The sequence below is a fragment of the Mytilus trossulus genome, chromosome 8 (genome assembly GCF_036588685.1).
Source record: "Mytilus trossulus isolate FHL-02 chromosome 8, PNRI_Mtr1.1.1.hap1, whole genome shotgun sequence".
Classification (NCBI taxonomy): domain Eukaryota; kingdom Metazoa; phylum Mollusca; class Bivalvia; order Mytilida; family Mytilidae; genus Mytilus; species Mytilus trossulus.
Genome location: NC_086380.1, coordinates 47,665,491 through 47,737,579, shown reverse-complemented (window position 1 = coordinate 47,737,579; position 72,089 = coordinate 47,665,491). Strand labels below are relative to the sequence as shown.

The window sequence follows — 72,089 nt, the reverse complement described above, 5'->3', positions numbered from 1 at the left end:
ATTTGACTAACAGGTCGAACAACTGATGTTCTTTAACCCTGCTGACTGCCATTGACGATTGCCAAATAAAATTGATCACAAGATGTTAATATAAATTTAATACGTCACAGAACAAAAAATTTGTTAACTTGTGGACAGGATGTTGTGCCACAAACATTCGGTGTCAATATTTCTTTAGTACACCATATCCGGATTTCGACAATAAATGTCTCTTCAGTGATGTTGGGGATCGAAACGGTATTTGGAAGGCCATATAAAAAGTACCCTCATTTTTTAGAGAAAGTACCCTCATTTTTAGATTCACTCTTGAATTTTAAGAGTCAATATATAGGATGAACGGATCATATAAACCGGAGGGAAATATGATACATGCCCAAACAAAAAATATAAACGAGTCTAAATTGAAAACTACGTTCAAACCTATGACTGCGTTGGATAAAAACAGCAATTTTTATACGTGTGCATGTCAAACAAATTTCGTTGTAGAAGGGTCTAAAAACAGCACAAACAACATTTTCCAAAAGACCAAAAGGGTGAAAAAGTATATTTAAACAAAACGCATTTGACTAACAGGTCGAACAACTGATGTTCTTTAACCCTGCTGACTGCCATTGACGATTGCCAAATAAAATTGATCACAAGATGTTAATATAAATTTAATACGTCACAGAACAAAAAATTTGTTAACTTGTGGACAGGATGTTGTGCCACAAACATTCGGTGTCAATATTTCTTTAGTACACCATATCCGGATTTCGACAATAAATGTCTCTTCAGTGATGTTGGGGATCGAAACGGTATTTGGAAGGCCATATAAAAAGTACCCTCATTTTTTAGAGAAAGTACCCTCATTTTTAGATTCACTCTTGAATTTTAAGAGTCAATATATAGGATGAACGGATCATATAAACCGGAGGGAAATATGATACATGCCCAAACAAAAAATATAAACGAGTCTAAATTGAAAACTACGTTCAAACCTATGACTGCGTTGGATAAAAACAGCAATTTTTATACGTGTGCATGTCAAACAAATTTCGTTGTAGAAGGGTCTAAAAACAGCACAAACAACATTTTCCAAAAGACCAAAAGGGTGAAAAAGTATATTTAAACAAAACGCATTTGACTAACAGGTCGAACAACTGATGTTCTTTAACCCTGCTGACTGCCATTGACGATTGCCAAATAAAATTGATCACAAGATGTTAATATAAATTTAATACGTCACAGAACAAAAAATTTGTTAACTTGTGGACAGGATGTTGTGCCACAAACATTCGGTGTCAATATTTCTTTAGTACACCATATCCGGATTTCGACAATAAATGTCTCTTCAGTGATGTTGGGGATCGAAACGGTATTTGGAAGGCCATATAAAAAGTACCCTCATTTTTTAGAGAAAGTACCCTCATTTTTAGATTCACTCTTGAATTTTAAGAGTCAATATATAGGATGAACGGATCATATAAACCGGAGGGAAATATGATACATGCCCAAACAAAAAATATAAACGAGTCTAAATTGAAAACTACGTTCAAACCTATGACTGCGTTGGATAAAAACAGCAATTTTTATACGTGTGCATGTCAAACAAATTTCGTTGTAGAAGGGTCTAAAAACAGCACAAACAACATTTTCCAAAAGACCAAAAGGGTGAAAAAGTATATTTAAACAAAACGCATTTGACTAACAGGTCGAACAACTGATGTTCTTTAACCCTGCTGACTGCCATTGACGATTGCCAAATAAAATTGATCACAAGATGTTAATATAAATTTAATACGTCACAGAACAAAAAATTTGTTAACTTGTGGACAGGATGTTGTGCCACAAACATTCGGTGTCAATATTTCTTTAGTACACCATATCCGGATTTCGACAATAAATGTCTCTTCAGTGATGTTGGGGATCGAAACGGTATTTGGAAGGCCATATAAAAAGTACCCTCATTTTTTAGAGAAAGTACCCTCATTTTTAGATTCACTCTTGAATTTTAAGAGTCAATATATAGGATGAACGGATCATATAAACCGGAGGGAAATATGATACATGCCCAAACAAAAAATATAAACGAGTCTAAATTGAAAACTACGTTCAAACCTATGACTGCGTTGGATAAAAACAGCAATTTTTATACGTGTGCATGTCAAACAAATTTCGTTGTAGAAGGGTCTAAAAACAGCACAAACAACATTTTCCAAAAGACCAAAAGGGTGAAAAAGTATATTTAAACAAAACGCATTTGACTAACAGGTCGAACAACTGATGTTCTTTAACCCTGCTGACTGCCATTGACGATTGCCAAATAAAATTGATCACAAGATGTTAATATAAATTTAATACGTCACAGAACAAAAAATTTGTTAACTTGTGGACAGGATGTTGTGCCACAAACATTTAACCCTGCTGACTGCCATTGACGATTGCCAAATAAAATTGATCACAAGATGTTAATATAAATTTAATACGTCACAGAACAAAAAATTTGTTAACTTGTGGACAGGATGTTGTGCCACAAACATTCGGTGTGTATATATAAATGTAAAATTGATAATGGAAATGGTACTGTAGCTTATTCTATCAAAATCAGGTTAAAAAGAACAAAAGATGCTAAAATGTTCAGCTTTAATGATTTTCTTCGATTAGTAGAAAATTTAGTATTCCTAGTAAACGACAAAAATACTCTGTATTACAGGTAAATTGACAATTTTAGTAAGTAAATAAGGGCGAGATTATAAACATAAGCACAGTTTGTTTTTTTTACTGAAAACTGTTTTTCGTTTCTTTTTTTATATATTGCATTTCAGCCAGCAACAATTAAATTATACAGTAAAAACATCTAGAGGTGGTTATACCGATTTCAAAAATCATAGGACAAGCAGAAAAAGAAAAAAACAAGTGGATAATAAAGTCAACACTAGTCAAAAAAGAAAATTTGATGAGACATAAACATTTACTGGCAGGATATCTGATTTTCGACCAGTACATAATGGTGTTTGGGGGCTAAGATCGTTTTGGTATTGTGTATATTTAACCATAAAAAATATAACTCAATACAAAGATATTGGTACTACTGATTTTTTTATACATTATATATACACATAGAATGCTCTATTTGGTATAAAAGCACTTTGAATCATTTTTTTGGGGTCAGAAACGGTTTCCATTTTTTTGGGGTCAGAAACGGTTTATAAAAATTGGCCGGCTACTTCTTTCGCCTATTGCTTTATGGTCACTGAGTAAATTTGTTAAATATCATTATAACAGACTTGTCTCAAATAAAACACCGAAAGCTTTGTTATAGAAACTTAATATTAAAAAAGATCACTGTTTCAATTCTAAATTCCGATGATACCGCACTTAAGAATACAATTTATGCATGTTCAGATAAATGGTAATTTAATGTGTAGTTATATTTTTCTCGGGGTATTATGTATTATTCTTTCCCTGACATTTGATCGCGAATTCCAGATCCAAAATGAGGCCACTTTTAATTGTTCTATCACTGGGACAAGGTCGCTTTTTTATAGTTACAATAGAATGGGAAAGCGTATACATAGAGCAAATATTTAACAAGAAATTTAATTAACTAATTTGCAATACCCTAAGCAACTTTGAGTAGTATCAAACGTTACTTTACAAACAATAAATGACATTGCGTGTGCCAAAAAAATCGAAAATTCGTTTATTTTTATACAGGAAAAAATTATTAAAAAAGACTCGTTGAGTAAGCCTTAGTGACAAGAGTAAAGAAAACATTAAAAGTTCTAATTGTTTACATTGTCGCTGGCAGTCTTAGCATGAACTTACTATCTTAAAGTGTAAGTGTTGAATAGTGTTAATGAACATTTAAACTTGTACAGAATTTATTAACAATTAGAAAAATCATATAATTAATAAAATAAACACACTTCTATAAGTCAATATGAATAAGCAATGTTCAGACTAACTTGCATTGTACTCTCTTGTTTTCACACTGACGGCATTAGAAGACTTATAGGTTTTAGGAGGCGTTTACCGTTATTTGGTTCGATCAATTAAATTAATATGTTATCGTTCTTCCCTTCGTCTTTATGCTTATTCGCTACGATATTCCCGAACTACAGCTTCGAGACAAATCATGGCGAGGGAAGAAAAAAAAATTGCTTTAGAAAACTTGCAGATTTAACAATTTAGAATAAGTTATATCTACATATACTTCATTTTAATAATACAATATACAAGAGCATGAATACAATACTTATTATTTTAAAATTTGTACGATCAGCTTCCCCTAGAAAACAAAATTAATATTTTGTAATTCATACGCACGTTTCATCTACAAATTAGACTGAAATTAAATATGACACAAAAGAAGAAGCAGAAAAACACCCCCTCTAAACTAACAACAATTGAAAAAAAAAACAACGGAACGTAGCTGATGGTGTGCGTGTGGATATGTTTTACTCTCTGAACAGAATTCTTCGAAATGTTTGAAAGATAATGTCCTGATAAAGCCGACAATTATCCGAAGTAAATAGATTTTTATTTATAAGACAATGTTTTATAGCAAGCTAAGATTTTTTGAAAAATCACATTTTTTTTCTGAATAAAGCATACACTTTAAACAGATTTGGTCAAATTGAGAATGGAAATGGGGAATATGTCAAAGAGACAACAATCCGATCAAAGAGCAGACAACAGCGTCGAAGCCCACCAAAGGGTCTTCAACATAGCGATAAAATCCCGCACTCGGAGGGTGTCCTCAGCTGATGCCTATCTTCACAATACATACATCTGTAGCATGATGAATCAGAAATGATATTCACTCTATAAAGATCATAATTTAAGAAAAAAAGAAAAACATCGACTTCCAAACACATTGTTTTGGCATGTATTTAGTTCAATTTTACTTGTAAGCTTTAATACAAGTAAGCTTTACCACAACAACATATTTGATATGATTTAACTAAATTGAATTACTGGTCCACAACCCGGCTTATGTTTTTAAAACAACACAAAAAAACACATTTTTTTTTTATTTCAAAAACATTGGATAACTTTACTTTCCGTCTAGACCGGAACAAAATCCGATAGACCTAATAACATATACTTTGTCATAAATTAAAGAGGAGGTTGAAAGATGGAACGCTCATGTTTAAAAAAAAAAAAAAAACATATCAAAACAACTAGCCGTTCTACGTAAATTGGATTAATTTTAATCAATTACCAATACTGAAGGTGAATATATAATATTAAACGGTAGAAATTTGACAATACAATCTACTCAAGCTCAAAATCGACGTAAACCTAAACAGCTTATGATAAATTGAACGAAAAGAGCTGAACGGAGTTAAAAAAAAATAATGATGAAATTTATTGTTGTATATAATGTATTACATGTTCGCTCTCACCCCATATGCAAATTACTGACTAAATATATATCGTAAGATGTCACTAGCACACTAACTATGTAACTTATAATATCCATGTAGTTTGAATGTTAAGTAGTAAGTTATATAGTAGGCATATAGTGTGGTCTGCATTAGATACCTTACAAATCAAACTATATACGAATACAATCAGAACATAAATTGCAGCAATCAAATTGCACGTTTATTTAAAAAAAAAAACATGCAACAGTACAGGGATTGACAGATTTAGACCGGCCTGGTATTGCTCGAGGCAAAAATACTTACCTCAGGAAAACAATGTTAGAGGACACTCAAATGAGTCTTGAAATTTAGTATTATATTTAAATTTGTTATATGTACTTGTAGTACTTGTTTTTATTGTTCTAATGTATTTTGTCTATATGCCTTTTGGTGTTACTTCGAATAATTGTTTGTTGCTTGTCTTTCATTTCTGCTATATTCCTGTTTATGTTTCTTTTGTTACATAAATGATGTGGCTCTGTCCTTATACATCCCGTCATTGTGTTATTGTACTTTCGTAAATTTGTGTATTTTTGTCTTTAATTTTTGCTAATATCCTTGGTCCATTATATGCCATTTTATGCTGCTTCGTAACATATTTCTAGTTTTTTTGCAGTGATTAAGATTATAATACAATATTGGTTGCTATATTTTGACATTTTTACATATCATGCCTGTTTGTTTTGTTTTTGTCTTTAATTTTTGCTAATATTCTTGGTCGTTATGCCATTTTATGCTTCTTCGTTATGTATTTGTAGGGTTTTTTTTCGGTGATTAAGTTTATAATACAATGTTGGCAACTGTATTTTTTGACATTTTAACATATTATGCATGTTTGTTTTGTTTATGCATCGTTGTCAATATAATAGAATTCGATGCTATTGCCATACAAGTGAGAGGTTAAGCCAGCTATAAACCCAGGTTTAATCCATTATTTTCTACATAAGAAATTGATCGTACCAAGTCAGGAATATGACAGTTGTTTTCCATTCGTTTGATGTGTTTGAGCTTTTGATTTTGCCATTCGATTATGGACTTTCCGCTTTGAATTTTCCTTGGTTGTTCAGTATTTTTGTGATTTTTACATTTTATGAATAAATAAGGCATTGCATAACCATTGTCATTTGACATAACTAGTAATTGATGTTTCCTTATTTTCGTCTTTACGATACTGTTGTCATGTCATTAAAGATTGCATATTTTGGCGTTAATATTGATTCACTTATAGGGTCTTTGCATCGGAATTAAACACATTTATTCAAAACCTAGTTGCTGACATGACACGGGTTGTGTGCTTCTCATATATGTTATGATGGTATGATACTAAACCCCTAACGGGAAGGATTGTGCCTGATGTTCATATGATGAAATCATAATCTTTTAGTCAGTTTATTTGAAGTCTGGAGCTGGCATGTCAGTTAACTGCTAGTAATTATGTTGTTATTTATGTATTATTGTCATTTTGTTTATTTTCTTTGGTTATATCTTCTGACATCAGACTCGGACTTCTCTTGAACTGAATTTTAATGTGCGTATTGTTTTGCGTTTACTTTTCTACATTGGCTAGATGTATAGGGGGAGGGTTGAGATCTCACAAACATGTTTGACCCCGCCGCATTTTTACGCCTGTCCCAAGTCAGGAGCCTCTGGCCTTTGTTACTCTTGTATTATTTTAATTTTAGTTTCTTGTGTACAATTTGGAAATAAGTATGGCGTTCATTTTCACTGAACAAGTATATATTTGTTTCGGGGCCAGCTAAAGGACGCCTTCGGATGCGGGAATTTCTCGCTACATTGAAGACCTGTTGGTGGCCTTCTGTTGTTGTTTTTTCCTATGGTTGGTTTGTGTTCTCATTTACACATTCCCCATTTTCATTCTCAATTCTATTTTTTAAACACAACATTCGTCTGCATTCTTTCATTATTTTGAAGACTGATGTTTAGGTGGTTTTTAATGTGCATGTGATTGGAGGGTGTTTTATTATGCAATAAGATGGTAATAAATAATGGAAATATGGAAAATTTTATTCTTTGAATATGATAGTTTTTACCCTTTTCTAATGTACTAGCAATTGTTTTTCACCTATTTTGTCTACATGCTATTTTAAGCTCATAATTCCTGAACCACACATAGCGTATTTCCTTGAAAAAGCAGTGTCCTTCAAAGACCAAACTCAGTTTCTTTTCTGCATCGAACATTTGTCTTTCTGGCGAAACATAAAATTTCGTCTGGACCAAACATGTAGTTTCGTCTGGACCAAACATGAAGTTTCGTCTGGACCAAACATTAAGTTTCGTCTGGACCAAACATAAAGTTTCGTCTGGACCAAACATTAATTTTCGTCTGGACCAAACATAAAGATTCGTCTGACCAAATATTTAGTTTCGTCTGGACCAAACATAAAGTTTCGTCTGGACCAAACATAAAGTTTCGTCTGGACCAAACCTAAAGTTTCGTCTGGACCAAACATAGAGTTTCGTCTGGACCAAACATTAAATTTCGTCTGGACCAAACATACAGTTTCGTCTGGACCAAACATTAAGTTTCGTCTGGACCAAACATTTAGTTTCGTCTGGACCAAACATAAAGTTTCGTATGGACCATCGTCTGGACCAAACATAGAGTTTCGTCTGGACCAAACATTAAATTTCGTCTCGAACAAACATTATGATTCGTCTGGACCAAACGTTAAGTTTCGTCTGGACCAAACGTTAAGTTTCGTCTGGACCAAACATTAAGTTTAGTCTGGACCTAACATTAAGTTTAGTCTGGACCAAACATTAAATTTCGTCTGGACCAAACATAAAGTTTCGTCAGGACCAAACAATTTTTTTTGTGGTCCAAACATCGACTCTTCGTTGGAACACACATACAGTCTTTCCGGGACAAATCACAGCTACTTTATAGAACCAAATATAGTATCTTTTCTACACTAAACCTTCTGTTTTTTTCTGGACTTAGTGTCTTTCATGGCCCAAACATAGTATCAATTTGACAGGGAACTTTTGTCATGCTGTATAACAAATCTGGTCCGATCAAACGTTAAAATAACAGGATTACCGAACTCCATGGAAAATTCAAAACGGCAACTCCCTAATCAAAATTAAAAGCTCAAACAAATAGATAACCACCTGAAAATAAAAGTGTTTTTTTTTCAATGCAAAACTATTATTATTTTGATAAAAGTAATTTAAATAATACATTGATTTTTTTTCGTCTTGGAATAGATTCTTTTGTCAATGTTAATTATATGTTATGGTTTTCAAATGCTATAGCAAATTTGTTGGCTGATTCGTCTTTATTGAAAATCGTTTAACATTGTACTGTTTTAATATTGACATAGTTTGTTCATATTGAAGATATATGATTAAAAAATCATAAGTGTAATTATGTTCGGAAAATTTGATAAATAGGAAGAAAAGGAGATCTTGGATATATATACGTCAATATAACAATATACCGATTACTTTCCAATAAGCGACAGACCTGTCTTTTTAGTATGTCGGTTGGCTACAGTTATGTTCATACCACGTGACTGTCCTTTTGCTGATTTAAGTTATTAGATATACTTTCAATTCACACTATGTTCGATTCAAAGAAAGCAGAAGTATGAACAATATTTAATGATGGCTAGTTTAACCATATTACTGCTAAAGGTAAACGATATTTTTTTTTTGCAATAATGTTTCAGCTTTTAATATACATTTTTGAATAACTCTTTTTTGTTTTGTTTTTTCTATCTTAAAATTTATCATTAATTTCAAGATTTCATATAAAATAAACTGACACAACGATTGTGATATGATGGTTTAACAACATGTTTTATTATGTATCATAGTTTACGCTCCTCAACTTTGAACATGTGTTGATAACATGAACTACCCTTCAAACTCATTTTAACTAAATTGAATTTATCGGAAGTGTTAAATGAAAATATACTGAAAGGCTACTTTAATCTCCAGGTTCGTTCGATTATTATTTTAAAAATGTTCTAACATTCAGGAAGAGTTTGCTGAAATTTCTGTGATCACTCTTGCTGTATTCTGTTAAATTCTACTGATCAGAATTGAAAAGCGTAGGGTTATTTCCTAAAAGAATAGTATAGAAAGACACATGTGTATTATTGAATACTGTTTGTTCATCATTTGGTATTTGTGTAGTTTTTATTAAGTCTTATGGTTGCTGTCCCATTAACGTTGATCACAAACACATGTTGTACACAATGTCAACCTAACTATGCGTATCGAATAATATGCAAATGAACTTTGCTTCGATTGCCGAAACAAAGCTTGTGAATTTCTAATAGCTCATTTTATCATTGCATGTATTCAGGTAAAAAGTAAAGCAGTAATCGGCAAAAGCCCATTTACACGATTAAGTTTGGAATCATAATCTTTATCAATACTTGGGTAACTTTTGTTCCTCAATGCTCTTCAACTTTGTACTTAATTTCGCCTTTTTAACTCATAGTCTTTTGCAGACGAACCGCGTGTGTAGCGCAAATACAAAATGTCATTCCTGATTATAGTACATGGTATATATGATGTGTTTATTGATAACATTAATCAGTTTAAGCAATTTTATAAACAATTTTCTAATTAAATTATTCCATGATGAGATTTTCAAATCTACCCGATTTCAAAATACAATATATACACACACACATGAAACCAAAGTCACGAAAAAAACACAATCCAATCCGGATAACAACCGTAAACCGAGGGAAACACGTCAACTATAAAAGAAAACAACAGAAAAACAGAAACATTTAACTGCAATAAAAGCAAACGCCAACATACATAGAAACGGATTGCCATATTCTTTACTTGGTGCAGAAAATAAGAAAACAAAAATGGTAGATTGAAACTGGTTTTGAATAGCCAAACCTCCTACTTATATAGCAATGTTAAAATACCACGCAAATGACAAAACTACGTGACAAGAGCACAGTACAAAGAATTACATAAATGAAAAATATGGTAGTACGTTACAACTATTAAACCGTAGCAGAGTAACAACGGACCCCTCCTATGAATTTACGAAATCACACCAATACATTAAACAATTTAAAATATAAAGCACAGCAAATGATAGCAACAACAAAGCTATACAAACAGTCAGACAATATAAAAAAATAATAACAAAGACAAGCGTTAAAACACTATGTGTATGAATAGCACTGGCATGATCTGGAATTTGGAATCAATGTGTGTACCGCATTTATTAATTGATCAAAAGATTTTTCAATGTGAATATGATAAGTTAGCTCAATCAAGATTTGTGCAGCCTTTTATAGCAATATAATTTGCTGTTTCTTAATCTGAAATAAGAGTTCTAAATTTTCATCCCAGTAAATCATGAAAGCTTGTGGATAACTTCGATTATTGTTTAAATGGTCATTGTTATATCATAGTTCGTTTCTGTGTGTGTTACATTTTAATGTTGTGTTTATGTTGTGTCGTAGTTCTCTTATATTAGATGGGTTTTCCTCGGTTTTGGTTTGTGGACCGGATTTGTTTTTTTCTCTATCGATTTATGAATTACGAACAAAGGTATACTACTGTTGCATTTATTTATGGTTTATCATAAATGTTTCTGTTGCAATATTTTTTTCTCCTTTTTTATAGCAACTTTTCATACGAAAATTCATAACCTTCATACATAAAGGTATAAGATCTATAAAATTCGAACCCTCGACACATGTTGTATAGGTTGACCAACTAGGCTTAAGTTTATAGCTTTCTTTAGTCGGGTTTGGCCATTGTCGAAATCTGTACACAACCAAAAACAAAATTAGTTTCCCGACAAAGTTAAAAGAAAATTTGGTTGAGGATATATTATTATAAAATACAAAAACGGTTTCTCTATTAGTAGTCTGTCATACATTATCTGAATACCGTTATTCTAACATTTATACAGTAGTAACACAGTTTTCATAAAGACAGATAGGACTACAACATTAAAGGAGCCTTTCAAATACCAACCATGCAATTTACGAAACATATGATTCTTCATAAAGAATGGATATACATTGTAGATTTGCATATTTTACTGACTTCGCGTTGTACATCCTAAATTGGAAATAATTCTTCCGATACTGTATGACCATAAATGAAAATTGACTTAATGTTTACAATAAAACGTTTAAGATGAAATTTTAGTCTGATCGTAGGATAAACCAGACTTACAAATTGATCTTTGGCACTTCTCTAAGATGATAGCGATATTTAGTTATAAGGTGTAATACTGTCGGGTCCGTGTTAGAAATATTCAAGATGATACGTTTCCTTTTGCATGCTAACTTTATGAACTAGAACATCAAAATCCGGTCCAGCGTCAGATCTGTCAAATACAAAGCAGGATTCATTTTGATATCACATTAATTTTTCTCCTCTTAATATACGTATAATATACCACTTGACGTTAAAAATGATGAATTCACCGGATGACGTCCGTGCTTATATAAACGACCCCAAACACATAAATATACGTCACTGCATTTTCATCTAACAGTTTCTTTTTATTCATACCTGCACTTCCTTTGCTAATACATCAGTTGTGCGTCGTTGATAATGACTATACACCTATATTATATTTTTAGGTGATACTGATCGCACTGGTCAGGATCAGGGAGATAGATACATCTTTTGGTAAGTATAATAGTTTGTTAACACTTGACAATTAACATTGATTTTTATCAATCATAAACCTTTAAATAAGATTATGACTAGTAGTAAATTTGTAAGGCTACAATCATATGACATCCCCTAATTTTAGTAGATAAACCTTGAAATGATAGAACATTCATATATTAATGTTATTCAAAACTGCCAAAACGATAATAAAACATATAGCATCTCAGTGTACATACATAACGTATATAAAGAGCTGGGTCCTTCACCTATAGTCCCCGTGGGTGCTGAAGAGAGCAAATATAGGATTAACATAATAGCAGTAAAATAATGTGTACGCCAGACCCGTGTTTCGTCTACATGTGACTCGTCAATTTTGCTCGAATCAAAAGAGTTTAAGAGCCAAATAAAGTCCAACACAATTGCTCATATTCTTTTTAACAAAAAGATAAGTATAAATGGTTATCCTTGGAAATTGCATATTCAGATTATATTGAAATATTCATTTATCATTAAAAAAACAACTAAAGTATTGAGAGGAGCATATATTTCAGGGGCCAACTTATGGCTCATATATCTTGCTTTGTCGTTTTGCTTGAAAAGTTATTGACGTTGAAGTGGCGCCAATGCCTTTATATAAAATATCAATTTTGTGTACGACTATTTATAATGTTCTTTCGATGAATTAAGTTAATACTTTATTAAACAATAAAATATAAATACAGTCACATGTATATACTAATACAATTCTGAGAACACATAACTATGTTAATATATTGATGAGGAAAATATTTACTAGCTAGTTATTAAATATTAATAGTAATTAACTGGTCATTGTTGTAGTGTTTGAGACAGCATTTACATTCATATTATGATCAAACGATTAACGAACTTCTATTTACGGTTTGTCAATATGCCAGAGACTACTAGTTTCAAGTTTATAAATTAAGAAACGCATACTCTTAGTACATTGACACTCATACTACATCTTCTTATATATATATATATATAGTGTTTCACTCAAACTTGTAGAGATGTGAATGAAAAAGTATGATAGTGATTCATTCAAAATTAATGATAATATAATTATAAACGATCGACTTTTGTCTATTTTGAAGATAAACATAATGAAATTTGATTACAACCTATCGTAAAGTGGGGGCAGATATTTGCAAATTATGATCAAAGGGTTAAAGAAGGAATATTAAAAAAGAACTCTTTAAATGTTTCAGAAATTTTTTCAAATTTACTTCATGCTTACTTGTGCACACATTCAATGCAATCGTGTTCTTCAAATATTGTTTAGATTAAGCTTGTTACATCGGAGATTAAAAGCCAGAGATTGGTGTCATATATATTTTTAAATTTGTGAAGAATTATAGTATCTTCAACCACGGCAATTTTTAGCTAGAAAAAGAAACTCCTATATTTAGATGAATGATATAATGTTTTACAACATGTATAGACATTTCATTAACAGTTTGGTTGATACGAAGCACAGAAGAGTACATAAATATAACATAACGCTCGATCCAAATTTCACTGAAAAAGAGACGAAGGACACTTTCAGCTATCCCCTTTCAAAAAATTTAAAATATAAAAATAGTCTTATCCATAAAATGCCATATCATAACTCTACTTTGGTTAATTGACTTAGGGTCAAGTACATGTATGAATATAATTACATGTAATTCCAAAATGATGATTTTAGCATGACATTTTATATAATGAAACTGCCATGATTCAGATTTAATGCATCATTGAACTTAAAATCATGCGAAAGGTCGGATTGAATTAGTTGGACCCATTTCACATGCATGTAATAATGTTTCTATTTCTAATTACATCCATTGTCGGTTTGACAAAAAGAAATATCAAAGTAATGTTCCTTAATCCATGTAAGAAAATGAAGAAAAGAAAAATCATAAATTGTCAGTATTTTATAAAAATCTGCACCTAAGGAATACTGTACACCATACGAGAAATAATAGTATAATATTAACTTGATCCGTGTGTTTTGATTAAGTCGAAAATAATCGATTTTTTATAATTTTTACTGCATGATAGGCTATTTTTTTCGTTTATAGCTTTCTATATATTGTATTTGGCTTGCTCATCGTTCAAGGACGTACGGTATAGTTGCTTATATTTATGACATTTTGTATATGATTGAAAATAGTCTCCTTGGCAATCATACCACATCTCCTTTATGTAAAAAACAATTGATACCGAGTATGCCCTTTGGTTCTGGATTTCACATGATTAACGTTAGAGTTGCCATCTTGTTTAAAATGCCTTCATAATCATCCCTTTCAATATAGTTAAGATAGCAGAAATAATGGAAGATGTTAGTGAAGATATAATTATTAACAGCAACAAAGCTCTAGAGTACCTACAGCGAACAACAGCCACTTTACAAACAGATTACAATAACAAGGACCAACAGTTAGCATGTTCAGTTGTAAGTATGTCAACAGATAAATTGTTACAAATTCATTATAGGATACAGCAACATAACAAAAATGGAAACTGCATTCAAAAGGCAATGACTTTTTTGTTTTGTTCAAAATATTAGAAAATTTTAAAAACTTTTCTGTGTTTCGTTTTTGTTTTTATACGCAGTTTTGGTCGAAAACAAATGATTCAAAAATTCATTATACATGTCAAAAAGTAATAATATAAATTGTTATCTATATATATATTATATATTAAAGGTGCCTAGAAAATCAACCTAACGATGTTAGAGTAGATTTGATTCGTAACTTCCTCCCCGGCGCCGGGGCTGGAACCTGTACTTTATTTCTAACTTCTACGACAACACCGCCTAGCATTGTGCAGAGACCTTATCCCCTCCTCTAACTCTAGCTTATAAAAATAAGCTTGCGTTTCGGGAGGTGTTACCTGCTCGTAGGAATTAAACAAGGATCTCTGATACAATACACGAAGTATTTATTTTTAGTGTACAGAAATGATCATCTACTCATCTCTTCAGTATAATTGCAGGATGCTAATCTATTAATAGAAGCATAAAATCACTGTAAATATATATGTGTATATGTCTGCCTGTGTGTAGTGACAACTGCAAATTATACCTTGTCCATCGGATTTCTTATGATTAAGAAATACCAGGCCTTAGAATATGTATAAAGTGTATAGAAAATCAACCTAACGATGTTAGAGTAGATTTGATTCGTAACTTCCTCCCCGGCGCCGGGGCTGGAACCTGTACTTTATTTCTAACTTCTACGACAACACCGCCTAGCATTGTGCAGAGACCTTATATATATATATGAGTTTCCATGTTTTGTTTTTTCGTCAATCAAATATTGAAAATAATGGTACGAAATAAGATACTTCAATCACGACAGCTAAAGATTTCTTTTTAATGCATGATGACAATTGAAATCCATTCAACCCTTTAAAAATTTAAATCATTTAGATATATTTTGTTTCCTTAGACGTAAATAAATGATCCAATTTCAGAATTAAATTTTTAATTTCATATTTCAAAATTTGAAACTGGTAACTAGCAGTGAAAGATTTTGGAAAAAACTGTAGTATGTTTGAAAGAGAAATCACAAAAATACTCCGAAGAAAACTAAAAACGGAAAGTCCCTTAACAAACGTCAAAATCAAAGCCCAAACACAACAAACGAATGGATAACAACTGCCATATTTCTGACTTTAAATATTATCATGTGTAAAACAATGTGGATTTTATAGATAGCTAAACCCTTTATTGTATGAATGTCGCATACAATTGCATTACAATGCGTGAACAAAACAAACAGACACACTATGTAAAAATGCCAAAAAGTAGAGTGCAGCAGTGTTATATTGTGTTATAATCTTAATCACCTTAAATTCAAACAAATATATAACAAAGAGGCACAAAACAAGGCAAAGACATTGATATATAAACAAAGCACATTATCAACAATGAAAGTCAAGAATACAAAATTAATCATAGAACAATAACACAATGACGGGATGAAAAAGTAGAGTCGCGTCAAATGAATATCACCAAAACAGACAAAGCAGTAAAAGTAATAGTCATCAAGACAAATAAAAGAAAACTATAACACACTATTAAGATGATAAAGTAATTGTACAGGGCGTTTAGTATGCTAAGAATTTACCGTCTTTGATTCATAAAATAAAACATTTTAGTATTGTAATCACATGAATGATGAGAGACGATATATATTGATAGCATATACATAATTCAAATATTTACCTTCGTGTGTTGCTGCTTTTTCAAATAATAAAAAATAGGAGTAACGTGTTCGTAGGGTAAAGCTATTCATGTTCATAAAAAAAAGCAAGAACCTTAAAAGTTGAAAAAAATACTGCAAATTCAAATCGAAAAATACCTCAATGCTCTTCAATTCATACTTTATTTAACCTTTTAACCTTTTTTGGATATGAGCGTCGCTGATGAGTCTTTTGTAGACGAAATGCGCGTCTGGCGTGTATACAAAATTTAGTCCTGGTATCTATGATCAGTTTATTTTATCAAATGGCAAAATCAAAAATTCAAACACATCAAACTAATAGAAAATTACTGTTATGACATGGTATAATTGTATACATATTACAGTTAATTATATTGATCTTTTATCATAACCGATTAGTTTAAAGAAGTTTTAATACATTCACGTCATTTAGAAAAAAATGCTTATTTTGTTATCTATTTATCTATTTGATCGTATTCCAGAATTCTCAATTTAAAAAAAAAGAGATACGTGTTTCCATTATGTCTGATATGACATCTGCTGAAATATTGCATAACGTAAAAGCCATTGTAATTATCTATCATACATACATGTGGATTTAAGAACATATATGTTTTAAAATTAGGTTGAAGCAAGCCACATTATGGAAACCCTGGTTGATTTCTTTGATACATCGGATACTTCTGACAGTACAATGGTCGATGTTCAAGCTGGTAAGTTATAACTATTTTACCATACACGTGGCGCAAACAACTTATCATTTTTAAAAGTATGATAAAAGTATCAAATTTACGCGAGTTCCATATTTTCTATAATGATGCTTAGAGGTCGGATAAGGAAACTTTATCAACAGCTTCGTGTTATCATCGCACGCCTTTTCGTAAACTTATCGCATGCAAAATCGATGTCAGTCGGCAAATTTCGAAAAATACACATCAATGGTACGTTAATATTACAGTGAAAAACATAACAAATAGGGATAGAAAGAAACAAATACTAGGAAACATTTATTTTGTGTAAAACTGAACAAGTTATTCAATAAAATGCCTATTTTCAAAGTTTCAGAAAAAGTTTTTATACGCTTTTTTTTCCTCCTGAAACATATATATGATAAAAGGATTTGAAATTCTACCCGAGAACCACTTAAAAGGATCAGTGTATTAAATCGGATTTTTCACAATTGTTGAAGCATATGATACACATAATAAAAAGAAATTTTTCAAATCAAGTGTATAATAGTCCTCATACCTGTGGCTCTTATTTTTGGCTACCTATTTGTGAGGTAATTAATTTTACTCAGGTTGACTATCAAACACTGACACGTCTACTATTCACTGTATAACAGCTGTCTGCTTGGTCAACCAAAGCAGTGAAATTCTATAAATCCGCCATCTAAGTAATCAATTAAGTCAAAGAAAGGTCGTTCATGACGATTTCTCGCGATATTCTTATCACGTACATGGATGGAATGTCCAAAATAATAACGAGAACCCAAACCTGTGACAAAAACTTAGAAAAACCAGAAATATGTTTGAATTAAGGGAGGGGTGGAAGGGTTTTCCCGTCCGAACTCCTTCAGTATTTTGCAACACAAAACAATATGGTCCATCGAAACTGATTTTTTTAATAACTGTTCGAATTTAAAAGAAACTTTAGCGAAACCTATTGGTCCCTTGAGTATTGTAGACATTGTTTCTATAACTTTTACCTGCATATGATTAATGTTCACAATGTGTTAAACATTAGGCTTGATTATTTTTGATAAGTAATACGATTAAGTTATGAAAAGTCATACGATAAAGACTGGAAGCAGTAGATAAAGTTTTCATATAAGCCCGATAAGCACCATAATGGAAAATATGGAATTTTCGTAAATTGAATGCTATTTTCATGCTAAAATAATGTATTTGCTCAAAGTTTATGATAATTTGATAGTATTTGGGTTAATGCAATATAGTTACATAGTAACTACAATAACCAAAATTATAATGAAAATATTTTTGTTTAGTTACTTCAAATGAAAACAGAGGTGAAAAAGAAAATTATAAGAGAAAGCTATTTACTATAAATCAAACACAAAAAAGATCAAATTGAATAGGTTTTTTTCTTTTAATTATCATTAATCCAGCCAGTACTGTTAAAACATTTATAAAAATAAAAAATAACCGTAATGTAATACAACGTTAGCCTCTGTATGAGGAAGATACACTTCTCAATTTGGATATAGTCATTTATAGTCCTTCTATAATTCATGGAAATAGATCAGAAATTCATGTGATTGGCTATTACGATTGCGTCCAACATGTTGTCCAATACATTTAGAGTTTTTTAGATTTTATTTCTCATTGATGATATTATGAAAAATGACGAAGTAGTATCACTGAATTTCGGTCTATCTTTGAAAATCGCTGACCATGTTACTGTTAAAAAAAAATATTAGTAAGTTAGTATATATACATGTATTGCAATTTTTATAAATTCATCAAAATCTCTGTGTATAGCATATATAGTACATGATGACTATTTGTAATTACGCTTGTTTATTCATAGAAATGACGAAAGTGGCTGAGCTAATATTACGAGGAGTTTGTCAAACATATTGTGATGATTCAAATTGTGATACCACCTGTCCAATGACCATATTTCAGGTAATATTTGTCTTTTTAATTTATTTATTTACGTAAACAATGTAACATGGGTTGGTTTTTTTCAAGAGAAAAATATATAAAGAATACCGATGAAAGCTAATGTTCGTAAAACTCTTAACGTTCTATAACCGAAACTTAATATTTATCAAGTACTTGAAATATTATAAGTTAGACAACATTTCATTTAGTAGCTGCCACATATGCATGTGTCATTTGTTTACCTTAATAAACGAAAGACACTTGATTATTTATGTTGTATGCCAGACGTCCTTTTCGTTTACATAAGACTTCTCCATCACGCTCGAAAAAAAGTCGAAATAAGTTACAATATTAAAATTTTTTATGGAGTCACACAATTCCGAATGATTTTGCCTAATGCATCTAATATAATCAATCCTTGTTGGAAATTATTAGAACAAAATTTTATTGCAGAATAAAAGTTTTTAACAAAACAAAATAGAATCGTGGCAGACCGATAACTTTAAATTATTCGATTTAAAAAATTCATGTAGACGTTTAAGGGTAATGTGCAAAGACCACGATAAACATAATGAAACATTTATGCTTTCATGTCATAGGCTGCTTTACATAAATAAGATTTAAACCATTCAAATTTTAACCAGCGTATATCACCATTGTCAGAAGAACATAATGTCAAAAGACAAACAACATACATGATCCTCTAGTGGTACGCCTCATGCTGTTCATGACAAGTAAAACTCAAGTCTCAAATCATTGTCGGTGATGTTACAATTAGGACAAAGAGATTGGATTGTGTTTACGATAAATGGACCCTTGATTTGCATCTTTGACAGCGATAGTCCATACTGTTCAACCAAATCATGACCGAGGTCGTTAAACTAACAATAATCAATAAAATAATTATCAATAGAATTCGACTTAACTCAACAGATCAGGTTTCTGTATGATTACTTTAAAAAAAAAAAGATACAATCGACGACAAGAAGTTTCGATCTAGAATGGATGCATTTTACGAAAGCTAGTGTCACCGATATAAAGATCATAGTTATTGGAAATACACACAACGTGTCAAGCTGAAACTAGTTTTCGGAATTAAATGTAAAAATGTCTGCTGAGCAGTAACACACTTAGCAATACAATATTAAAATAATATAAAAAATCAACACTAGGATTCGTCCGTTACATGAAAAGGAATTCTGTATCACATTTAACCTTATTTATCATCAGAATCCGCTGAGGAATCATTCTAATAAAACATACTTCCTATTACATATATCATCAATTAATTTAACTATACTGTAAAAGTAGATACAAGTGATATTTTTCATTGCAGGTTAGACCGCTTGTCACTGACACGGAATCTTGTTTACTGAAAATGATGATTATTCTGATAGAGAGACAAAACATTGATCTTATAGAGATATCTGGCGATTTAACTATATCAGGGTACAGAATGTTAGTCAGAGATATTTTCTTCCAACCATCAATATTTAACGTGTTACGTATACCACCAACTCCAGCAAACCTCGCAGCAAATAGTTCCTATGCTGACAAGTCTGTTATTTTTTTGGTAAGAGCATTTACATTGTATGTATACATCTGAAAGAACTAGAATTTTAAATGACATTCATAATCTTATGCATGAAATTTGTAGTAATTAATTTCTATTGTAAAAGACTAACATTGGGTAACAATGGGTGTACTCAGATTTTTGGATGTATGTTTTCTAGGGTAATTAGTCTTCAGCCTTTGAAAATGTTTAGTCTACCCTACCACGAAATTTTAAATTAGATTTATTCAAATGTATTGAAAAAACCGAAAATTCACCCTGACAAGCGATCAGACAATAGTTTAAAGTTTATCAAAGACATGAAAGTACATTAAATGATGCTCAATAGCCAATATATACATTTGTCTTTTAAAATACAACTGGCATATAAGGATCGTAATGATACTATGTTGATCGGTTTGCAAGAGGTTAAAGAACAGCACATCATCAAAACAATGTCTTCCATTTTTCACGATTATAGAATTGAGGTGGGAGGAAGAGGTTATAATTTTGACGAAGGAGAATCCTGACTGATTCAAGCTGGAATTTTTTTCATGACAACTGATCGATATGTACGTTTTGGGAATATAGTTTATTTACAGGCTTTATGTATTGCCTTGGATGTCATATTTCACAACAGGGTACAAAACAAATATTAGAAAACATGAAAATAGGAAAATATATGATGTAAAAGGCAAACAAAATGAATGCATTTCCAACATAATTTAGCTAGTTTCTTTACAAATGTTGACTCTCCAAAAACAGTGATCATTATGTTTTGTTGATTTGTTTTTATCGTCAATACAAACATCTACTGTACTGGTGTGGTTTTTTCTTATCTGTTCAGACATGGGATATACATTTTAAATCGGATAATGTAATACATTTGGCGTCAGTCGTCCGTAAACTTTTCACTTTTTAACTTCTAATTTAGAACCACATATATTAAAATGTTATTTGTTTCGATTGTTGAATCATCTGATGAAATTATTTTTTAAGATGATAGTTGTCGATCAAAGCTTGTATAGCTTTGTTCCTGACCCATATGGTTTGAATTCTGGTATCTTTAAAACATTTCTGATGGATGCAGACGGACAACCTGTCGAAATATTTAATTCAATAGACTTCTTAGTAGATGCTTCAAATGAAATACAGGACGAAACAAATGTTAGAAATCCTCTAATTAATGGAACAGAAAATCTGGAAGCTTCATTTGACTTTGGGAGTGAAAACGGTATGGTTAGTGTATTATTGAGCAGTTTGCAAGAATGCACAACAACCGTGTCATCTACCAATTCAACATTCGATATAGTTACCATTGGGTTGGATACAGTTATAAAAGACGAATCTCCTTCCAATATCAACATCAGTTTCTTCAATCAGTCACTACAATTCTTCGCCAGTCCACCTAATCCACCAATGGATATGTTTGTACATTGTAAAGGTAAACATTATTACTGCAATCCATCGATAGATATGTTTGTACATTTTAAAGGTAAACATTATTTCTGCGCATTAATCCACCAATGGATATGTTTGTACATTTTGAATGTAAACATTATTTCTGTGCATTAATCCATCAATGGATATGTTTGTACATTGTAAAGGTAAACATTATTTCTACGAATTTAATTAGTGCGTTCACTATTTTAGCGATTATCTTTCTTTCTAAAATAGAAACAAATGAATTCTGCAGCTACCATGTTCTTGTTGGTTTTTTTAAGTTCAACTTCGATTATTCACCCATTTCAAAACAAAAAAAGAATTTGAAAAGAATGATCGTAGGTTGACACATGACTACATGTGGTACAAGAAATCCATTTTAATAGCTGACATGTGCTGCCTACCCTTTTGATTCCTTTCTATAAACATGATAAAGGTTTAATTAGTTATCAAAGGTACCAGGATTATAAATTAATACGTCAGACGCACGTTTCGTCTACATAAGATCCAATCGTGACGCTCAGATAAAAATAGTTTTAAAGCCAAACAAGTACAAATTTGGAGAGCATTGAGGACTCAAAATTCCCCAAAAAAATTATGCCAAAAACAGCTGTTATCTATTCCTGGGGTAAGAAAGTCCTTAGTTTTTCGTAAAACTCATAGTTTTGTAAACAGGAAATTTATAAAAATGACCATATGATTGATATTCATGTCAACACCACAGTGCTGACTACTGGGCAGGTTTTATCCTCGGGGACGACACGTCCACCAGCAGTGGAATCGACTCAGTGGTGTAAATAGTTATCAAAGATACCAGAATTATAATTTAATACGCCGTTTCGTCTACATAAGACACATCAGTGACGCTCAGATCAAAACAGTTATAAAGCCAAACAAGTACAAAGTAAGTGTAAAGGAGATATATAAGAACGATATAAAGGTAAAGGGGATATGTAAGAACAATGAAGATAAAAGAGATAACATATATCAACTGTATTAAGATGGGATCAGTGTGATACATTAATCTAAATAACATAGTTATATTTTTATACAGTTTTAATTAATTTCTTAAGCAATAAAAACAGGATGATGTTAGGCAGTTTTAGCGAAAGGTTATGCAGTATATCGATTTTATTATATTTTGCATAATTGCTATGAATTTAGATACATGTTAATACAAACGATCATTTATTTTCATATTCAATACTTTGTCACATTCACACATGTCATATATATGTTGTGTACAAGTTGTAATGTTGTACAAATTATTATTTGTTCAAATATTTTGTACAAGGTATCAGTGTTTTATGAACCGCTGAACACAAATGGACGATGCAAGCATATAGTCTTTTGTTTCGCATATTAGGGTTACTGCTCACAAGGAAGCTATTAAACCAAGAGTTCCAAATGGTGAAGTTGAAATCATCCCTTCGTAAATTTTACGGACGCCATCACGAGTTGGTTGACCGTTATGGAATAACCGTTTCACAAATGATATCGGATATGTTCCTTACGTCGTAACTACAATCCCCTTCCCTTTCATGAATTTGACCTACCGAATTAGACTATTTACCGGATTTGTAATCACATAAGCAACACGACGGGTGCCGCATGTGGAGCAGGATCTGCTTACCCTTCCGGAGCACCTGAGATCACCCCTAGTTTTTGGTGGGGTTCGTGTTGTTTATTCTTTAGTTTTCTATGTTGTGTCATGTGTACTATTGTTTTTCTGTTTGTCTTTTTCATTTTTAGCCATGGCGTTGTCAGTTTGTTTTAGATTTACGAGTTTGACTGTCCCTTTGGTGTCTTTCGTCCCTCTTTTAATGTCATATTTTCGCAACTACACGATACAGTCTAGTACTGAGCATTGACACAAAAACTTTAGACACAAAAACATTTTTTTATGAATATGATTTTAGTATAGGGAGAAAAATAAAATTAGAATTTAGACTCATTTTCAGTTTTAGGACAATGAGAATAGCATTAAATTTTAATCTGAAGTATATAAATTTGAATTTAAGACTTTAAACTGATACAGTTTAGAAGATAAGCTTTTTCACTTGTTGAAAGAAAGTAGGTGTCAACAAACGTTTAATTTGTACTAAAACCCTGTACAAATTATAATTTGTACAAACTTACATATTGCACACAACATATATATTAATATATTTGACAGTTTAAAAATATAAAGCATTTAAAATGGATCAAATAATTGACGTATGTACCTAATGGGATATTTGATCTTTTTTAGCCTGTATTCAGCAATCAGAAGTGATATTTGTATTGGATGCTTCTGGGAGTGTTACAGCACCGTCATTCGAAGAAATGAAGGATTTTGTTGTGTCATTGGTACAGTTGATGCAAATAGGACCAGAACAGGTCCGGATAGGGTTATTAACATTTGACACAACACCCAGTGTTATTTTTCAGTTAGATGAATTTACCGATTCTGCAACTGTTATTACGAATGTTAAAGGCGCTAATTTTACAGGTGGTTTAACCTACGCAGGGGAAGCTTTAAAAGAAGTTCGAACAGCAATGCTTCCTTTAGCAAGACCTGGTGTACAGCGACTGGTTATACTCTTAGCTGATGGTGCTTCAGCTGATACGATTTTATTATACGACGAATCTGACATGCTTAAGGCAAGCGGTGTCGAAATTGTTGGAGTTGGAATACGAAACTATGATTATCAAGAGTTTCAAACTGTTACAAGTGACCCAGACGCTGCTTATTTTTTTCCAGTTCCTGACTTTTCAGCTTTGACTGATTTATCAAAAAACATGATTAATCAGATTTGTGGTGGTGAGTGCCATCCAATCTTTGAAAAACAGTAGCTGAGAATGTATTTTAAAAAAAAAGAAACAAATCTTTGTACAATATAATTGTTTTCTAAAAGTTCCACGAGGTTGTAAATGTCAATGACACAGCACGTTATACCACTTCTATATACATTTATATGTGTACGGTCTTCAATAAAGTACCCAGATAGCATTTCATGTCCTGAACGGTTATGAAAATTGGACGAGTGGTGAACATTTTCCATTTTTCTTTTTTTTTCATTTTTAAATTTACTCCAGATAATCCAAAATATAAAACAAAACCCTTTTAGAGGAATGTCTATATTAAAAGAGAAAGTAAATAACTTTTAAAAATTCTAAATAAATACCCAAACAAAACATCATTAATTTCCCTATTTCATTTACTTTGAAACTTCTTTTTAAATTGAATTACAAACAACATGGGAATGTGTGACTAATTTTTTTAATCTATTATTTTCACTTACCACGTTCCAGATAATCATGAAGGTAGTTGTCTTGGAAATTTGGTTAAAATATATAAAATAATTAAACATCATAATCTGAATTTTTATTTTACTGTATAATATTCAAATACTTGTTTGTATCAATTTGATATAACTGTCGCATTTATAGCATATGCAGAGAATTGAACACGTTAGGTTTTGATTTGACTTCTGACATATATTTCAGTAATGAGAATTTTCTCCAAAAAAATATTGGTGTGAAATATAAGGCCACCATCATTTGCTTACATTTAAAAACAGAGAACACGTATTGAGTAGTGTGTATCTATTCTTCCTAGTAAGACTTGTGGGAGTATATAAAACAGTATTATATTGCAAGTAAGTTTCATTTTTTAGGATTATGGACAAATTTGACTTCAAATGAAATCCGGGCAGGAAAATTATCTATGTATGCCTTAAACAGTGCTGATAATAAATGGGAGAGGTCTTCAGATATAAAGGTATTGAAGCATATCAAACCATGTTCTTTATAAATACATATATAAGGAAAAACGGAAAGAATTATAGAATGTTAGAGAAATGAGACTGAGTTTTTATCTATAACCTATTAGTATCACCTCCAAATTTTAAACAAATAACGTTACCCCTAAATACCATGCACATCTTGAAATAGTAAAACAAGATTCAACACGTAAACATAAAAATAATATATAAAGTGCAACTTACGTATTGTGATCACGTAGCACAAAGCGTGAAATAATTCATTTAGTGATTATTTCAACGAGATTAATTTATATCAGATACAAGCTTCAAATTGTGTTCCGACTACTTGACGTATTTACGGAATACAAGAACAAAAAACTTATAATACAAAACTATTAACACTTGTAAGTGGCCAGCAAAATCCTGCCACCGGGTGCAAAATTTTCTCGCTGTGTTGAATACCTATTGGTGTACCTCTGCTGTGTTCTGCTCGTTGATCGGGTTGTTTTATCTTTGACACATTCCCCATTTCGATTCTAAATTGTATGCATATAATTTTTACATGTGTGTGCAATACAATTACCCGATTATTTACAAACTTCACAATATAAAAGGTAAAACATTAGCTGATGGACAGCTTTATCTTTTAAGTCAATTAATAGCAACTAATGAGTATTTTCCTTATTAATGGATCAGTCCGTTGGTCAATCACAGTGTATAGCTGTGCATCCATACCAGTCAAGTATACAAACTGCAATATTACCTGACCCGGACTTATCACCGACGTTGTAATGTTTTAAAAACGAAAGCTAGATGCATAATAAATTTTTAAAGCTAAAAGTAATACAATTGTCATTGATGAACTTTATGCTGTTATGAATGCTTTTACTGATTTCTGATATATATTTAAAATATATATTTGATGTATTTTCAGCTAAAAGCAATAGAAGATAGCACTGTAGTATTTGAAAGTAATTTCTTTGGGACGTTCGGTGTTAGTATAATGGCGATTCCTCCTGAAACAATAGATTTCGATGAAGTTTTTACAAACTTTGATGACAAGATTGCTGATAATCCTTATGTTATTGCAATGAACTGTATTCTACTAGCAGGGTTGGCTATTGGCACTGTGATCATGAGAAAACTTGATCTTGAAGACAAGAGATTGGTATGTCGGTCTTTAGTTTTTTTTTTTTTTTTTTTTTTTTTTTTTTTTTGTATATGTTTAGAATATCATCAATGTAATCATTACCTAACGTAACATTATGTCTAAAGCAGACACACATAAATGTATTCCTCATCTTAACAAAGAAGGAGATTTTTTTCTGTGAGTGTTTTCGCATACAAATTATTTTCCAGATAAAATTTCTAGGATCTTGAGAAATCATTCTAAAACAGCAACGGCCAATTGTATAGTAAAGTATTTAGAGATGTGAACATTTACACATCACTTTTTTTAGTTGTATCGGGGTTGATTGATCACCATGTTTCGTCCATGATATTGGTAAGTGATGTTTAACAATTTGCTCTTTAATGTTTTGCTCTTAATGTTTCGCCATGTGTCGAATGTCTCCCTTTGTATTGTCAACTTTGTTGTTCAAATATATTTAAATTTCGGTTCTGTCGGTAAGTTTAAATACGATTAAAACCATCACTTTGTAGTTTATTGTGATGACCTACTTATTAAAGACAATATCAATTAAAACCAAGGAGTAAAAAAAGACTATCAAAACCAAAGGACATTTACATCAATAGTTATAAATAATAAATAATTAACAATAAACATATATTGATACCGACCGTTTGTTGTTTTTTTGACACAATTTTGTGAGAAACGCGTATGTTTTGTGAAGCAGTCCTTGCTCCGTTTAAACACGAGGGGATTAATACACATGTTTCCCTGGAAATATGTAGTGTTTTATAAACTGTTGATATTTCCACATATGCATGCAACAGATTATCAAATAAACTATAAAATGTCATAACATCATATGACAGCTTATTTGCCGAGTTTAAAAGCGTCATTTTTATAATTTCAAATAAAAGGCTTGATAAAAAAGGCAAATTTGTCTCACGGTAAACTGTCAGGAGATAGGTTTCATCTTAGTATTAGTAAATATAAATAATAATGAACTAAACATTTTACAATGTGGAAACCATTTCGTTTCAATCATGCACGTACTGCTCACTGATCGTTACACAAAGGTATTAACGGTTCATAATGAACAGGATTCTTTTAGGCTCAGTAACATTAACGTATGACAACAATTTTAGTGTGTTTATGGCGTCGTTCTGGAATTAGCTTTGGCATAGGGCAATAGGAAAATATTCTAACAATTTATAAGAAACGACGAAACAAAATCCTTTTCCGCAATACTCATAGTTTATACTTATACTTTTAGTAAGAATAGTAAGAACAAATGTTATAGCATACTTTGATTTTCATACATGATTTGTCTTTGCAACACGCATGAAAATGTTGTCAATTTATTAGTAGTCGATGAAGTTAACATAATTTTAAGTTGAAAACTTTTTAAATAATTGTGTCAATATTTGATTGTACATTTGCAGCTAATTGGAATATTTGTTGTTCTTGATTGCATTTAAACATTAGTTTACTGTATAATTCTTCTTAATTGAGATAAATTGTTTAATGTTTCGTTTATATTTGCAGTGGCAGTACAAACCGTTAGCTGACAATATAGACAGTGCTACCTTTTCCTATTACATCTCGGTTCATACAGGATTTTGGTCTAATTTTCGATTATCCTCTACTCCGTTTATAATATTAAAGGGATGGTATGGAGAAACAATGTGTCGCCCTCTAGTTGACAAAGCTGGACTGGTGAGTTCAATTATAACTAAGAAAAACACACACCTCATGATTACTTAGTAACAATTCTACAATAATATGCAACAGCAAAGAAAGGGTAAAGTATTAAACAAAATAAAACAAAAATGAAACAACTTAACTACCTTTAAAGGGGTGTATGTTTGTCACCAAAATGTGTACAATGCAATATTATCATCAGCTATGACATATTTTGTTGCAAATTATTTCAATCTAAATAAAGTTTATCAAATTCGAATGTTCAATGTCTGAAATATCACGAAAGATACTAGGCTTTTAATTTTGTAAAATCGACGTGCACCGGTGTCAGTTTTAGATTTATGAGTTTGACTGTCCCTTTTGGTATCTTTCGTCCCTCTTTTTTAATATTCAAAAGAATAGAAACAGTTACAAAGCTTAATCAAAAATATAATTGACGTATACACATAACTGAAAGCTCAAAACAGTTGCACCATATATAGCAAAGGCAATCTATATCTTAGAAACCCCTTAGGTTTAAGAACATTTCAACATTTAATTAACAGTATATTTACAACACTAAACATATCAATGAAAATTTATGTCAGCACAAAAGTGGTTACTTCGTAGCTTCTGATAATGATATAAATAAAACGTCCACCAGCAATAAATACCCATTCCCGATAACTAATGTAACACCCGGTATTATGAACTATCTTAGGAACATGATTAAAGCACATTAACTTAACATATTATATCGATATTTTTATTTCATTCATCAATTCTAGTTCAGAAACTTGATGCGCTGGAGATGTTCTAATTTCCAATTAAAAACGGATGTAAACCTTGGACCGTTGACAGAAGTAAAAATATGGCATGACAATGCTGGTGTCAACAAAAGTTTGTTTTTGGATAAGGTGTTAATAAGCAATGGAAATCTAGGAGAAACGTAAGTTTTCATTTTATGTATATCTGAATCTTAAATCAATGCTGAAGTACTTTACTTGTCTCCGTAATAAGTAAGGCAACATGCCAATCTTGACTTTCTAGATTTATATTACTTTAAACTATTAAAGCTGCTGTTTTAACTTTTAAGTTTATATATGAAAAAGGGATGTTTCCTTGAATGTGTGCTATATTCATTAAAACAATTGAATTGACAAGTTTAAATGTTAAAAAAAAATCTTTCGTATTTTGCTTTCTATAAAAAAAAAAAGAAAAAAAGACAGTCCTTTTTTCCTATTAGATTTGGTGTATTTTCTTTTAGTATTTTTTTGAAAGTTTTTTAATCAACATAGATCATTAGTCTTTTATTTTTTTTAAACAAGGTATGTATTCTTCTGCAATGACTGGTTATCTGATAGTAAAGGTGACACAAAGACTTACAGACAACTCTATTGTGCTCAACCCGAATTTAAAGATGGAAATACGCTATTTTCGTCTATAACTCGTTTCCGATTGTTTGATGAGCACTTATTGCTTTCATTATTTGGAAGACCAAGTTTTAGTCGATTTTCACGGGTTCAACGATTGTATTGCATTGCATCAATGATGTCGTTATCCTTTCTCGCTAGCGCCATGTTTTTCAAAGCAGATGATACTGTACACATTCACGGAGTATCTATAGGACCAATGAAAGTTACTTACAAACAAGTGTATGTTGGCCTGATGACGTCAGTGATGACGTTCCCGGTTGGATTCCTAATGGGATACATTTTTAGAAACAGACGATATAAACAAAATCCAAAAGATTTATTAACTGGTGGAATAATCACAAAAGACAACGCCAAACTGCCATGGTTTTTTGTCTTTATTGGATATGGAATTGCCGGCAGCACTTTGGTTTCTGGATCCTTTTTTACTACCCTTTACAGTATACAATGGGGTTCGGAGACCTCGACTGATTGGATGTTGTCTATTCTCTTTGGAACAACGAATGGAATTATGTTTTTCGATCCATTCAAGGTATTTAAATCTAAATATATTCGAATTGCAGATTATTTAAAACATGATAATGTATGGGTTGTCAAGTTAGTCGTTTGGTTTGCATAGTGTTGCTATGATACATGCACACAAGAGTATCGTTCATTTGTTTAGTTTTAGTTCTTTTACTTTTTAAAACGATTTCTGAAAAAGTTTAGAATCATTCTTTGAGAATCCTTTAGCTAAAAACGTTGCAATAATTCACGAATGAATGTCTTTTGAAATCAATAAAAATCAATTTCAGAAGTAAGCATTTCTTCACTACATCTCAAAGAATTATATTGTTATAGCGATATTAACATTGCACTGTCACGGATACTAGTAACTCAAATCAAAATGAGTCCATTGTAGATGGTGTACATTTTTTAGTGGCAAACTTGACATAAATCTAAGTTAATATTCTGCTTTATTCTAGACCACATGAAGACATTTTTTGAAAATCCGAACCATGTATTCTGAATTTGATCTTATCTGTCTTTGCCTTGATCTCTAAATGCTGTATCTTTATAAAATAAGCTGATAAGTAAAGTTCCGAAAGAGACACTTTTATTGATTTATATCCCTTTGTATTTATTTATTATTCATTTATTTACTTACAGGTTCTTTTCTTGTCACTGATTGTAGCCCTGGTTTTTAAGGGATTTGCAAGAAAAGAAATCGAAATAATGGCTCCTTTCTATGTCGACGATTCCCAGTTTGGCATTGGGTGTAAGTTGTCTTTTATCACATTGCACTACAAATAAAGTTATTAAGGTATATAGTATTAAACTATAATAACGAATAAACTCATCATAGATACCAGTATTAAGTTTTATATTTATGACAGACGCACTTTTCGTCTACAAAAGTCTTATTAGTAACGACCGAATCAAAAATGTTTAAAAGGATAAACAAAGTACGAAGTTGAAGAGCATTGAGGACCGCAAATTCCTAAAAGTTTTGCCAAATACAGCTAAGGTAGAAAAGCCTTAGTTTTTCAAAACTTCAAAAGTTTTGTAAATTTATTTAAAAATATGACCATATCAATGAACGAGCGTTAATATCTAGACACGAATTTTTCCAATTACTAGTAATTTGAACTAAGAACCTTTTTGTTTGTTTTGCATCGATGCATAGGTAACATTAATTAAAAAAAAAATAAACTGCATGAATATATATCGTGTTTACTCCAATATGAAAGTGTGTGGTTCCATCTACAACATTAGCGTTGAAACTCGTTATTCATTTATTATCTATTGTTCTCCATAAAAGAAATATTGAATTCAATGCTCGTTTTATGCAGTGTTCAGAATGAGAAAATCTCTCTTAAATTGATTAATTTAGATTTTTACACACAACTTCATTCCAAAACTTGTTGGATTTGAATCTAAATATTTAATCACCTGATAATCAAAGATATTTACTGAATGATAAATCTTTCCTTAACATATGTAACGCTAGGGGAAAAAAGTGTTTATCTCATTTCCTGGTTAGTTCATTTTAAGTATTGCATCAAGTGCATTGAAAAACTATGTCATTTCTAACTTAATCTGAATTCGATTGTTGTGTATATGACAAGTGAAACCTAATTATCAATCAACTGGTCTCTACGTTAAACTCTAAATTATACACTTTCTTTCTATTACAGTATCATCAAATGTACCTTTCTATAACAAATGGCCTGGTGACAATAAAGAAACGGGTGCAGTTGCAGAAATGAAGCGACGTCTTGGATTAGATCAAAAACTCTCAAAGCTCTTCCAGGGAATTTTGTTGGAGTTGTTATTTGTAGCTTTACTTTCCATAATTTGTTCTCATTTTGTGATAACAAATGCATATCTACAAAATGATCAGTTGATAAAGCAGTTACAACCATTAAAAAAGGTACTTTTCCCTTTTGTATAGATATAGGGAGATGTGGTTTGAGTGCCAATGAGACAACTCTCCATCCAAAAAACAATCTATAAAAGTTAGCAAAGTAAACCATTATAGGTCAAGGTACTGCCTTCAACACGGAGCCTTGACTAACAACGAACAGCAAGCTATAAGGGGCCCCAAAAATGACTAGTGTTCAACCATTCAAATTGGAAAACAAACTGCCTTATCTATATATATAAAAACGGGAAATCCTACATTTGACTTGATGGGATTGTATCACGATACACTAGATTGAAAACTAATACTTGGTTCAGTTATTGCAAGAATTTGTTGATGTTGATTGTATACATGTAATAATGTAGAACTGTACACTCAGATGTTTTACTAAATGATTCCATGTACAAATTAAGTATTTTTCTTATTTTCTTAAATTTATTTCTACTTAAAAAAAATCTGTGCATAAGATTAACGTAAATATTGACATTTGACCAAGAAAAGTTATTGCAAAAATTTGTTGATTGCATACATTTAATATGGTAGAACATTACAGAACGATGTTTTACTAAATCATTTCATGTAAAAATTAACAACATTGTATTCTTATATTCTCAAATTTATTTCTTATTACATTTTTTCTGTCCATAAGATTAACGTAACCAAAGACATTTGGGAGTGGATGTTTTACAAATACTTACCAAATATATATCCAAGAAAACGTTACAATGGTGGTTTTATGTCTCCAGAGGAGCGAAAATTTACGAGTGATGAAATCAGCTTCAGAATGGGTCCAATCAGACTGAGACAAATAAGGACTACTGGTAGGATTAAAGTTACTACTATTAATTATACATGTGCTTCACAAACAAATTTCATTTTATTTGACTTAACAATTTAGTTACAGTTTCAATTTCTTATAAGGTTATCTTAATCTGCAAACCTGAAATGTCTCATTCAAGTATCAAATATATATTGATATTTTTTTTTATTTTTAAGTATTATTTCACAAGTTTTATTCAGATTTGTTTGATCAAATATAAACAACTGAATGTTTATAGTTTTCTTTTCAAATTTTCCATAGAATGTAAAAATTATGTGTTATCAACTTAAACAAATTGTGTGAATTTCAGGTATTTGCGATATACCTGAAATAATGGAGAACTCAGTAAAACAGTGCTCCCCGGACCTTTCATTTGATACTGAAGAAAAAGGAAACTTTTGTCCAGGTAAAGTTATTATTTTTGTCTAGGTTGTAAATAAATATGCTGCTTTGAATATTCATTCTAATTGTTATAAGGTACAGTGTATCTTCTAGGGTAAGGTCTTAATGTATATCAATAGATGAAAGATCTGTAAGAAATTGTCCTGTTGTTATTGTATATTTCAACTGTCAAATTTTTTGGTGTATTTGATAAGATACATTGTAAGCAATTATTCATAAAAATGAAAGATAAACTCGTCATTATTGACATTGTCCATCCGTATCATGTCAACATACTCGTGTTTGATCATATTATCTTACTTTAAACTTTACACTGTTGTTTTAACCTGTTTAAAAAATTCCCTTTTTGATTTGAAAATAAAATGTGTTTCCAGTTATAGGACTTGAAATGTAAGGCATCTTTTCAGACTCAATTTTTTTATGCCTGGTTATTGTGCTGACCAATGATTTATTTCTATCCACAATATCTCATTGGTCATGTTGTATTCTTGCAACAAGTTCAACAAGCAGGCAGGCGGGCGTTTCTTTCGTTTTTTAGGCAGTTATCTATCTATTGTTGGTCTTGTAGCGTTACATCTTCGCTAGCCAAGGGTTACGATCCACTCCCGTTCACGGGAAGAGAACTGGAGTAGATCGTAACCCTTGGCTAGCGAATATGGTAGAGTTAAGGTAATTGGTAGCAGTCCTATCATACTTTTGTAGTGCCTTTAATATGTGTTTAATTATTGATATCTTATCACAACAAAATAATATGTTAGTATAGATTCATAAAGATTCAGATATTACTTAAACTTGTCAGATGTATATAGTGCAATATTAATCTATAACTAAGTTATTCCACGACTCATGAAAACACGCTTCTTATTATAAAGCAATCGCAATCACTATAAAAACAAACAAATATGTAACAAAGAAGCACAAAAATGCATATAGACAAATAACATCAGCAAAAAAGAAAGACAAGAATACAGAATTTACCATAATTATTTTTTTTGGTATTATAGTTCCCTGCTATAACTCTCATTAAATGCTTTATCTAGTACTCTATAGACATATTTTAATAACTCCTTCAATCATATGACAAATAGATTTAGTTTTCAAGTGTACTTTCAAAATAAATGCGTTCATTTGTTACATCCAAAATATTTGAAATTAATCTACACGTGATCGTTTGAATCTGCCTTCTAAGATATCATTGTACAGTATTTGTATTACAGATTGGACTACCTACAATGACAATTGTTTTGGATCCGGATTTACATATATGTCTAGCGAGGAAACTGGGACATTTACCAAGTTCGGAGAGTATGACAAATATGGCGGCGGGGGATATGTCCTTGATTTGAATCCATTTAAAAGTGATGTTAAATATGAAATACTCAAACTAAATAGGACCAACTGGATAGATAAGCAGACTAGATTCATCAGCATTGAAAATGTTATTCTTAATGTTAACACCAAACTTTTTAGTCTGGTTACATTTATGGTGGAGATACCTACGACAGGCGGATATTATCTGAGGTCAGATGTACTCACATCAAATTTGTACCCTTACATCAATGCATGGGACTATGTTGTATTAGCAGGACAAATATTTTTTGTACTACTTACATTCATTCGGACTGTATATTTTACATACGAAGCATGGAAGTTAAAATCAAAATGCTTTCGATCAATCACATGTTGGGGAACTATGTTAAGTATATTGCTTTCGTTTACGGCAGTGGCATGTTATATAGCCAGGATTGACCGAACCATTGTTATTGTTGAGGATATATTCAACTCCGCGGGTAAGTTTATATAATATTAAATGTTATTTTTATATAAAAAAAAAAGGATAAGGTTAAAAAAAAAGGGTACTAAACGTGCCATCATATTAAATATATTTCTAACTTCTTTGGACTGTTCTCATAATAAAAAAAATACGGTTTTTGTTCCCACTTGACCACTTTTTGTTGTTATTATAGAGGCACAATATCGAAATTACGTAAAATTTTGAAAATATTTTTCTTTTCCCTTGCAAATATCTATTATTTGCGACGCCTGTGATCTTAGCCTAAAAAATGCCTAAGATTCGAAAACTCTCACTTGAATGACATTGAGTCATATTGTCTTCAAGGCTTGTCAATTATGTGCATTTCTTCCCCATGCTTAATAGCGTATTATGCAATCTTTTATTTTAGATGGATTTTAAAATGTACCATCGCTTTCAAAACCCTTTTGATTTTCGCTCATATAATAAGAAATCAAGAGTGTAGATTTCACTAATTTATTTTAATGTGTACTAAATCAAGAACTCGAATAGATGATGTTTTGATTTATTCTATCAGAGATGATCAAAACTTTAGGAGCAACAAAACAAATAATCCTACAAATACATAGCGAATTATGGACTGAAATAAAAATAACCAATAATATTACTAATATGTGCATGTGGCTATATATTTTACCCTAAACACATTGCTAAAGGAGCATCAACTTAGAATTAGAAATAAAAATATATTTAGAACATTTATGAAAGTGAAAGGCATTAATGATGAATTCTGTTCTGTTGAATCTCGTTAAAATAAGCTAACAAAAACATCGCTAATGTATTATTGACTTGCAAGTCGACTTATTTTGGATCCGTTTTCATGCAACCTTTTAGTGTGACCTTTTAGTTGGGTGTGCATCATGTGGCTAATTCATTAAAAAAATCAACCTGAAAATGTACACATAAAAAGTGAACCATTTCGATGACCGATCTGGTCTATAAAATCATAATTGTCCTGGTAATACGATAACATACTTGTGTAACATGTATAATAAGAAATCAAACACACTAAGACAAAACTTCATTTTACGATGGTTTGTACTTGTCTATTTTTTTTTATTTATATGTATGATTATGTGAAGTTAAATGACTGTCTACAGTCTTCAGGAGATATCTCGATGGATAACTCGATTGCGTCTTATGTAAAATACGCCGACAATTCTTATAAATTAGTACGGGAATATCAGACAAATAACAAGCAAGTGTTAGCTCATTTTTAAAAGTGTTTGTTTCAAACGACATTCGCCGAATGCAAGGTCCACACTTATGTTCTTTTAGTGTGAAGTGTGTATCTGAACATTACATATCTATATAATAACAATTTCGTTTTGGTAAACGGGGTGTTTTTATTAAAAAAAAATGCACCTTACTACAAGTTGAAAAGCTGTCAATTTTACTTAAAAAGATGTACGCTATCAACCTTTTGAAGCCTTTTATTAAAGTAACAGCATATAGGGTTTTCATGTTTTAATTACAAAGTTTTATTTCAGGGCCTTCGTGGCAACACTCCTTTGATGGGTGCAACTACTAATATTCCTTTCGACAACTTAAATTTCATTTCTATTCAACAAAACAAGGCGAATATACCGGGGGTTATAACATAATATCATTTGAAAAACACCTTTATGGCATAAAGTAGATAAACAAATATTATACAAAATACCTATTAGACAACAGGGCCTTACAAAACATGGGAATGAATTTGGTGCGGCAATCAATACCTTCTTCACAAGAGGCACTCGTCAAGACGATTTTTACATTTGCATTCATTTATGTTTATGTCTTAAAAAATGAAGTTTTATATATCCGTGTGCATATGGGACACAAAAAAAATTCAAGAATTACTTAAATTTTACCATTAAAGGTGAAGGTGTCCTTGGCATGTCGCTATAAAAAAAAAATACAGTACTTCTCTATCGGAAAATTAAAACCATCTCTTTTGACGTACAGATTAGTTCTCAAATGATCGCCACTTTGAATTTCTACTTAAAAGTCAACATATGAAGCAGCTCTGATTCTAGTTTTTGTGTGTTTTCAATTCAAGACCAAAGGGATATATGCAATGAACACAAACATCAAACTAGTTCGTTACTATGTGGGGACACCATCTAAATAACAGAACCCTAAGTTAATAAATAATGTTTTTCATTTGTCAAGAAGTTTGTGTAGAAATGTCGTGTTTTCGCCGTAAAAGTAATTTATTCTCTAAACAGTTTCTTAATTATGTTGCAGGTACCTTTGTGTCTTTTGAACTAGTCCAGTTAATGGATGACATCAACAAAGCATGTATTGGAGTTGTTCTGTTTATAGCCATCCTAAATCTTCTGTCATCTCTCAGCTTTAACTATTATCTGTACATGATGAAGACATCTATTGGACTAGCTAAGGTTGATATTTTGTCGTTTGCGTTGCTGGCAGCCATTATACTGGCAGCATTCTCTTCTTTTACATACATCGTCATGGGAGGTACATCCTATCAGTTTCGAGACTTCTTTAATACATTTGGAACTTTATTCAGAATGATGCTAGCAATGGTAACTTTCCGTGATGCCGAAATGGCAGCCAACGCACAGTCAAATGTGATCTTTTCTTTCTTCATATTTATTATGACATTATTAATGGTTAACGTCTTTATCTGCATATTGAATGATGCGTTTGCTACAGTGAAATCAAGTTGGAATACGAATAAGGATATTGAACCTTTCGATGAAGAACTAAATGAACACTTTTGGTGGAAAGTTGGACAAGCATTCACAGTTTGCGCTAGCAGCTCTGATGCGGCTTCCAAATATAAGCCAGGTAATAAAAGATCTTAAACTCCTAGATCACAAGTATACTTGAATACTTTATTATCAAATTTAGCTTTTGGATTAATCTGTTCAATATTGTATTTCCATTGCCTTGATAAGATGTGTATATTTGGTCGCCCAAAAATATTCATGATGTCTGTCTTGAATGTAAAAAATATGCAATCGCACAATATCACGTCTTTCGTTTAGAAATTTCGCAAATAAAATATTCAGGCAAATGAGATTTATTTTATACGCTTTTCTTATGTTACCGTTATTATCTTTTCGCCTTCATTGTTTATAACAATCTTCTTTTAAATACCTGGATTTTAAATGTTTATCGAAATAAGAATTTGACAACAAAACAGAATGAGTATGTATATATTTATTGCAAAAACAGTGGGCACAAAGTTCATGAATTTATTTCATCCAGTACTTTTTTTACAACCCCTCCCCCCCCCCCCCCCCAACAAAAAAAGTGTTTTCGTTTTTCTTTTAAATCAATTGTATAATAGTTTCCATTTGAATACTGACATATTTAAATTTTATGTTGAATTACTTGTGATTAATTTGATAAAACCTGCGGTCTTATCCTCCTCATTTTTTTTCTTATCTGATTTTTAGGCTTTTTGTATTGCACTCGTTTTACTTAATGTTTCCTCTGATAAAGTTTTGTTTCAACATTTATTCGCCTATTGTTTTATCTAAATTGAATAGAAGGAGGGTTTGGGGAAGTTGGCTTTTCAAACCGCTTGCTTTTTGGTCAAGGTAGGTTTGTTTTATCGGACTAATTGCTCGTAACAAAAGTTATTTCCTTATTATTATATATTTTGTCTTGGCAGAGCCTAGCGGAGTCGATCAAGATTTCAAACAGTTAGATCAAATGGTAAGTAAAGCTTAAATTAAACAACAGCAATAAATGTTCAACTTCTCACCTATCTTGCAGTTGATATCGTATATCTTATGTGCCCAATCACTTCTTTATAAATGATAGCTACTTAGAATCAAGTTCTAAATAGGTTAAATGTTATACTCTCTTCAACAGTTTGATAGACATAATTATGACTGACGTAATATTTAACTACCATGGGTATGTTCCATTTGTCTGCCTGTCTTCTTTTTTGTTTTATTTACGCATACGATTTATCACGTGGTGTGTTATAGAAAGGATGATAAATTGCTTATACTTCTTGATCTTGAGTTTACAACCAACGTTATGTGAGGTTGGTTTTGATAAAGAATTTGATGTTTTTGTTATATTTTTCAGAAACTATTGTTTGTCTTTTTTCTCTGTGGTTTATAATTTCTTATGTCCTTCATGGAATTATATATATTTTTATATTTGTTGTTGATTACTTAACGTAAGTATTAAATTGTACTTGCATATTAAGAACAGAAACAACTCATTGTCTTTCCATGCACGAATTTATCGATATTTTTTCGTTGCAATTAACTTCTACGAGACCTCTTCCTAGAACTTCGGTTACCGCACAATTGCGAGGAAAAACCCGCGATGAAAGAATGTAAACAAACGTTCATTGGAAGTACATAGTAATTATTTATACATAAAGCCCACATCTAATACATCAAACCATTCTACAACTTAAATGGTAAAGTGTAATCAACAAATGGGAATGAATGAAAAATTCTGTATAAATCTTATTTTACGACTTCAAATGTCCATATTTTCGGCAAAAAGAAACAGAGAAGCTAAAGCAAACGTATTTATGCCCTGTTATTTACCATAGTAAACCCACATACTAAATATATGTTCAATAAATGAAGGCGTTTATACAAAATGTCTGTATTGTAACTGTTATATTCACGAAATGTTCAAAGTTAAAAAGCCCATAATTTCGTAAAAATTCAGATGTGCGATCCTAAACGTACATCAGATCTGTAACAAGTCATAGTTGACTGACATATTAAAACTCAGCTAAATATGCGAAGGCGTTTAGAAAAAAATATCTGTAACGTATAACGTATTTTTGCCAAGAAAAAACAGCGGAGCGGAACCAAACGTAGATTCGATCTGTAATTCATCCTAGTAGAATAAGACCATGTTGTTTGGTACACGTTTTATGAGTTAATATAATTTATTTATTATGTACATTTATCGTTATTCGTAACGATCGAGCGCCCTTCGTAAGAAATATCGTTGCCGAATATCTAGACGTGTTATAGGTCTATAATGATTTAGACTAATCAAGTATGGTTCGGAAACGTTAAAAAATGTTTAAGTACTGGTCGAGTAAACTGCAAGTACAAGTTCGGACTGTTATTAGACCGTTGGTTTTCCCGTTTGAATGGTTTTACACTAGTAATTTTGGGGCCCTTTATAGCTTGTTGTTCGGTGTGAGCCAAGGCTCCGTGTTGAAGGCCGTACTTTAACCTATAATGGTTTAATTTTTAAATTGTTATTTGGATGGAGAGTTGTCTCATTGGCACTCACACCACATCTTCCTATATCTATCTAAGTTTAAATCAGACTACAGTCAATTAATATCAAGTTAGTACATGTCTGACCTATTCAGAATTGTCGAGTAAAAATCAGTACAGTCGAGTACATATAAAGATATCACCTGTCCTTAGTCAGGAATCTGATGTACAGTAGTTGTCGTTTGTTTATGTAATATATACGTGTTTCTCGTTTCTCGTTTTGTTTATATAGATTAGACCGTTGGTTTTCCCGTTTGAATGGTTTTACACTAGTAATTTTGGGGCCCTTTATAGCTTGTTGTTCGGTGTGAGCCAAGGCTCCGTGTTGAAGGCCGTACTTTAACCTATAATGGTTTAATTTTTAAATTGTTATTTGGATGGAGAGTTGTCTCATTGACATTTACACCACATCTTCCTATATCTATGGCACGCCTGAACCACTTTTATTAATTAATCTTAGATTATCTGAGATAAACTAGGTTTATCTCAGATAATCCCGGTTTATCTCAGATGAACTAAGATTATGTCAGCTTAATTCAAATTTGAGAAAATCCTAGTTTATCTCAGATAATACACAAAAAAATCATTGTCTGGAGAAAGTCCCGGTTTATTTTAAAATATTAAGAAAATCTAGGTTTATCTGAACGATTTTTAGATAATCCTAATTTATCTCCAGATAATTAATTATCTGAATTTCAGATAATCCATTATCTCATTTTTCAGATAATTTAGGTCTTTTTCGGATTCTAAATATACAAAAGAACAATGAAACGAGTGTTATGATTGGACGACAATCGCTTCAGATTTTAAAAAAAATACTGTCCTTTTTAGAGGATGTGCGACATTCTGCACATGGCACGCAATTATCAAACTACTCAGGGCGTGGACATCACCGTTATTGACACCTGGACAAGCGAAATTTGTTGAATCAATAAAAAGAAAGCAGTAAAATACAGAAGGGCTAATAATATACAATATACATAATATACTTTGTACATACTTAATAAACACATTTGTTAGCTCTTTCTATTACGCTTACTGGCTTTTTATTACCAACTGCTAATTTCGACATAGCCGATAATCGAATTCTCATATTCTAATTTATTCAGTTTAATCATGACAAAAGTTTTGTAAAATATTGAATTTTTTAACTGTTGCATTATTTCGTCATTTGTCAGTAAACAAAACAGAGATAACACTAGAGAAAAGACAATCAAGTAATCCAATACTCAAATTATGCACGATTGAATTATGGAAAAAACAATTATTTCATCATGGTTATTGATAAGACATAATTTTCATTTTGTTTTCAAAATTATTAGATACATAAGTAAGAGTTTATATGCCTGAAACCTTAAAGAGCCAGTTATATATAAACAATACATGTACATGTCGGAAATACTAAATGTATGCGTACTCTCCAAGAAACAGGAGAAAACCTCTTCGTTCTGTTTCTAAATCTTGATCCAAAAAGTTCATTTCAGATTTTTATGGTTTTTCAGGTTTGTAGTGTAAGAGACAGGTCATTTTCATATTTGACGGTTTTTGCATTTACTGTACCAGTATATTGGTCCCTTGCAATGTTCTGATTTTTCCAATCTTCTATTTCATTTCAGATTGGTAGACTTTTTAAGAGAACAACAAATACCTTTGAAGGGAGGTATTCCCATTGAAAGGTTAGTACGTATGAATATATTACATTGTGCTCTGTTTTAAGTCATATCTTTATTCACATCTAAAACGCATATTACAATTAACCATATTGAAAAAAGTAGAGTCGAGAGTTTTGAGTTAGAAATTAGAATTTAAATGTCTTCACGTATAACCCCAAGGGTGACTGGGAAATAGAAATATGGTCACTTGGTCGTCTTCCGATCGGAAGTAAAACGCTTACTAAAGTGGGGTATCCGTTTGGCTGTGCGAGATGTATGAAGTTTGCTGCCACGTCCGGTCACAATAGGGACATTAAATATGATGCCTTGTATCAAGATAGTGCTATCCTCTTTGCACGTTAAGACCCTTGCAACAACTCTTTCAGGTGGCCTTTTGCAATGCAAAATTTCTCTTCCTATCCAAGATACCCTTATTTGCCAGTGGCAGTCTAATTTTCCCCGATCATCATCCCAGATGGCATTTATTACAAGACCTGCCTATTGTATTTATTGTAAACATATTATCGTCCTTAACATGCATGAAATATTTACCACAGGACGTTCAGCAACCAAAAATCAATAAATGAATCTTAACGTATATATCAGATTTGTATGGTAACGTATATACTATAAGATGTGCAAAATTTGTCAACGAACATCAAATTGAAAAACGAATCCAACAGTACGTTATGTAAATCATTGTTAACGTTAATACATGGACCGAAAATGAAGACAAACAAGACACCTGTACGAAATGAATATAAAAAACTATAATTTAATCGAAAGAGGGATAAAATTTAATTTTCTCGAAGACAAATCAATATTCGATGTATTGCAGAAAGTTCAAATAAGATTGATCAAAAGTTCACAACGGTGTGTAAACACGATTTTGGTGATGCATTGTTGCAGATCTTCATATTCGTTGATCCACTAAAAGTTTTCTGTATCATGTACTGTAAATCCATAGTCATGCGTTTGATGAGCATAATGCACAGATGACAATAATTAAGTAAATTATTTATTCCAGATTAAGCTAGAACTACCAGTCCAGGACAGCGAAATCCATACAACGAAACACTGTTTTTAATTATGCTTTCTTAAAGACATAATTTTATAACTATTTGCAACTAAATATGTTGTTAATATTTTCTGTATTTTATTATTTTATTCTTTTAACATGTATGATGCCATAAAAGTTGAAATTATAGGTACGTAAATTGCTGAATTCACGGATTTAAATGACAGTTAGCCTTCTTTTCGTCTGTATAATTCATGTATATATATATATGAGATGTTTAATGCCGTGACGCCTATGTTTGTCTTTTCTCTTTTTTTTGCTGTTTCACGCAGAGCAGAACGATCAACTATTATTACTTTATACTAAAATATCTAAAATTCGGTGACCCTTTATAAATTTTATATCTAGGAAAGTATAAAAGTTACATATATCCTTTTCTGAGATCATTGTGCAGTTTATCATCCCTTATTTGGAAAGACATGGGTTTTATCGTCCATTTACGTAGGAGAAACCTTTAAAAAAAACGGCTATAAAAGTATTCTCACGTTATCTTACTATAAGGAATAAAGCATATCAATGAATCAATATGCGTTTAAATATCGGAATAAAATGTATAATTTAAGGATTACGAAAAGATATATATCAATAATTACAACTGCAGTATGCAAAAATGAACCTGTTTAATCTTCGAGAGGATATCACAAATGACACACAAAGTCGATCTGTATGCAAAACGTCAACCTGTATGTTAATTTGTGTCGTTTGAAAGATTAATTTTATAATCAACGGTATCGTACGCGTCATCACCACGTGTTTCATTACTGTCGATCTGCAGTAATATTTAAGTAAAATCAACAAGTGACAAGTTGTGTATCTTTGTTACATCTTGATATTTTAGTTCATTGCGAAATATAAGAAGTGGATCATCACTTAACATTTTGCAGATAATACTTATTTAGAATCTGATTGTTTTGGTAGATGTTATGTTACCATGGTTACTTGTTTTTTTTAATTCTGATTTGTAATAATAGGAAGTAACTTATGTATGCGTTCATTACATATACAGAACAAAATTGTGTTTGTTAAATTACAATTTTTAATTATTGACCAATTTGGCTAAATGACAGCTGTCACAAAAAAACACGAGCAAGTTTCAATGCTTAAATATAGCATCAAATATATAGTCAGATAAAGTTGTTAACAATTTCTGTAGAACTAACACCGAAAGCACATATTAATATGTTTATGTAACAATTTCCTTTGTTGTTAGAAATCTGTGGAAATATATAACATGATTCTTTGTACAACAAAACATCATACATTCGTAATTATATTAGAATGCACTGTTTTAATTTTCACGTGTTGACACAACAAATTCATGTTACGTCATTTTATTTTCAATAGAGCTTTTTAAGAAATAAAAATCACACACTTATAACACGTTTGTACTTTATGTGTGTATGTTGTGTACTTGCAGTCATTTTTTTTTTAAATTACAATACATACAAAAGACTTATTTGTTAACTCGGTTTGTAACATGTATTCACCACCAAAATAATTCTGATCAAAAATAGTACTTGAAAGTTCAAGATAAATTGTTATTGTCAGGTGCAAAGCTGACCAACTTGTTTTAAAAGAGGGCCTCAGATATTTTACAACCTTTTATCTGAGGAGTTACTTAGATGCTCCTGAACACACTTGTGAAATGTTGTCTCATTCAAACAAACCTGGTTAAAAGTAAAATAACAAAAATACTGAACTTTAAGGAAATATCAAAAAGGAAACTTCCTAATCTAATGGCAAAATCAAAAGCTCAAACACTTCAAACGAATGAATGACAACGGCCATATTCCCTACTTGGTACAGACACTTTCTTATGTTGAGAATAGTGGATTGAACCTGGTTTAAAAGCTAGCTAAACCTCGCTTGTATGCCAGTCGAATAGTCCATTACATTGACAACGATGTGTGAACAAAACAAACAGACAGAATAGGTATAAATGTCAAAAATGGAGGAACAGCAGTCAACATTGTGCTTTTATATTAATCACTATACATACCAACAAATACATAAACAAACATTAACCATACTAAGACAAAAACACAATGACGGGATGTATAAGTACAGAACCACGTCAATTCAGAGCTACGTCAACTGGATACCAAAAAACAGACTTAACAGTATAAGTAATATTAAAGGGCAATAAAAGAATAAAATGACAGGTTATTAAGATAATAAACACATCAGTTCCAAGAATATATACTTCACGATCATCGTGTATTACTTGTGAACAATCAGTATCATTGACTATTGTGGGTTACACTAATAAATAAGATCGATTAAAGAAAGATCAGTCTGATTGAAACAAAAGCTGGATGTGTCAGATTGTTTTGAAAATAATTTAAAATTTAGTGCAGCAGTGTTGGTGGAAAAAAGTAGGAAATAGATATTCAATTAGCAAAAAATACTCTTTATCTATCATGCCACAAGAAAATCAAACGACCATCTAAAGAATTCTGGTAAATTTGAAACGAATAGACACGGATATAAAAGACATTCTAAGAAAATGCACAGGACTATCGTACCAGGATATAAATGAACAGTTCTAACCATATTCCATTTTGATTGACTAAGGATGACAGTTACAGCTTTATCAATTTTGTGTGTAGCAATGACAATGTTAATGCAAACTGATCGAGAAGTCAAATCAAAGCGAATAAGATGCAGTTAAAGGAACATCTTTATCGAATGTCTAATCAATAACAAATCAATAACATTTAAGAAATCAAGTTTCTTCATTATTTGTGTATTTCTTTTAATTGGAACATATCTCCATTCTTCATTGCCCTTCCAATAATAAATGTTTATTAAATAAACATACAAGACCACTTCAAAGCGAATAAGATGCAGTTAAAATGGTAGAAAAACATTTTATTTTCAAATTTAATATACTGACTGAATAGACACACAACTGTAGTTAAAATGTGTACGACTTAATGGCAGACATCGCCTTTGATCGTATAAAAAATAAAAAAGTAGTTACTTTTAAAATTAGCATTCATATCGCAAGTCTGTTGCTGTGTTTTTCTCTTTCTTTGCTAGTGTTGCCATCCGATGTGAAAACTTCAATTCATTGGAACTTGAAGAAACTTTGCTCATTTGTTTAACTTCAAATCAAGGCTCTGAAACATATTTATACATAAATATATTTGTTTAGGGGCCGGTTGAAGGACGCCTCCGGGTACGGGAATTTCTCGTTACATTGAAGACCTGTTGGTGACCTTCTGTTCTTGTTTTTTCTATGGTCGGGTTGTTGTCTCTTTGATACATTCCCCATTTCCATTCTCAATTTCATAAACATAAAAACTTTTTTTTTGGTTGTTGTTAAAGTTTGCCGGGAAATATATTTCTTCTATTTTTTATATGTAAACAATTATTAAAACAACAAAAATACGTTCATTTTATGATAATGTCACACATGTGAGAAGTTCAGCTAGCTAAGATAACACCAGGTTTAATCGACCATTTTCTACATACGGATATGCCTGTTCCAAGTCAGGAATATGGCAGTTGTGATCCATTCGTTTGATATGTTTCTGTTGTTGATATTGCAATTTGATTTTCCTTGGAGTTCGTTTTTATGAGGTTACTTAAAAAAAATGGAAATCTATTTAGAGAATTTAAAGGACATCTAAACTCAACTCGTGCCAGGTCTGTTTAATTTTCACTGGTGAGACATGCATAGAAATTGGAATCTGTCGTCAGTTTAATTGAGTTCTGGAGCTGGCATGTCATTAAAACTTCTAGTTCTTTTGTTGTTTATGTATCATTGTCATTTTGTTTAGTTTCTTTTGTTACCTATTCTGACATTGGACCATTTACATTCTCAATTTTATCTTTATTAAAAAATCTATAGGTTATTGCAAAAACGCTGTCATGATAAATTCTTTCATATCAATACAATGCAATTAATGCAGTTTTATCATTAACACATAAAAATTGATATTTTGATATATCTGCATTCATTTTATTATGCAAAGTTGAGTTAGTTGGACACATTTGTAATCGAATTTATTATTGATTGTAGATGAAATATTTTCCTCAGTAATTACCCGAGTCTCAGAGCCTAATCGATATTTACCTTGCATCAGTTTTTCGAAAATGTACATGAAAAGATTTGCTTTAAAATTAGTTTTAGTTTTACCTTTCGAACGTTCACCATATCTATATTTACGTATATCCATACATATAACGGTTTCAATCTTTTAATCAGTAAGTTGTACTGTAAGTTGTTTAGACCGTCTTTCTGCCATATTTTATGTGCATACTTCAGTATTTTTAACCTAAAAATATAACGCTATATTACTACATTGTCCATCAATTTGTTTTTATGTATGACGTTCATATTAATGCACGTAAGGGTTTGAGAATTTACATTTACAGGCATTTACCAGTATTGTGTGATGCTCTATCACCGAATATATGTTTCAACAGTCGTCAGTGAAATCAGGGCTATCACGTCAAATTTCACCTGTGACATAAGAACTGTCAACACTTCCAAGCAACAAATTTATCAACTTTTTAGTTCAAAACGTCTGATTTATGCTTGAATTCGTTTTAATTTTTTTTTGAAATAGTTTGAGAATTCTAATTCGTCTAAGGCTGTTGCTCTTTTATTTCTGTTATGATGTTGTCCTTGATTTCACTTAATTATGTGTAGTCTCGTAAAGCATTCCCTTTTTTCACACAAAAGTTATGGAATTTGAAGGACGTATAGACAGTCTTATAAACATAAATATATTCTTCGATACTGATTTCATAATTTGAGTATTCTTATCTTTTGTCCATCCATGTACAGCCGTTCACATAACCGTCTAATTGTGAAACGATTGTTGTCTACGAACCTGTCATTTTTCTTATTAGCTTGCTGATGTTTGACACTGCCACAGTGCCCAAACTCTTCAAAAGGTCGAATTAAACTGTAGTTATTTTTCTTCATTCTAAAAAGCAAATTACAAAAATGGCATAGAAATAACATTTAACATTACAACTGCTAATAATCAAATGGAATACATTACATCTTTTCGTTTGGTGTTTTTGAGATTTTGATTTTGAGATGCTACCCATTCGTTTGGTGTGTTTTAGCTTTTGTTTTGCCATTCAATTAGGAACTTTCCGTTTTGAATTTTTCTCGTAGTTCGGTATTATTGTGATATTAATTTTTTCTTGCAAATTATTGACTAGCGCAATTTAAGAAATATTAACTTTTTGCATTTTCTTTGTGTTTTTTCCATCAGTCTTGCTAAATGAGGCAATTTTTTTACAAAACTTATTCAGATAAAAACAGACAATAGAAATAGCTAGACTATGGTTGAGTGAACTAACCTTATTTGACATTATCTGACATTTAGTGACTTGGAGAGTTGAAAATCAATGGTATTGATGTGTGGCCCTTGATGTATTCAGTAACACTCTCGACGCTTGGGGCTATATTTACTTACTTCAGAATCGATTTCCAACTCGGTATTCCTTTAGTGTTTTAGGTTTGTTTGGCGAAAACATGTCTTTTGAAAAGAATTTTTATAGAATAATACACGGTTTCCTTTTATAAATGTTTATATTGATGATATTGACTAAGCTATATAATTTTTAAATAACCATTAGATATAGGAAGATGTGGTGTGAGTGCCAATGAGACAACTCTCCATCCAAATAACAATTTAAAAATTAAACCATTATAGGTTAAAGTACGGCCTTCAACACGGAGCCTTGGCTCACACCGAACAACAAGCTATAAAGGGCCCCAAAATTACTAGTGTAAAACCATTCAAACGGGAATTTGACATGAACATTTATACCATGTGAAAGTCCGGTTTTTATATCATTATGTCTACAAATTAACTTTGAAATAACAAAATATATCAGCATTTCTCTTCTTAATTATCTTACCTTGTAAACAAATCGTCGTCCTCGCCTCCCCATCCAAAATACTGGTTAGAAAATCCGTTTATTTTCTCATATTGGAGTTTTGAAAATGTAGTCACTCCTCCGGCAAACCCTTCGTATGGCAAACTATAAAACAATTTATATTGAATATAATGTACAAGTAGACTTTAAATGCATGCTTCCTTTTCAACTTTTCGACTTTTAGTAGTATTTTTCATTATTTTGTCTGAATCACTACAACAAAAAAAATTCAACAAACCATTTTATGTGTGAAATTATCATTAAATTGATAAATTGTGAGTATGATGGTATAATTTAATATTGGATGTAACGCGTTTTCTGATTGACTGGTGTTTTTTTTTTTTTTTTTTTATCAGCTCATATACATAATTTTGTCATGTGACGACATCAACGTTTTTTTATGATATACGATGGTTTAAAATGGAATTAATAAAATTAAATTATAAGAAATGACGGTAATATGTTTTCTGTCTATTCAAAATAACATAAAAAAATGTTTTCTGTCTATGAATAAATGACATAAAAAATGTGGCGCACGCTGATTAACCCGCGTAGCGGGTTATTATAAAGTGTGCACCACATTTTTTATGTTATTTTGAATAGACAGAAAACATATTACAGTCATTCCTTAATTGGTTTATACCGATTATCAAGTTGTCTGTCTATATTGATATTATAAAATATCAGCTGCTTTTTGTCGAGTGAGCGCAGCAAACGATTTCAAAAAGGCTCTATATTGTTTCGAGCAGTTGATAATTTACAATAGTAGTATGCTAAAGACCAAATAATGGATTTATCGGGTTATATTTGCGTATTTTGCCTGATAGAAATAAGTGGTTTTTTTTCTTTGTTGCAACGCAAACCTTAAGACCATTTCATAAGTTCGGGTAAAACTTATCAACGTCCGGTCATTCATTATGCCGTCGGGAATATAGTCTGTTTCCGGCCGTTATTGAAATTCTTGACAATACTTAATTAATATTTGTATATTTCGAAGGCATACTGAATGTTTTACGGAGGGGACCAACCTATCGGGGGTATGTCCGTGTTGAAGTTATTAAGGCCAGGTCATGGTACATGTTCTCATAATGCCGTGATATGGAATTTAGTAAAGAACTGAGAAGAGTGAAATAAATAGCGGGACGACTGATAAGAGAGTATTCTTTGAGTATGTATTTATGTGGTATAGGGTATTAACATTTTATTTGGAGACAACTGCACCAAAATTAAAATATTTTGTTTAGCATAGTAAAATATTCAAAAAGATAAATTACAAGTAGGAACAACTTTTTACCATTAGTTTGATCAGAATAGATATAGGAAGATGTGGTGTGAGTGCCAATGAGACAACTCTCCATCCAAATAACAATTTAAAAATTAATATTCATTTATGTGTTAGTCCTAGTTCTGATCAAATATCTGGTCATATATTAAGAAACCCATGTACTCCACTAGCTCGTATTCTAACATCAGGAAGAAATTTCAATTTATTTTTTGTTGTTAGTAACAATGGCTGACTTTTGCAATGCCAAACCAAGATAAGATGACTTGTTCAATTCGGTGATGTTAATGAAGAAAGAGGGACATGATGAATTATACCCGTGAACCCGTGTAAAAATTGTTACTAAATCATAATGGTCTTCGAAAACATCCATAAGATTACTTTACTAGATGATAATATACTATTATCGCTATTTTGTGCATTTTTCCTTTGATTTTTTTGTGTGATAATTTTCACATCATGCTACTCGCTTGAGATGGAAAATTATCGCTAGAAACTAAGCATGCACGTGTCGTTGCTAACGAAATTGACATGAAATGGACATGACTTGACGTGGTCATAGTTAAAATAGCGATAAAAAGATTATCCTTGCAGAGCTCCAGATAAGCTGCGTATTTGCGTGATCACGCAATACAAATAATAGAAAACCCAATGCAATGGTCCTAGAAGGGTTCAACAACCCAATTAATTCAACGGAAAACCCAATTATATGCCAAAACCATGAGTTCTCAACCCTTTTATTGGCTACCGTTTGTGTAATTTACCCTTATCTGTTTACAGCCGTCGCGTGAACTATTTTTATAATATTTATAATTGGAAATCTCCTGTTGTTCTAAAAATAGATCCCTGCATCAAGTAGCTGAAATGGGTCTCTGTTGCTCAATAGGTACACATGTTTTTGTAAATATTTCGAATTTCTCGGTGTTTATCCAATTAGCATGTGTCATGTAGTCATATTTCTTTCGCATTGCTCGGGATTTTTCGTAACATACATCGAATTAAAACGAAAGTGAATGTCCGGTTACAATATTTAATAGAAGCATGTTTTCGGCTTATTTTGGAAAACTGAGGGAAAGTTATAGTGATAACAAGACTCAGCCAGTGTCTTTAGGAAGCGTCCATCGAACGCACGGGCGTGTGTGGGTACCATAACGAAAACAATGCTAATAAACACGGGGTTTCATCAAAAACGAATTCAGTTGGAATAAGTGAAAGGCCCAATCAATTATGAAATGATAAAGCATCAGAAATCAAAAGTTCTAATAAAAGACAACTAAACCCAGATTTATGTAAATTGAATAAAAAGAAAATCATTCAAGTATAATTAGTTTATATACTATTTTTTATTCATTTTACGGTTAATTAATGAATACATACACCATGCACACAGCCACTGATCAGGCACTGGTCTCAGAATTTATTATATAAAGGTATAAGACGAGTGCCTGTGAATACACATATCCTTTTTTGTGAGAAAATACAAAACTGGCAAAAGGTTTGAAACGGGACACAAATTAAACCTACAATTGCTCCTCAGTGAATAAACCAAATAAAACAGCTAGCAAATAACCCTAACCATAACCCTCAACCAAATAGAAGAGCTAAACAAAGACAGAAACATATTAATTTAAGATGGACAAAAAATGGGGTTGATATTGCCTAAATATTCAATATTGTGTCGATGAAAAAACCCAATACATTAAGGAGCTTGGTGGTGAAAAACCCAATTTGATATTAACCTGAGGGGTGAATTGGAATTGATAATGCAATTAAAAAACTTTATCACCCAATTATATAAGAAAATGGTGGGTAAAAACCCCAATTCATGAATTCTTATCTGGAGCTCTGAATCCTTGTTCATCTCAACTCGATTGCCTTTTTCGCTTTCGCCGTCCCGGCTCAAGCGAGAAAATCAATCTCGTTGAGATGATCACCGGTAATCTATAATTATATGTTTTACTTACTTGTATTTGAATTGCTCAACTTTGACTGCCATATGTATAGGGTTGACGTCACAAGTATAAAAATTTCTATCGTCTTCAGGTAAAATGTCTAGGTCGTGTATAACTATACAGTCATATTTCATATCTAACATGGCCTCTTTAAATCCAATATTTGACAGCATACCTCTGTTAAAGGGAACACCAGATGTCTATAATAAAATATATAACCAATTATTCGCTCGGGCGTATGACATTTGCGCCGATTTGGAAAATTTTCATTCTTTCATTTGCGCCGATTTCATTTTTTCATTTGCGCCGATTTTATATTTTTCCTAATTGGGTTTACAGGTAAGTTACAGGTAAGTTACAGGTAAGTTCATATGTTTACATTGGCTGGGCACAGAGTATATAGACAAATCAAGTGATATTGCAATTGGTAAATGGCTATCCCAATGTTTCAGGTTACCATTCCTTTCCCTAAATGAAATCGATGACTCACTGCTTCGAGTTTGACATTGTCTGACGCTCCGCTTCTTCTGATGACAACATACATTCTTAGACAACGTACAAGTACACATTCCATAACGGTCAACCAATTCGTGATGGCGTCCATAAAATTAACGAAGGGATTAAATCATAAGAAAGGAATATATTAGACGTGTTGCCTATACATACTTGACAAGAACAGATTGCTGTACATATATTTTTAATTCGTCATTTTAGTATAAACAAAGTGCTTTTTACTTTTTGATTTTAAGCAGGAGATAACAGTTATATACATGTTATAATTGGCAATTCATAACATATGTTTAACTGGCTAACGGAAGAGGTCTTTAGTGATAAATGAAAATAACATTACTGGGATGGAGAGGTTGTCTCATTGGCACTCATACCACATCTTCTTATATAATTTCACCTGTAATTTACCTGTTATTTACCTGTAAAAAAATCGGCGCAAATGAAATGCAGATCGGCGCAAATGCAAAACGCCGATTCGCTGTTTCTCTTGTAAATTGGTCTCATGTGCAGTTGTCATGTATTACATAAACTTACCCATACCATAGAATTAAAAATAAATGTATCTGCCATTAATTAGTTACGACTTAAATAGGATTTGATTTGGTTTTTTTTAAACATTCAGTATAAAAGCGATACATTGAAATAACATATTGTTCCTAGCTGTCGATTGGTTTAGTTTGACAAGGAGATGAACAAAAATAAACAGCGCTTAATTCAATGATTCGAAGGAAATGTTGATATGTTATAAGAATTCCAGGTGTTTTGTTCTCTTTGAAATTAATGTAGTTTTAAATTACGTTTTAGTATACATGTATGTTAAATCAAATTGGAGAGTTGGAATAAATTCGATGAGCAGCTGGTTCCTGGTTGAACGAAGATCAAACAAGATCAGTGAGTTATCTTTTGATCACTCACGTATTTATTTCTTTTGATCACTCACGTGTTTATTTCTTTTGATCACTCACGTATTTATTTCTTTTGATCACTCACGTATTTATTTCTTTTGATCACTCACGTATTTATTTCTTTTGATCACTCACGTGTTTATTTCTTTTGATCACTCACGTGTTTATTTCTTTTGATCACTCACGTGTTTATTTCTTTTGATCACTCACGTATTTATTTCTTTTGATCACTCACGTATTTCTTTCTTTATTAAACTTTTTTGTCATTCATAGCTACAAAATATATACTATATATAGTAATAACAATATGGTCAATGTGATACTACTTACTTGCTCTACAATGTAAATACCAAATTCTAACTGTTGTCTGTATATCCTAGGAATAACATTATTTAAGAAAATTTTCATCTGTGGTTCTCTGTCCCTATAGGGTACAATAATTGCAACACTCTGCTTGGGTGTGCAGTTTGTCGGTTTATAATGTCCATCTTTCATAAATGTGAAAACTTGATTTAGGTCTTCTAAATCAAAAACAGTTCTATTTAACTTTTCTCTTCCATCTGGAATAGATATAAACTGTGACTGAAAGTTTCGAAAAGAGAACATCGGCAATAAAATTTTCGTAATGTAGGATGGATAAGTTCTATGTTGATTGTATTGAGAAAATTCGAACTTTTCCACTCGTAAATATTTTCTATTGAGGTAAAAAGCTATTCACCAAGAAAACATTAATTTAACTATTGCTATTTGAACAGTTATGTATAGCATGCAGGTGATTGGATAACTTTAACGTAAAGAAAGCTTTAACACTATCTAATAGGCTATTACACAGTTTTTGTGTCCGCTTTCTTTACGTTAAAGTTAATTATTATACCTCAGTATGTTTTTTTCGGTATAAAAAATAATGAAATAGCAACTATGTTATTCCACAGTCTATTTGCCAATCAATGGTTTAAACGACTATTACCCCGGTCAATAGTTTTATAATCATTTTTCCCGTACTTTTTCATGCTTATTTTTCATTGGACAATAATGACACCGTAAACTATTCTGCTTGGATTTGTGTGCTTGGCAACGTCAAACTCGAATGTTGTAAACGGTATAATCTGATTTTGTCAATCGTAATTTCACTTACAAGACAAGCAATTTTCAAAGGGAAAGAAAATTTTCGCGACGCATTTTTTTAAAATCTTTACTATAGTACTACATTTATGATATGGTTCAGTCTTCGTCTTCTAAAACTGTATTTGCGGCCTAGTCTTTATTGCAATTAATGAAGATTTTAATATTTACAAATACAACACGGACTATAAAAAAAATCCCCCATAGTGCATCTTATGCCTGTCAAGTTATGTGACATTTTCTTTTACACTTTTAGAAAATTGGTTAATTTGGTAAAGTAAAACTCTTAATGACAGTTTTGTTCAAGATAAATAAACATCTAATGACTGGGTGTGAGGGTAATGGCAAGTTTGTTGTCCCTTCGCATAGCAACTATTGCCCTCGGCTTCGCCTCAATCAATAGTTGGTATCTCAGAGACAACAAACTTGCCATTACCCTCACACCCAGTCAATCGGTGTATATTATTACCGGCTTTGTATAACTGTTCAAACAATTTTGTCACATCAGAGAACAGATCAGTGATGCCATCTGCGATGTTAATATTGAGGTCAAAGTAAAAAAAATCGAAACAATGATAAACTGTGATCAACTGTGTAAAAAACCTCGTTAATCAACGACAATCAAGATCAATGTAACAGGTAAATCATTGAGTCAATTGTTGTTCCGGTCTTAAATGTTTTGGCAATTCATATTATTGCAAAACCAATGATTTTTCCCCAGATTCATCTCAATCTATTTTAAATTTTGTCTTTAAATAAAGTTTCAGAGGCACAATAATAAACACCCTGACACAACAATTAAAAAGTATTTCTCTTTCTTTGACAGGTTCAAATGCATTATAAACTTACGTAAATATTTAGGTGGCCAGGAACAACTTCCCAATGTATTCTTGGAATTTCTGTCATGGTCTAATGTAATGTTGGGATTCATGTTATGTTCTAATGTATTGTTTGAATTTCTGTCATGAATTAGTTCCTTCCATATAACTCTTTGTGAAAGTGTCTGACTTAAAGTTTGTTGTATTATATCTGATAGATTCTGCATGTTCCCGTGTATTTTTGAAATTGAATGGTAAAACTTAAGATTGAGTGCATAAATAAGCGTCGCAGAGATCAAAAGTCCGATTAAACAAGTACCTTCACAACCACCAGCTATCTTCTACAATTAGAACATATATATAGATTACACACAATTTTTTATATGATATGATAATACACTTTACTTTATAAATGTCCGATAAGATTTTGCTAGATATAATAATAGAGATAATACTGCAAGACAGACATCTACACCTTACAATCCTTCCATTTACCAAATGTAGTTGACCAATTGCTTATATATATATACAACTCGTCTAAACATCAACCCAACAATGTTAGATCTGCAAATTTTTGGTTCTTCCCTCACCGGGATTCGAACCCATGCTACTGCATGTGATATCGTGACACCAAATCGCCTGCACTGCAGCCGTCCCGCTAGACCACACGACAACCTGGGCTCTACAATAATAGAGCTTTCGCTGGCCATGTGTTACCTTTCCACGTCAGTTTTAATCTAGCGGCGTACTACAGTACATGATATATAAGGCATGACGATGTTATTGTTACAGATCAGATAAATTATCTATAGTAAAGAATCCTACAAATTATTGTAAGATACAAACACAGAAAATAATTATATTCATAAGTACGTCTGAGTCAGTGACAACTCTACAACAGATGTATCCATCGGATCGCCATCAATGATGGTGATACATGGCTGTGTACATAATGTATATACAACTCGTCTAAACATCAACCCAACAATGTAAGATCTGTAAATTTGCTTTCATAGTACAGGAAAAACATACCAAAACACAAAAACTTAACATTGACCAATGAAACGTGAAAATGATTTCATGGTCAGATGAAACCTGCCAGATTGACATGTACCCATTACAGTTATTCTATACACGACATATACTGAACACACTGCCTATAGTATCTAAGAAACGGAACTAATTATGTGACTTAAACCTTGAACCCTGATCCATGAAATGAGTTCAATGACGGACATATACACGGTTTAAGGAACCCATATACCAAATATCTTACTATTATAGTCCGGCGGCTTTGTGAAAAATTGTGCACATCCTGTTACAAGCATGAAATTTGGCATAGACCTTCCTCAACTATTACTCTTTTATTTCAGATAGGGAGGCATTTGAAAAAAATGTCTCACTTCCGGTAAAATCCAAAATGGCGGACGTCATACTTAAATCAGCCCAATATCGAAGGCTAGCGTGTAAAAATGTGTTATTATCATGCTACTATCATAATATTTGGTACATACCTTTGTTTTTTACTACTTTTGGATAAATTAAATAGATTAGATGTCTTCAGAAACCCCACTTCCGGTTAAAATCCCACATGGCGGACATGGTACTTAAATAAGCTCATTTTTAGGGAGGGTAATTGAAATGTGTTTTAACGTATTGCTTCTATCATTACATTGTGTAGGAACCTTTCTTTGGTGCTTCTGATGCCTAGAATGTATAAGACATATGTCTTAAAAATCCTTACTTCCGGTAATAACCCAAATGGGGGACATAGAAATATCTTTTTTTTATTCAAAGTTTCAACTTTTTTCAAAATGTAAAGAAAATGATTTTATTTTGTCTTGGTCATTAAACTTTTGGCTTTAAGTTATCCCCAAAACCACTTATTCTAGCATATTGTAAATGTTTAGATATTAAGTTGACACTTCCGGTAAAAATATGACGTAAATTTCAAAGATGAGTCCTCAATCTATTTCTTCGATGTAGAGTTTTGGATAGATTGATTAAAACAAAACGAAATCACTATAGTATTAAAAAATATTTAAAATTACTACTATTTGGCCAAGAATACATGTTTATTCACAGTCACCACCACATGCACACATCGCAGTGCACGGAATACCCGGTTTTCCACATTTAAAATAACCACGGCATCCTTTCTTACATCCATAATGTACAAGCTTCTGAAAAAATGATGAGGTCTCAGAAAGTTTTTTTTTTAAAGGAACCCTCTTTGTCCCTTCGCGATCCATTAATGACTAGACTAGGTAGCATAAGAGTCAATCCCAAGCTCGTCTCACTAAACACCTGCATTAGTATATTGCACGTTTTACATGCTCGAAAAGACTAGGCCAAGTCGTGGGAATAGCCTCACTTATAATGAGCTTTCCATTTTGTGCAAAAATTGACCTTCTTGCTTCGTTGATCATGTTAGCTCCATCTGATAAAATTGTTCGATCTTACAGTAAAACCCCGGTGATTAAGGCTGATCAATCATCATTCTTTATGTTAAAGTCACATCTTCTAATACCATCAATGTCTCCCGCACAGTCTTTTTTTCCTTTTAAAGCAAAGAGAGAACCGTATCACAACCGGTAAAGGTATGGGTCAGAAATAAGTGTGTGTGATCACTTATTGCCCAATGCATTTGAAAGGCCATTGATAGATATTAATCCAAAGATTTTTGCCTCCCCAAACACAATCCATAGTTCATCTGCCCGTATGTCAAGGAATAGCGAAATAGTATTGACAGAATCATCAGTGACTGTTAATCATGACTCGTTTAAGTTCGTGTTTCACTGCATCAGACACATGCACCATGATTTAAGTGTCAGTTTCTTTATGTGAACATGGTGCTACACTTAAAATACATCACGTGGTGGATAAGATAGAATATCCTGAGCATGTGTTGCTACAACTACCATACTCATCAAAGACTTCATCCACTCTTGTTACAGTTGCAAGGTATTTTATTAAGGTAAGGACATAATACCCAATCATCATACTCGTTCGGAAAACACTTTTAACTGTAACAACAGTGGATGTAGAGTCGGATGTGAACATAGGCAATACTGTTAGTTTGAAAGCTGCTAAAAGAAGCAAGAGCAACATTTAGGGGAAAGGTAATACACAGACGAATCCAGGATAAAAAAAAACATCCTCAAAATTGGCAAAGTTTTCTGAGAGATGACGATAGTAAGAAAGAACTTTTAAGTTTTCAGTCACAGCAGCTTGCTCAATACAATTTTGAGTACAAAGTAGTTGAAGCAACAAATGCTCAGGATGTTCAGTGTTATCCAACACTTGATGATGTTTCAAGTTTAGCACCATGTTCACACGAAGAGGCTGACACTAGAATCAAGATCGATGTGTCTGATGCGGTGAAACACAGACTTAAATGAGTCATGACTCAAACAGATACTGATGTCATTGCTGTTTCGCTATTCCGTGACATAGCTGATAAACTTTGGTTTGCATTTGGAAGATATATATCAATCAATGACCTTTCAAATGCAATTTTGAAGATGTGACTATAGCATTTAGAATGATGATTGACCAGCCAACATCACAATATGGATTTGATAAGTTTAATGTCATTGAAAACGATACGTGGTTTTGTTGTAAGATCGAAAAAAAAGAAACAGATTTGGTTAACAAGGCAAGAAAATATGTGTTTTTGGAATTTCACGATGTGAGAAACAATACCGCAGTCTTTGTAAATGTTGGAAACCAGCTCTCCGATTGTAAATTGCGGCCTAACGAGTATGCTGATTGGGTATTATGTCCGTACCTTAATAAAATACCTTGAAATTGAAATACGAGTGGATGAAGTTTTGGATGCGTATGGTAGTTATAGGAACAAATGGTCAGGATATTCTATCTTATCCACAATGTGAAGTATTTCATGTTCAGCACCAAGTTCACATTTAGAGGCAGACACTAAAATCAGTGTGTATGTGTCTGATGCAGTCAAACACGAACTTAAACGAGTCATGATTCGAACAGTCGTTAATGATGATGCTGTCACTACTGTTTCGCTATTCTGTCACATAGGGGTAGACGAACTATGAATTGTCTTTGGGAGGGCAACAGACTTTGGATGAATATCTATCAAGGGCCTTTCAAATGCACTAGGCAATGAGTGATTTAATCAGACTAAATCACCGGGGTTTTACTGTAAGATCGCACAAACTTAACAGATGGGTATAACATTATTAACGAAGCAAGAAAATAACTATTTGCGCAAAAGGGAAGGCTTTTTGATGCTGTCCCTCAACTTGGTCATGTCTTTTCCAGCATTTAAATCATGCAATATACTTAGGTATGTGTTTAGTGAGACGAGCTTGGAATTGGCTCTTATGGTACCCACTCAAGGTGAGGACAAAGAGGATAGCTTTTTAAAAACTCCCTTTGAGACTTCATCATTTTGTCATAAGCTTTTACATTGTGGATGTAAGAAAGGATACCGCGGTTATTTTTAATGTTGAAAATCGGATACCCCGTGCACTGCGATGTGTGCATGTCATGGTGACTGTGAATAAAAATGTATTCTTGGCCAAATAGTAGTAACTTTTAATATTTTTAAGTATAATGGTGATTTTATTTTGTTTTAATCAATCTATCCAAAACTCTACATCGAAGAAATAGATTGAGGGCTCATCTTTGAAATTTACGTCATATTTTTACCGGAAGTGTCAACTTTATATCTAAACATTTACAACATGCTAGAATAAGTGGTTTTAAGCCAAAAGTTTAATGACCAGCACAAAATAAAATCATTTTCTTTACATTTTGAAAAAAGTTGAAACTTTGAATAAAAAAATGATATTTCTATGTCCGCCATTTTGGATATTTAAAGAAGTAAGAATTTTTAAGACATATGTCTTATACATTGTATCCATCAGAAGCACCAAAGAAAGGTTCCTACACAATGTAATGATAGAAGCAATACGTTAAAACACATTTCAATTACCCTCCCTAAAAATGAGCTTATTTAAGTACCATGTCCGCCATGTGGGATTTTAACCGGAAGTGGGGTTTCTGAAGACATCTTATCTATTTAATTTATCCAAAAGTAGTAAAAAAACAAAGGTCTGTACCAAATATTATGATATTAGCATGATAATAACACATTTTTACAATTAGCCTTCGATATTTGGCTGATTTAAGTATAACGTCCGCCATTTTGGATTTTACCGGAAGTGAGACATTTTTTTCAAATGCCTCCCTTTCTGAAATAAAAGAGTAATAGTTGAGGAAGGTCTATGCCAAATTTCATGCTTGTAACAGGATGTGCACAATTCGTCTGAAATATGCTTGTAGCCGCCGGACTATTATGCATAATAAGTGAGAAATTCACATGGCTAACCACTTGATATATTTATTAAGCAGTCTCTGAACCATGAAAATTAGGTTAAGGACATTTGACATATGACTAACGGAAATCTTGTAACATAAGGTATCTGCATACAAGATATGGAGCATCTCTCGCATACCGCACTTTCCGGCGCAGCCAGGCGATACAAAAAAATACCCATTTTAGATTATTCTGATTCTGGGCTTCATTGCTTGTTATCAGTGAAAAATGAAAGAAATTAGGTTTTGAGTGGAAATGAGTGGATTTTTTTTTGGTATTTATTTTAGGTTTTTTGAGTGGAAAATTTGGGAATTTATTCAAGGGATTATGTACAAGTTAGTAGAGAATATGATAGAATCAATGTGCTTTCACTCTGGAACTATAATTAATATATGTTTAAATAGTCTAACTTTAATAACAGTAATGCTGCGTTTGATTCAAGTTCGTGGCACATTTTATCGAATCAATTATCTATCACTTTCATTAAAAATAATGATGTACAATCCATTTAAAATTTAATAAATTATATAAATGTATATGTATAATGTATTGGCAATTGTTGTTAATACTTTCAAAATGTTGTTTTTTTCTGTCAAATTAACAAAATGTTTAAAGGAGTGGTTGTTTGGTTATGTTCTCATTTGGTGAGGTTTTCTTTATCACAGGTTCTCCGTGAAAACTTATTCGCAGTATATAATAACATCATTGGAAAGTAATATTTAATTAATTATATTCATATTTACTTTTGCCGACAATCCCATACTGGAAACTCGGGACACCTGAAAAGAAAACATTATTATATTACACAAAGTATTTTAATTAGTAACACATATGACTTTGTCATACACGTAGCAAGCAATTTCAGACAAAATTAACCTCGATTAGGACACCACTCGCCCCATATCTAACAGATACAAAGAAATCGAGCACACCTCGGTTGTTACAAAAATCTTGGTTTTATTTTCCACAAAATTCCCTTAATTTTTCTATTCAATCAATGAAACAATAAAATATATAATGCTGTGCACGAAGTTTCCCCTTGGTATATGTAAAAATTTACCTATCTTTATTATTCATTATTTTTGCTGTTTTTTGGTACTATTATAGTTTGTCGTAACTCACATGACTACAGAAGGGGTCATAATCCTTTCAACAACACGTGCCTCCAGCTAGAAACCTCATGCCACACTTCAATGATTTATCATCTATAAATACGTCTCCTCCAACTAAAACCTCCTGACACAAAAACTAATAAAAAAAATAACATCCAGCTTACCTCAAAATAAAAACTAAAACTTTCTAAAGAAAGAAACTAAAGTCTCACCGGCGGTAGCAAAGAAAGAGATAGAACAGTGGCGTGTGGCATCGGACGGTGATTGCAACTCGAAAAGTAAATACATACATGTGTTCTCGTTACAAAATAGTCAACTCAAACACACCTGAACATAAACATGTGTACTCTACTTTCTCTTTTCATTGAGATTATTGCCTATTTTTAGGATTTTTCATAAAAATAAATGCAGAGACGCAAATGAATGCTTTATTCAGATCAATCTTTTATCTTTCTATAGATTTTTTTCGATGGAATTCATGAATATGGACCCCCAACAAAATCCACAAGTTTTTGAATCTACCATACTATTTAGTGGAAATTTATCTTGAATTTTATCTAAAAGTTTACAAATACCTCGAACCTCCATACTATAAATAAAGTATAAACACGTTTATTCGATGCAAAAATTCATACATTATGAACCTAAATTAAACTTTTAAAGTTCATGGAAACAGTCGTAAACGATTCAAATATACCAACTTGGCTATTATTACTAAAGGAAGTTACCTTTAACTTTAAGGGGTGTAATGGTTTTTGTCTGAGTCAGAAATTTTTATCCTTTATATTAAATATTCTTTATTTTAAGTTTTTCGACACTATCAATCATTTTTTTTTCTCTTCTAAATTTGATACTATATGGGAGATATATGGGATAACATAAAAAACATAAAATTATTTTAAATGTCAACACTGGATAGCAGACTGTAAGAGAAAGCCGTCCGTTGTGTGGGAATAATTTCCTTCAGAAATTGAAAATAGTAGAAAAGAACTATACCTTATTTTTTTAGAGAAATAGAGAAAATCGAGAAAAAGGTAAAACTCGTACGGTTTGTATGTAAACGTAAATTTGACATCACCAGCACCGCCCAAGCAATCGGATGAATAGATGTTCGCCTGGGAAAATAGCCTTCTCCAAGTGAACAGTACGACGGAATCATATCCGGACTCCTTTTTTGTCGTTTTCTCCCAAAATAACTCAATAAGAATGGATGACAAATGCGACTATGCATGTTACTCATAGGACACGGACCCATGATGATTGATTTATTGTGGAAGGAAGAGAAGCGACACCCAAAATGAGGTCTTCTCGTTTAAAATTGATACTTGTTGCATATTTTTTTCCTAAATTGGTGCATAATTTAAAAAAAAAAACATTTGACATTATGAAGATGTAGATATAGCATATAATTTACCACCAATGGAGTATATTTCTTTTTCTTTCACAAATAAGTATAGAGCTAGATATGGACAATGCCCCCCTTTTTCTAATTTTCCATATGCATGAGTAGAATTCCACATACTTTAGATTTGACAAACAGTGATGTTGACATACAACTTGAAATTGTTAGGCTGTCTGTAAGACATATAAATGATGTTCCCGGCTGACCAAAAATGATTAAGACCAACTTCCTATCCTTTTCAGACTATTTATTGAAAAACTTAAAATCCCGTGACTATGCACACCTCCATTAAACGTATGAACGTCATACAAAATAATTAAGCTGTATATCCTACACTGTAGGAGGAGATAGCCGGACAAACCATGATAATATCATTCTGCAGCTAGTACCGAAAAAGTCCAACTACGTGTGATTTTCAGAATAATTAAAAGAAATCAAAATCATGTGACCATGCAAACCACCATTATGTGTATGAATATCCTTCAAAATATTAAAGCTGTACCTCCAAAACTATAGGAGGAAATAGCCGGACAAACCATTATCTCTTCATGCAGGGAGAACAAAAAAACTGACAACCCTGTATTTGAGACTTAGCTTGGATAAGGAATGTTAATATCTACAATGTAACTCTCGGTGAAATTTCTTTAAGAACATGCTTAGTTGACTCATTGGCAATCATACCACATCTTCTTTTTTATATTCACTTGAGAATTGAGAAGTTGAAAATAAGTGACCATAATTTAGAAATAGAAAACGGTCGTTATCATAAAATTTCTAAAAACAAGAGGGACATTTTTTTGAATGTCACCCTCTCTTACTGACCAATCAAACCTCGATAATTTAAAAGGACATGTCACAATACATTGAATTATAACTTTTCAATCATCTGTCAAACATAAAAGTAGTCCGAGATTACTCTGACGTCCAACGACTGTTTTGCCAGAAAAGCTGGGGCCGTGGTCCCACGGCCCAAGCTTGTCTGGCAAAACAGCCGTTGGAAGTCCCACGGCCCCAGCTTGTCTGGCAAAACAGCCGTTGGACGTCAGAGTAATCTTGGACTAAAATAAAAGTAAAAACACATCTTGCTTCATTTCTTGTGAGATTAATCTGTAACATTGTAATATATTTGACGTTATAGCAAAATACTTTGAATAAAGGATTCAACCGGCAATACTTATAGTAGATTCAGTACAATAAGTTAAATAACACATACATGTAGTTGAGAGGGTAATACTAGAGCGGATTGGTATCCCTCGGAAAACATTGTCAACCTTGACCTCAGTTGACAATGTTTTCTCGGGGTAACAATCTGCTCTATTACCCTCTCAACTATGTGATATTTATATAATGTGCATATGCATGTCCATTAAGACATAATCAAAAACAAAATAGTGGTCTCCGATCGCGAACAGGACCAAAAAATGAACTGCCACACGAAAAGAAATGTTCAGTATGAAAGCGGAGTAACTGCATGAGAACTCACAGGTACAAATATGTGTGTACCTTTTATTTGTGCAATCGTTGGCTCATGTCAGGCTAAAACAAAAAAATAAGCACAAATAAGCAACCAATATTAACGAAAACTTACGAATTTCTGTCTAAATAGCCATAAATGGCTTGTGCACTCACCCACTAATACAAACGATTTGAACAAAATATGTACAATGTATTGTGTACTCAATATTTATACTGATTTTTTTTAATTTCGTCTCTTACCTGTGCACTCAACTTTTAGGATTTTGAAAGCTTTAAAGATCCAGTTTCATTCAAGTCTGTCAAGCTTCGGATATCATAAGCGTGAATGGTATACGCGTATTTACTACCGGTGAAGCGTCTTACTTCTACATTCACTATACCCATACAATGAAGTCTTCTTTCCTGTTGAACCTCATCCACTTCAACATACACAATGTATACCCAAGATCGTTGTCACCTCATAGGTCCCTTAGTGTTCGGTTTTATAAGTTTTTATATAAGAATACTTTTAAACCAATAATAGTGTCATATTTGAACACATAATTGTATTTTGAACAACAATATTCGTTGCTATCGGGTAATTATATATGTTTTTAAAAGTATGCTTCACCACAGCTGACTGCACATTGCACTGTGTCATCGCCATCGGAAATGGGGTACCAATGAAGCGGAGAGAAAAAAACAAATAAAATAAACAAGGTAAGACAAATGATTATATTGATACTATATATTTCTACAGAAATAATGAGGTTTGGACTTTGAAATGATTTTTATCTATATAAATAATGAAACTATATTGAATAAATGGAAAACAGAATTTCAGAACATATACAATACGGATAATGCCGCTTCGAATTTCGACAATGAATTTTATAGGCAAGTTTCAACACACAAATCGTCATTAGAGGACAAAATGCTTGAACCGCTTTATAATGGAAATCAAGAAATAAATACGACTATAACTATCGAAGAAATTAGACAGCTTGTGTACAAAACAAAAAAAGGCAAAAGTTGTGGTATAGATAGTATTCCATACGAAGTACGGACCTATAGTGGCCGTGATTCATTCATTGTTCCAACTGATTTTTGAAACCGGGATCATTCCGTCTGTTTCGAGGAATTAGTTTACTTTCTTGTATATCAAAACTGTACAGTGCATTCATAAACAGTCGATTATCATCATATTTAGAGTCGATATTTTAGCAGACGAACAAAATGGTTTTCGCTCCGATCGATCGTGTGAGGATCATGTATTTACTCTTATTGCTGTATCGAGAAACCTCAAGACTTCATTTGCAACTTTTATTGATCTTAAGAAAGCGTTCGATTTTGTTGACCGATATTTGCTGTTATATAAGCTTTTGTTAAATTACATTGATGGGGAAATTTACAACTCGATTAAAAACATTTACCTTAGTACTCCTGCTTGTGTTCGTGTTTGTATGCAGTTCTGGGGTTAAACAAGGGGGTAATTTATCCCCGACGTTATTTTCTATTTTTATCAACGATCTGATAGAGGAAGGAAAGTCTCGGACTTGGTGTAAATTTTGGCGACTCACCGCTTTCGTTACTTTTATAAGCGGACGACATAGTCTTATTGGCACCATCCGAAACTGACATGCAATGTATGCTTGATAAAGTCCATGAGTGGTGCAACTGATGGCGTGTTTTGATAAATACAGAGAAATCAAAAGTTATGCATTTTCGTCCGTCTCGATTTAAAAGAAGTGAGTTCCAGTTCAAAGTCGGTGACAATCTACTTCAAGTAACTGACACATACAAATACCTCGGTGTAACTTTTCACGACCTAAAGGACTTTAAAGATAATGCAAATAGACTATCGACAGGGGCGGATCCAGGATTTTCAGTTAGGGGGGCGCAAATTTTATTTTCGCCGAGCGGGGCGAGGCGAAAAAATTTTGGAGGTTGTTTTAGGTAAAACTATTGACATATTCTTCTAAAGGGATGAAATGTAGATATCTCGAACTATTGTGTGGTAAAATTAGCGATAAATGAATGTTTCAAGCTGAAACCGCCTTAATCCACACCTGACAACAATCTACAGATAGACGGGCGGACAGACGGACGCAAAGTGAGAGGAGACAGATCACAATTGCTCACCTGACCAATATATTTTTCAAATGAAAATTTCTACTTTTACCAGCGATTTTTAATTGTCTTTTCATACTATCTGTTTTTTACTTTTTTGATTTTCGGAGGTCGTGACCGACTTCACTGTGTTCGCCATAAACTAAAATAAGTAAAGAATGAGATGCATTTACGCAGTTATGATTTTTTTCTTTGGATCACAAGCATACAGTAATACGGTACATAATTCGGCTAAATATTTAGGTTGCAAGTGAGAAATAAATATAGACAGTCACACAGAGATACAAATTAATAAACTAACCTTTCGCTTAAAACAGTATTTCTATCTTTCATTACAGTACCGATATAATAAAAAAACAAATCTCGCTGCTTTCTTGATGAAATTGTGAAAGTGAGTAAGGGATGTTTTGGAACTTCAATTTTCAAACAAATTGATGATAAAAACCGCAAACACAACGTATTTTTTTCTTCTTTTAACTGCTAAAAAACCTATTATAATTGTCAGCAAACGCAGCTCCGCGTTTGACACCTTCCTTCCTTTGAAATTATTTATAGAACTTTAATAAAGCGTAGGTCAGTTGATAAGTAATCACGTTGATTCAATCTGTTAAACTGACTGTTTTATATACTTCAATTTGTCACGTTAAAAAAGATTGAATGGTCTCTTCTGATACTAAAATATGTTGAAGTCAAACTATGCTTTGCAAATTTTAGGGGGGGGGGGGGGCGCACGCCCGCCACGCCCCCGCCTAAATCCGCCCCTGATCGGAAGCTGGAGGTAGAGCTCTAAATTAATCATCTAAAAGACGTTGGAATTAAAACTTTTGAGAAACTTTTTACCTCGTGTGTAGTACCAGTGCTTGACTACAGCTCTCCAATCTGGGGATACAAAGACTTCGTTTGCTTTAATCAAATCGAGAACAAAGCAATTCGTTATTTTCTTGGAGTCCATAAATTTGCACCAACATTGGCAATAAACGGTGAAGTTGGTTGGGTTAACGCAAAGGAACGACGATGGTGCAATATGATAAGGTATTGGAACAAATTTATATCAATAATAATAATTTTATTTGCAAAAATACACCCATATGGGTCAAGCAAACACAAATACAACATTTAATACAGACAGTGAAGAATTACAAATATAAACATAAAAAAAACATAGTTATAAATGGTAATTAATGTAGCCTTTGATGGACATGGACCTCATTTTCGCAATTCTAATGATTGCTTTATAAAGTCACCAATTTCTGTCAAAAGCTCAGATTTAGGATTTAAAAGTTGTTTTAGCTTTAAAAGTGGTTGATAATTTGTAAAATCAGGATTTAAATTATAAATCTTTAAAAATAAGCAATCTCTTAAAGTTGAGTTTAATTTGCAGTATAGTAAAAAATGGTATTCGTCATCAATTTTATTACAAAGTTTACATAACCTTTGATCTCTGGGTACATTTTTATATCTTCCCATTTCAACTTCTAGGTTATGATCACTAACCCTTAATTTAGAAATTAATTGTCTGGTTTTAAAATTTGATTCTTTTAGTAAATAATTTTCAATTTTTATCTCAGTTTTTATTTGACCATATAGAAATAATTTCGAACTGTCTGTTATAGAAGAAAGTTTATTCAAGACTTTTTTTGTATAAAATTCATGTGATACCTGTTTAAACTTCATCTTTAAGGAATATTTAATTTTATTGTATGGTTTATCACAAGTTTCAAAATCTTTAGCATTTAATCCAGTCTCTTTAAAAATATTTAGAGCAAATGTATACCAACTATGAAAACCATCATTATGCAGGGACTTATTTAATTCATAGGCTTCTTTTAACAGAGGATTAATATCATGGGTATGAAATCTACAGAAATATAGCATAACTTGTGGTTTAATAAATGAAGCCATAGAAAATCTGCCCAGTTCTGTTTTGGCTGAAATATTACATGCAGTTTTCCTAAGTCCTAGGACAGATTTACAGTATTTATTATGAATCATTTCATAGCAAAATTTATCTTCTAACGACAAAGTATCACAAACAGAACCATGTTGTTCTGAACGTTTCAAAGATTTAAACATGGATAAGTAATCTTCCATAAACCATACCTCACTATTATATAATAAAACAGGTCTTATTAAGACATCAAAAAGTTTGCATGATAAATTAACAGGGATGGATTGAAAGTTAGAAAATCTACTTTTTAAAGCAAATAGGACCTTCAATCCCTTTTTTGATAGTTCTTGGATAGCATTTTTAAAATTACCCTTATAGTTAATAATGTTTCCTAAAAAATTGTATTCTTTAGTTTCATTTAATTGGATGTTTTTATAGCATACCACAGGGGTGGGAGAAAATTTATTCTGAAACGTCATAACTTTAGTTTTTTTAGTATTAACTGTTAATTGCCAGTCATAGCAGTACTTCTCTAGTTTATTTATTGCATTCTGGAGTCCTATATGTGAACTTGACATTATAACCAAATCGTCTGCAAAACTTAAGCTGGACAATTCAGATTTTTGAAGGACTAAAGGTTTACAAGTATTGTCAAAAATCTGATGTATATCATTAATAAAACAATTAAAAATAGTATCAATGGACGAAACTCGTATATGTAAACGCGTCTTTAATTGGGACTACGAAAAATGCACGAACAATTGGTCATTCGAAGTGAAAAACATCATGTCAGTTATAGGACTAGAGGGCAATTTTATTACTAAAAACACCTGCGATTTATTGATATGTAAAACATTGCTAAAAGATAAATGATTCATAAATACTCCGCAGATTGGCAGAAAGGTTAAACAAATTTTCCGAACCTACGAACATACAGGCTCATAAAAGATGAATACTGCTGTGAACAATACACAAATATAGTTTTCAAATTGAATCAACACATATTCAGTTTGTATATATATACGATAATGATTATTTAAATGTATTAGAGTGATGCTTGTCAGGTAAAATCAATTGTATTGGTTTTTAAATATATGTACTTAAAACTATTGTTTGTTTAAAATCATTTGATTTTTACCCTGGTCAAGTGAGGCTGTTTATATGCAGGGGTACTAAGGTATTTATATATCAGGAAAGGATTGAATAAAAATATTTGTTATCGTTTAAAAAAAAAATGCAAAATTTATTTGTATTGGATTATTGGCACAATGGAAAAGTAAAATTAAAAACCGATTGTTCAAAAAACAGTTGACGGTCTTTCCACATCTATTTTATAAATTATTGACGAGAAGCTACTTTCGTTTAATTGAAAGCTACTTTTAGCGTCCAAGTATAGGTTTCTTCATACTGATTCAATAAATAAATATTTCTATATAAGTGAGATAATTGTCAACTTCCGGTTAAAAAGATCCCGATTCCTGACTCAAATGATAGCTTTATAATGTGTTGTGATGTTGTAATCAATCTATTTATTTGTACCATCTGTATGTAATATTGTATTGTACAATTTTGATTTGTGATTCGTTGAATCTTTAAATGTAACAATTTATTCTTTAGGGAGCTACCATTTGATTTTTATGGGGGGGCTAGGATGAAATTTGAAAAAAATAGGCAGGACAGGAGTTTTGAGTAAAAAAAATGGCAGGATGAGCATATTGGCAAAAAAAAAAGCAGGATGACAATTTGGGTAAAAAAAGTCAGGATAAACTAGTAAAAAAAAAGGCAGGACCGAATAAAGTAAAAAATAAAAAGGCAGGACAGAGATTACAACTAAAAAAAAAAAGCAGGACAAAATTTTTCATCCTAGCCCCCCCATAACAATCAAATGGTAGCTCCCTTGTCAAAGATATAAACAATGTAATTTGAACGTCTTTGATTACTTTGTCACTGTTGTTCAAAACGAATGTTGAATGTTGAAAACGAATGGTGAATGTTGAAAACGAATGTTGAATGTTGAAAACGAATGTTGAATGTTGAAAACGAATGTTGAATGCTGAAAACGAATGTTGAATGTTGAAAGTTGAAAATTTAATGTTGAAAACGAACGTTGAATTTTGAAAACGAATGTGGAATGTGGAAAACGAATATTGAAAGTTGAAAATTGGAATATTGAACACGAATGTTGAATGTTCAACGAATGTTGAATGCAGAAAACGAATATTGAAAGTTGAAAATCAAAACTGTTGAAAACGAATGTTGAATGTTGAAAGCTGAAAATTTAATGTTGAAAACGAACGTTGAATTTTGAAAACGAATGTTGAATGTGGAAAACGAATATTGAAAGTTGAAAATTGGAATATTGAACACGAATGTTGAATGTTCAACGAATGTTGAATGCAGAAAACGAATATTGAAAGTTGAAAATCAAAACTGTTGAAAACGAATGTTGAATGTTGAAAGCTGAAAATTTAAATGTTGAAAACGAATGTTGAATGTTGAAAGTTGAAAATTGAATGTTAAATGTTGAAATCGGATGTTGAATGTTGAAAATAGATTGAAGAATTTTTTTATTTTTTTTTAGATTGAATGTTAAATGTTTAAATCGGATGTTGAATGTTGAAAATGGATACAAGAAAAAAAAATCAATGTTGAATGTTGAATGTTGAATATTAAACGTGACGAACTTGACATCCGCCAGATTTTGTATGTATATAGCTCTGTTAGTTTAATTACTATGCTTATATGTTTTATGTATCTTATAACTTGACTGTCCCTTTGGTATCTTTCGTCCTTTTATCTCCTTGCATAAATCTGCATTGAGTGGCTTTTTGTATTCTACAGTAAACCATGTTTCATGTATAATGTAAATATCATTTGTATTATCAAAAGTCCATTAATTCTGGTATTATTCAATACAAATATTCACAAAATATTGAATATTAAGGCCGCATTTCTTTATAA

The 72,089-nt window shown here is 31.9% G+C and overlaps 2 protein-coding genes across 5 annotated transcripts; one reads left to right on the top strand and one right to left on the bottom strand.

The window, feature by feature from the left end:
* Positions 1–11,966: 11,966 nt before the first annotated feature.
* LOC134681059 (polycystin-1-like protein 2) lies at positions 11,967–42,238 on the top strand. Its single transcript, XM_063540466.1, has 20 exons — positions 11,967–12,065; positions 14,369–14,508; positions 16,908–16,995; positions 18,833–18,930; positions 20,246–20,482; positions 21,461–21,905; positions 24,156–24,707; positions 25,564–25,667; positions 26,585–26,818; positions 28,325–28,495; positions 29,248–29,408; positions 29,788–30,424; positions 31,042–31,150; positions 32,070–32,305; positions 32,946–33,117; positions 33,427–33,522; positions 34,736–35,308; positions 37,564–38,130; positions 38,963–39,006; positions 42,176–42,238. Exons 2-20 carry the CDS (start codon positions 14,386–14,388, stop codon positions 42,230–42,232), a joined length of 4,704 nt encoding a protein of 1,567 aa, XP_063396536.1. The 5' UTR covers positions 11,967–12,065; positions 14,369–14,385; the 3' UTR covers positions 42,233–42,238.
* A 3,901-nt stretch (positions 42,239–46,139) lies between these two features.
* On the bottom strand, positions 46,140–65,724 carry LOC134681058 (beta-1,4-galactosyltransferase 5-like). Of its 4 annotated transcripts, XM_063540465.1 has the most exons (10): positions 65,372–65,724; positions 62,264–62,389; positions 61,885–61,920; positions 55,817–56,126; positions 54,176–54,405; positions 52,443–52,630; positions 49,179–49,301; positions 48,134–48,229; positions 47,434–47,572; positions 46,140–46,411 (listed from the first exon to the last, which is right to left on the bottom strand). In XM_063540465.1, exons 3-10 carry the CDS (start codon positions 61,900–61,902, stop codon positions 46,385–46,387), a joined length of 1,131 nt encoding a protein of 376 aa, XP_063396535.1. In that variant the 5' UTR covers positions 61,903–61,920; positions 62,264–62,389; positions 65,372–65,724; the 3' UTR covers positions 46,140–46,384. The 4 variants fall into 4 exon arrangements, with proteins under 4 accessions (XP_063396535.1, XP_063396533.1, XP_063396532.1 ...); XM_063540463.1 differs by lacking the exon at positions 62,264–62,389; XM_063540462.1 differs by lacking the exons at positions 62,264–62,389; positions 65,372–65,724 and adding an exon at positions 62,466–62,592.
* Between the last annotated feature and the right edge of the window lie 6,365 nt (positions 65,725–72,089).

Bases quoted from the DNA above. Each gene is read 5' to 3' on its own strand.
- LOC134681058 (XM_063540462.1), bottom strand. From the start codon at position 62,507: ATGCCACACGCCACTGTTCTATCTCTTTCTTTGCTACCGCCG. The intron at 54,406-55,816 runs GTAAGTTTATAA...TATCTATTCCAG, and splicing joins CTGGCCACCTAAATATTTAC to ATGGAAGAGAAAAGTTAAAT. The intron at 49,302-52,442 runs GTAAGTAAAACA...ATTGTTTTATAG, and splicing joins GTTGAGCAATTCAAATACAA to TTTGCCATACGAAGGGTTTG.
- LOC134681059 (XM_063540466.1), top strand. From the start codon at position 14,386: ATGGAAGATGTTAGTGAAGATATAATTATTAACAGCAACAAAGCTCTA. The intron at 16,996-18,832 runs GTAAGTTATAAC...GTTTATTCATAG, and splicing joins AATGGTCGATGTTCAAGCTG to AAATGACGAAAGTGGCTGAG. The intron at 28,496-29,247 runs GTGAGTTCAATT...CATCAATTCTAG, and splicing joins TAGTTGACAAAGCTGGACTG to TTCAGAAACTTGATGCGCTG.